Source organism: Sphaeramia orbicularis, chromosome 21 (assembly GCF_902148855.1).
Source record: "Sphaeramia orbicularis chromosome 21, fSphaOr1.1, whole genome shotgun sequence".
Classification (NCBI taxonomy): Eukaryota; Metazoa; Chordata; class Actinopteri; order Kurtiformes; family Apogonidae; genus Sphaeramia; species Sphaeramia orbicularis.
Window position 1 is genome coordinate 21,783,959 of NC_043977.1, and position 72,089 is coordinate 21,856,047.

The following is a 72,089-nucleotide window of genomic DNA, read 5'->3' on the forward strand; positions in this document are numbered from 1 at the left end:
GTATATATAAAACATTAGCCAACCAGCACTTATGCCACTTGTTTTCAAATTCACCATTTACCTGTGATAATGCTTTTTTTTTTTTTTTTTTTTTTTTTTTTTTTGAGCAATGTAACAGTACATACAAAGGAACAGAATTTCAGTGCATTCATTACACATTGCCTTTTGTATCATTTTCCTCCCATGCCCAAACCAACCCCAAGGCCCTCTGAGAAGGGGCAACAGCAGGAATAAGAACATTATAACATAGTCTCTGAGCAGTAGAAAATCAAATAAGTACAAGAAAACAAATCTGTGATATAGAAAAATATTAACTGGGCCAACGGAAATAGAAGAGAATGAAAAAAGAAAAAAGACATAGCATGTAGGTACATGTGCCTACTTTAACCCTTTCATGCATGAATTATGAGAACCTTAGTCAATATTTTTTTCTTGAGTGTTTTTATTCCTCTTTAGGCATGAAAAAAACAATGCAATTGAATTTTTTTTTTTCTGAACCTATTTTTCATGGAGTTACAAAAATGTCCACTCAACTGGACACCATGCATTTAATTTCTGAAGCAAAGAAACATGTATTTAAAACTCATCATCAGAAAGTGATATACTGTGTGAAAACTATGAAATAAAAACATTTTTAATGCCACTAATTGCTAAATTGCTAATGTTTTCTCACATTTTATCGTACTCTAATATTAGTTATTACTTATTTCATGGGGATAATATCCTCCTGAGACCCAGGAATTTGACAGTTTTAGCTGTTTTACATAAAAAAAAAATTGTCTTGATTGGAAACTGCATAATGCAACAATTTTTTCAGATACATTTTTACAATTACTTTATTTATTGACTGATTTTTTAATGGAATGTCCTTTGCAATGCATAGCATTTTTAAAGTAAAACTGTCAAACTTTTGTCCCCTACAGAGGACAAAATGCATTGCTGGATATCAGGTGGATATGCAAAAAAAAACAAAAAAACTTTTTGTTCCAGAAAACTGTTCATTACAGTCTAATAACAATTCGCAATTGATTTACCCTCAAACATGTTAGTGCAGATCAGGTTTATCAAGAGCAGCAAAGTTACAGTAATTGTATGAATTGCAGTGTTTGGGATGGTGCATAAGCTCCACTGTGTTTGCTGATCTGGAACTAAAACAACAAAACACATGAATAAACAATAGAACAGCTGTAGAATAGCTGTCCACTGGAGTGACCACCATGCATGAAAGGGTTAAAATATTAGGCATTACATAGATGTGTCAAACGTGACAATAATAGATAGACAGAATGAATTAAGACAAAAAACAACACCTAAATAATCACAAAATAGAGAATAGGGTGGAGGTGTGAGAGATCAATCTGAAGGCAGTGTTCATGAAAATCGAAAGTACTCTCAAAAAAGACTGCCATTTATTAAGATATTTGTGATAATGCTTTTTATACCTCCAGTTACATATACTTAAGTGTGCTGATACTTCTGTGAGCTCCACACTGATTCATCAGCTTGAGGTCTACCTAACTCCGAAGGCTTTTTTGATGTCTTATCAAAAGATTTGAAGACATATGAAGATCAGAGTGTGATGATGCTGCTTTAAACACAGAGTTCTGTTCAGATCAATCTGATGCTCACAGATCAACAAGCAGCTCTTGACTGATATAATGTATAATGTCAGTGTGAACAGCAGCTATTATTGTTCATTCTAGAATAAAAAGGCTGACTGGCCTGTTCATTCAGGCTTTTAGATAAGGTTAGATTTTATGACCTCTCTATGGTCTGCTCAGCCAATTTAAGAATAATAGAACTAGGTTTATAATGTTCAGCCTTCGTTCATTTATATTTGCAGTTTTGTTGCTGAAATTACTGTGTAGAAATTTGAGCAACTGTCTATTAGAACATATTTTCAACTAGAATTAAGCCCAAATCATAATTAAAGATAACCACCTGGAAGTAAAGAGGATATGTTAGTAATGACAAGGAGGCAGAATAGTGACCGTTAATGGAAGTTCTGAAAATGAAATTTGGCAATAAAAAAACAAAACCAAAAAGGAAAAACTGAAAAAGAAACTGGCATTAAAACACATTTATTGAAATATAAAACATATTGGCTCTGAAGGTAGCTTGGGAACCGGCTGAATCTGAAAGCTCATGTTTTATTTGCTCTGGCATATTAGAGTCATTTGAGAATTGGTCTCCAGATACTGAGGTAGAAGAAAACTACTAATACTGAAAAAAGCTGCACTGAAAAATAGACTTCAGATATTTCAGATATATCATGACTTTCAATAGAAATACAGGGAAATATTATACTTGCAGTGTTTTTCTATACTGTTGCAGCATATTTGCAACCTGTGCACATCTGATTTACTTTGTCTTTGTGACAGCCGGTGGAGCTGATTCGTTTTGCAGAAAAGTTTGTGGAGAGATTGTATTTTCATCCCATAGATTGCAGTGTATGGTGTTTTCCATTTGTCATATCAGGAAAAAGAAAGTTTTCACATAATGAATAATGTCAAACCAAAGTAATTTCTCCTGCAATAATTCAAGGTTTAGATAAATCTGACATTACATAAGTATTAGAAGAAGATCTGTACAGTGCAAAAATCCAAATCTTACCAAGTGTGTTTTTCTCATTTCTATTCAAAATATCTCATCACACTTAAAATAAGACATAATCACCTAAAGAGGAACTTTTCAGTGAGATATAAGAACTTATTTTTGGACAATAGGTCTTGAAAAGTTTATTTCAAGAAATCTTACTGAGTTAATTTTCACTTGTTCCGTTGGCAGATTTTTTTGCTTAATTGAAGATTTTTTATTTTTTTTTTGCTTAATTCAAGCAAAAAAGAAAAAAAAAATCTGCCAATGGAACAAGTGAAAATTAACTCAGTAAGATTTCTTGAAATGAGATTTTTAAGTTCACTGAAAAGTTACTCTTTTGGTGATTATGTCTTATTTTAAATGTGATGACTAGAAACGAGAAAAATACACCTGGTAAGATTTTGATGTTTGCAGTGTAATGCCAACCAGTGGATTTAGATTATATTAACTTTAAGTCATGAAATCAGACTTGTGTGAATTCAACAACACATATTTATTTATGTGCTGCAGCAGGGTGTAAGTATAGATGGACTCTAATATTTGATGATTAAAACTCAAATACATTGTCATCTTTCAATAAATGGATGTGAATGAACAGTTTTTCTTGAGTATTTCTGAAGGCATAACATTTCAAACATCACCTCCATGATGAAAAACATCAGATGTGCCATTCTCTGTTCAGTGCATATATTACTTTTCCTAATTTGTTATGCAGTATAGACTAGCATTGCTATTTTAGGTAACAGTAGTATATGCAGTCATCTCCATGCCCTACAGAAGAAAAGTAAAAACTGACTTTAGCCTGAGATTTCTGAGTGAAATCAATACTTCTTAGACTTGGGGGAGCTGACACTTGAATATTGAAGAAATGTAACAGTAAGAGAACAGACAGTGATCTCTTTCTTTAGTATCAGGCTGAATTTCTGAATTTACTGGATTGTTTATGGTGTAAAAAAACAGTATATATATATATTTTCTATTCCTATAACCATTTACGCACCCAATTTTTTTGGTCTGTTTTGTCTTTGTCATGATCAATATACGGTGTAAGTTTCAATGTTTATATTTCAATTCAGGCTCTGTTTTTCAGTGCTAATGTCACTATTGTGGCTCCACATACTGTACAAATATATTGTAACCTCCCTAAACAATAACATTTGTATTTATGGATTGAAGTACATCCAGTGGAAAAAAATAAAGAAATAAATACATGTGTTGTTAGTTACACTTTCTCTGATATGCATGCTGTATGTATTACTGTATTCATTGAAAAATCTGAATTTTAGAGGTGAAATTTGATAAATATATATCCATTTATCATCTTAATTTTTTTTAAAATATCAGATTTGTCGAATTTTGGATATAAATATTTTGTGACACCGAATAACAAAACAAAAAGTAGAAAAATACTACTTAAAAATGCAAATACAAATAGAAAATACATGTAAAACAGTGAAAAATACAGCTGCAGTTAACATGAAAAGCAGACCATACAGAGCAACAAAAATTAAAAAATATATGCATACTGTATTACTACACAACAAGAAAGAAATTGTAAATAATTCTAGAAATTTGATCCACCACTGATGTTTCCTCTGTGGAATTTCTGTTCCATGTTTTTGTTGTAATCGTCAGGTGTATGGACTCTGATACGTAGATATTCTTGAATCATATCAAACAGAAGAGGGCAGTATTGACCAAAATATAACAAATACTGAACCTGTCAGCTACAAGTTTTATTTTTTAAATTAAAATGCTGTTATGTTCTATTAAATCCTTATCTCTATAAATAACAAGTTCTTTTGTAAGAAAATAAGCCCAGTGTTTTTACATATGTGTCACTTAATGTATTTTCGTGAAACCCAGAAATGTCTTCATGAACGAAACTTTCATGACATTTGCACAAAGTTTCAACACTTAACAGAATTCAAGCTTAGGGTTATTGTGCTGGTTAGACTGAGCGCTCTCACAGTGACCTCATTGGAAGGACCAAACTGGTGGCACTGTGTGTGTTTGATTACCACACTGGGAATAAGCCTGTCCAGGCATGCCCGAGGCAGGGTGAGGACGATGGAACCAGCCACAGACAGACAGACAGACGGATAGACGGATAGACAGATAGACAGATAGATAGATAGATAGATAGATAGATAGATAGATAGATAGATAGTGCTAACTGTGTCAATAATTTAATGTAAATCCTTCTTAGTGGAGTTCATTCTTAGAGACAAATCTGCGCGTAAAAGAGCAGAATAAGGATACTTTGAAGTTGCCTCTCCAATGAAGAAAGGTGGACAGTGTTAAAAGTCATTCTTAAGTGTGGCACTGATGATAGAAAGTTGTTCTTGTGAGAGGGAAAACGGTGCCATACCTATGTAACATTCATATCATTTGAATTATGAATCAGAGTGAGGAGAAGTCTATGTTCTAAGCTGATGAATATTTAAAGAATTGAGTATACAGATCATCATATTGACAAAGGGAGAATACTAATGTCCTCTTCTCTGAGTCTGATTAGAGGTTAAGCAGAATGCAAACTGCATAATTTATTTCCATTCTTGCATTTTTGTACCTTTTGATTTGCTTGTTCTTATTAGGTTTTGCTTTTTTTATGCAGAAGTCAGTCCCTTTTCAAGTTGAAAATATGTTAAGATATACAAACAGTAGGTACTGCATGATAATGAGCAAAAATCGGTGTCATTTGTGTTCAAAAAAGTTTGTAGATGTATTTCAAGTTTTCTAAATTTTAGACGCAGGAGACCTACCCAGGAAAGATAAGTACAATTGAGTCTTTTATTTTCTAGGCTCAGGCACCAGCAATTGACATACACAAAGTGCCCACTGTCCCCACTGACACAGACATTGTCCACAGTCTATTAAATTGAATGTTGTATTTAACTGGTTTGGAACCAGGGCAAAGTTACATGGTTTTGTATCGTTCTAACTCTTCTCTCTGGTGGAATGAGCTTATTTCAGAGAGAAAGGCAGAGCGAGAAAGTGGGAGTGAGAGCCCATGCAGGTGAGACTGTCTAACAGTGAGGAAATCAATATGATGTAAATTATTAAGAGCTCAGGAATGCGTCTGACCCCTACTGTCTTGCAGCAGGCTGGGCTCTGAAGGCTGGCAGGTGGACGCGAGCTTGGACTCTCCCTCTAACACTCATTAGTGGCTGGGAGCCGGGGCTCCTTGTGAGTGGGAAGGCAGGGATCACAGCGGGGAAGTGATGGCCCAGGCCTCTCACATCCCGACTCAGCCTTCGCTCCGGCTCTGCCAGCCTCTCCCTGGAAGCTCATTAGTAAGTGCACTGATGCATAAGAGCTAGTCATTAGCTGGGCTTTTTTTCCGTCTTCATCTCTCTTTCCCCCGACACCATGTCTGATCCTGAAGACCGGTGGCAGTGCTGGTTTAAAAGACGAGAAAAGTCCACATTACCGCAGGTTCTCTAGACATATGGATATGAGACAGTGGTAGCCATCAGATTTTTTTTTTTTTTTTCTATTTTTTGTATTTGTTGGGGGGGGAGTGTTGGGGGTGTCAATTTGGAGTTCTTCAAATGGAGTCCATCCATAGCCCTTCAAACCAAAGAGTAAACATTAGCGCTTGACCAGGACTTTGGCTGAGTGCCCCTTTCTTCCTCCATGGTTAGTTTTGATCTGGGGTATTTGCTTTTGCTGCTGGCCAGATCCCCTCAGCACCTGATGGTTGCCCAGGCTCTGAGTAAATAAGATCTGGGGCCCAGGCCTCTTCAAGGCTGCTGGGTAAATAAGGTCTCTAGTGTGTGTAGCGTGCCTGGCAGCAGGGTGAGCATTGGTGTGGAGGCCTCCAGAGACACGCCACCCCCCTTTTCTATATCTAGCTGTTTAATTCTGTTATCCTCTCTCTCTTTAACTTACTCCATTCTCCCTCCTTTCCAACTAACACACACAAGCACACAAAGACCTCCCTCTCAGCAGGCGTACTGATTAATGTTAGCCACTTGTACTCATGAACATTTATGGCTTCTTAAGCTCCTAAAAAAGGATGCACATGCGCCCAAAATTATGGAATTATCTTGATCATTTGTTTAGGCGAATGGGTCAAATTAAAATGAATATAGCACATTCAATTTTTGTCTTTTGTACATGTTTTTTTTTTTTTTTTTCTTATGATCCAGTTACGCTTGAAGTTTGCAGATATAAATTAGCCACTATTAATATTTAAAGATCCTGTAATTAAAAATATTTGAACATCACATTGGATCAAGCTCCTGTCTCTGAGGAACCGTTTGGCATTTAGTAAGTTTTTAAATGTCAGAAAGATAAATGATGATGATGATGGAGCCTGTATTAATGTAATTACTTTCTCAATGGTAATCCTCCTAGCCTGCAAACAAATGGATTTCATATACTACTGAAAGATTAAACAATTTAACACCTGATGTCTCCATGACTTATTAAAACAAAAAGTGGCCAGTGGGGACTTGCAACATATTGTAGTCTTTATATTGCAGAACCGACATATTGTGTATTTTGTTGCTTTTAGCTGAAAGAACCCACCTCTATGTCTTGATTCACCCTGTGTATGTATAGACTTTTCCTCAGTTAGTCTTTTAATGTGGCTTCAGTGAGCAGGTTTACGTTATAGTGTCATTCAGTCACAGTAACGAGGGATTTGCCTTTGTGAAAGTTTACTGAGTCAAATCTCATCAGCTTAATGTGATCTGGCGCTTGCCATGCTGGATCCCCTTATGCCAATTAATCCAGGTTGTAACTCACAGACTCCTGCTGACCAATTCACATCCATTGTTGATAGTTTTTGGCTGCAGGAGCCTCAAACCTCCTTGTTAGAGCCAAAAACCACAAGAAACCCACCACCTCTTTCAGCCCCATCATATTGTCTGTTGATTGCCAGCAATTAGAAAAGCCAGGCAGGGCTGAGAAATGACAAGATGGGGCATGGCTATTGCAATGCATGGGCGGTGTTGGCTCACACGCCAGCTGAAAGACTCTACAATGTTTGTTAACCCTAGGGGTCACAACTGCTTCAATAGTGCAGACAGAAAACAAGATTTATGTAGCACAAATCAATACGCAGTCAGACTTTTACCATTGTGGAGCACCAATCCAGGCACTTCTCTCTATCAGTCCAACATGACACTAATGTGTTTTTATTCCTGTTTAACCCAGCCAGTGATGAATCTGTTGGCAGGCCAAAACTGAGACAGTGAGAAGCAAGTCCTTGATTAGTTAGGGAACACATGGCAACATGCAGAGGCTGATGCAGTGGCATGTCACGGAGGCAATGGCCAATCAGTCTTTGGGTTTCCTGCTGGGGCTTGTTTATCCACTGTTTATCCATTATGAGTGGAATCAGCAATTTACATCCCAGTGCCTGACGATGTATCAAATGGACTAATGGCAGTGTACTTGGGTGCTGATCCCACTCAGTGCTGTCTTAAGTAAATTAGAATGAATGCAGTTCCTCCACTTCTCACTGGGATTGTTCACTAACCAACGTAACTGTTCCTCTTTATTCTCCCTGCCATTAGCTCTGATTTCACTAAACACTGCTTGTCAACTGAACAAAAAAGGACTCACACCTGGCAGAACACACACTGCAACAACTCCAGAGTAGATTATTGTACAGTTGGAATCAACCTCGTACAGGTTGGCAGGCCAATAATGTAAAATTTGTTTAATGTTCTCCCCGTTTACCCTGTTAAAGAGGGAAATTGGAAAGTGACATGAGTGACGGGTGGTATTCTCTGAGCACTGACCAGCAGGCACAATAGAGGAGCTGAGCTTAGTGCCAAGTTCTATTTCAGGGGCTGCATTCCAATTGATTAGGAAGCTTGTGAAACAAACGCTGGTGACAGAAATGAGAGAATGGCCCTGGCAACTGTTGGGCACAGTGCCAGGTGTAGGCTTTTCTTACAGCATCTTTCTCCCACTGTCCCTCTCTCTTATTTTCTGTTTCACACACATTAAGGACACCCACAATGTGACCACTGGAATAAGTTAACAGCATCACCTTTGCATGTCATTATGTATTTAGCTGGAGCGCTGCTGATGGACATTATGATACCTGTTTGAAAGAATAAATTAGATATTAAAGCTGCTCAAATACAGAGATGATTCCAGAATTCCTTCAGTCAAGCATACTTTTGAAGTATTTTGAATATTTTCAGTCTGAACTTCAAACTCTGTGTGTGCAGCGTTGATATTATGTGTGTGTGTGTGTGTGTGTGTGTGTGTGTGTGTGTGTGTGTGTGCGTGTGTGTGCAGGGGCAAGTGGGTGCATGTGTCTGCATATGCCTGGTCTTAACAACAGAGCCCTGTAAACCCCAGCTTTTCTTTATAGTCAAGTTGATGATTGGATAAACAGTCTGAGTCTGGATTATTGTACTGGAAAATGAAAGCATATGCACAATTTGCATTTTAATGAGCAAGTGAGCATTATAAAACAAATTGTTCCGGCAACAGCGACTGACAATAAAGTGGAAGATTATTATAGTCATCAAATATTTTATTAACACGTGTTCAACTTTATTTTTAGATCAGTTATCATTGGAATTCCACTGTAAATATGGTGTATTCATTTAATCATTATTCAAATGGATTTGACGATCTGTAATGCTTTTGTTTAACTTTCAGTTTACTGTATACTTAGTGCTCTTGGAGTACATAATCTTTGTATATTCTGTGTCATGTGTTGCATCTTGTTCTCTGCAAATCTACTTTGATTGCGACACATATGTGGAAGCCATGCATAAAATTTATGCATGGCTGATGCAAAGTTCAGCAGGCCTGTGCCAAACAAAACGCTGTTCAATTAAAAGGGAAGTAATGGCATCCTATATAATAAAGGATATCTGTGCACATAAAGTGACAGAAAAGCATGATGGCTCATTCATGTCATGCTATGTAATTTAGTTAATGCATTTCCCCTTGCTCTTTAAAACACTTGCACATTCAAATTTGCCATCATAATCTCTATGACAGAGGACATTAATTATGTTCGTTGGCTGATCGCTGTTTCTTCACAACATCTCTGATTAAAATTTCACACATTGTAATGATGTGCTTCAGAGCTAGAAGCTGTGAAAATTTACTAAGCAGTCAGTGAGCTTGAATTCTTATTCTTGGGAGGTTTGTCCAGCACAAAAAAAAAACACATATAATCCCAATCAAAGCTGTTAAATGCTTGAGGAAAGCTTTATTTACATGCAAATGGCAATATATCTTAGCAACTTGTTCATTAAAATATTGTGCAAATGAGGGGACAACAAAGCAGTAACTTCTCTCCAGATATGTGGGTTCAAATTTCATATTTGGGAAGTTTAATTAAGCAATAGATTATATTTTGAAAGGAGTGTTCACTTTAATGAATCCCCAGAGACTGCAGATAAACACTGCAATGGTATCAAAGCATTCATCTCTTTAATGGATGTGAAAATTAGGGATGTAAATGGCTTTGAGCCTTTATTTTCATTGCTCGTGGGAATATTTACCGGATAAAGACGACACTTACGTAACCTACATTACATGTATACTTTCATATTTGGAAACCACATGAATAGTGGATGGCCATTTTCAAGGACAAATACCAAAACACTTATTTAAAGTACGTACCTGTCAAACATTGAAACAAGAACACTTTTCTGCTTTTTTTTTTTTTTTTAAGACTTCATTCTATGCAAATTTACATGTGCATCTCATTTTAGAGATCATTGTAGAACTCTATACATAGAGTGTCTTAGTCTCACTCCTGTGTTTTCGGTGAGTTTTCAGTTCTTCCATATCTTCAGAGATCCACTGGTCATTTGAGCTTTTTCAATAAGATGTTTGTCTGAGTGTGGCTCTATATTCTGCAATCCCGAAACAGTGCAGAGTCAGTGAACCCTGGTACATTGTGTGATAGAGGAGTGCTACGTGCCCAACATTCACCTCTGCTAGGCTGGCTGTTGTTTATCCCTGTAATGTCCATTTTATTGGGAATCTCAGCGAGCCTTCACACTACCTGCTGTGCTCAGCAGTGTGGAGAAGCCAGGGCCAGTGGAGTGGTGGTCAGTACCTGTCAATCACAATCTCAAGGATCAGTTAGCAGCCATCAGTCTGAGTAGCCATGTCCAGGTGTTGCCTCTCTTCCATCTCCTCATGTTTTACCTCCATAGGCTGTCCTTTTTCTATTACTTGTTGTTTTTGTTTTCTACCTTTACACACCATATACTAATGTTACAGCCTTTTCTGAATATTCGATTTAGTATGTGTTTATTAAAAATATGAATGGTTGTGCTTTAAACTTTAAATGATAAAGAAAACATCTTATTTCAAACCAAGGGAGGCTTTGTGTTTCTTTGTTTGTATAGGAGTCTACAAAAGGGCAGCTGATGTTGGGAAGGAGAAAGTCAGAGGTGATAAGAAGGGAACACCACAATATACTCTAGCTGCTGCAAAACAAACACAAAACATTGATTATATCATCTTTACAGACACCCAAAGCTCACTGTGGTTGATGTTTACCTGACACGGAGTAAACAGCACGTTGGACTGTAGACTTCTGCTCTGCATTTCATTTGCTGCTGTGCCCTGGTATATGTACGTCTATGACCTGTTCCCGCCCTTAATTTCCCCCATCACATTCAGAGCAGACCTGCCAACGGTCAGCTTCATTACAGCCAATATCTTAAATCACCCCTCATGTGTTTCCCACCAGTTTGGAGCTTGGTCTCCTCTGAATCGCAGTCATTTAAATGTTCCTGTGCTGATTGCGGGTGCAGGTGGTAATACATTAAGGGACTGAGACAGCCAGTGGCGCAGTGCTGAAAGACCTTTATCCATTTGCACTAAGTTTCCCCTTACATTCTGAGGCATGTCGTTCTAATTAGGCCAATGGTTTTGACTGTGGCCATATTCATATGGGACAGCTCACTTTAAGTTGTACAACAAGGTGATTCTACATCATATATACTTCACCGGGCCAATAGATTATGCCCTGGTCTAGGGAATTTAAAAAAGAAATTGTACTTTAATGAAAGCAGAGAATGGCTGTGGAGAAGAATTGCAACAGGGTTACTGCTCTTTTCCTTTCCATCTTTTAAGTAGAAGAGTCCTGGCTCTCATGAGAGATGAAGATGTCTGGGATATAAAACACTACCGATGACATATTTTTTTCTGCAGAAATCCAAATTAAAATGTGATTAGGACCTCTCATGCAGTATGTCTTATTTTATTGGAGTTTTCTATAGGACATGTCATGTAAGTACCTTGTAGGTGTTTTACATGTCAGATCAAAAGCATTGATTCAATAGTATTAAAACAACTTGTCTGTGTGTTTGAACCGTGGTAAGTTCCAAGTTCATCTCTGTCTCTCAATGATGAGTTCCTCTAGCAGGTAAAAGCTTCAGAAAGCCCTCGGTCCATTTCCATTCTAGCTTCCAGCGGTGTGAGTGGTGTGACAGCCTCTTGGGGCATGGGGATTATTGAGATCAGGCCTCCCCTAGCTCTATGCCTCTGGCCCAGCCAGCCAAGCCAGCCCAGTCAGTTCCTCAAGCCCCCCAGTGCCTTACAGAGCAGCCCACCAGGCGCACAGAGAGCAAAGAGGCACTAGGGACCCCTCTAATTGTCCATGCTTTGGGCGGCTCTCTGGCAAACCAGCATGAAGAAGGCTCCCAGTCCCAAGGCTGTCCCACTGCTCCCCACTCAGCCCTTTCTCAAAGATTCTGAGGACGATATATCTGCTTTGAGGCTTTACAATTCTGAAGCAATCCTGTAGCACAGATGGAAATTGTGAATTTTTCTGTGAGTCTGCTTTCAACATGACCAGTGCTTATGTTACAGCAGGGTCATATTCTAAATGTCTCAAATGAACCACATAATTCCTGGCTTGAAATATGATGTTAATTCCAGTCGCTGTTTTCTGTTCATTTTGTGAGTTTATGTCTTGAGAAAATTATTAAAAGCAATCCACTTATCCTTCTGATATATGAATGTTTATCTGTTATTGCTTAAAACCCTGATGTTTACATGTTTGTACACTGAGCATAGATGTACGATGCAATACAGGTTTGTTTGTGAGGTTTTCCTTCAGTGAATGAATCAGTAAATATCTGGTTTTTTGCACTGCTTTTATTCAACTGTAATAAGTGGAATTTTTTGATTAGGTTACATGAGGACCCAAAAAACATATTCTGTTAGTTCAATGCGTTTCTTTGAGCTGTGTCCTCGAGGTAAATAAGTGTTCAAGATCAGATCCTGACCTAATAGTGAGAGCTGGAGGAATTGGGAAGGCCATGGCTGCTTGTAACTGGATGGAGACTGACAAGGCCACCCATACAAAGGAAGGGGCAGCCTCTGGTCATACGTTGGGGGGAGGGGAGGAAAATGAACACGTAGAGCCATAAATACAAATACACAATTGTTTGAATACCTGCTGCTTGTTTGTTTTCTCTTTTTTTCTTTTATCTCACAGCATCCACACAATAGACCATTTTGTCAGTGTTAATATGAGGTGCACACAGCATTTGCTTTATGTGTTGGACTAATGAAGAGCTCTGACGGTGCACTAGTGAAAAGATGCTTAAATTACTTACAGCTAATGTGCTGCACGATCAACCAAATGGGACTAAAAGCAATTATGTCCAAGTGTAACATTTAGGTATGCCATTTTGAAGAGGGACACATCATGATAATTATTGTTTGTATTAGCAGCGGATTGACAACTTACATTTTGCATTATATTCTAAGTCATTTAGTGATTTCATCATTAGACCCCTTCTTAAATTCTAAACAGAAAAACACTAAATCAACATTATGTTTTTGAAGAATCTATAGAAAGCATGATTTTAAAGCATTATGTCTTTAATTTTTTACAATTAATAGCTTAAAGAAATACAACCTAATATAGCTCTGCTTTATTGTGTTGTGGTTGCTGTGGTTTTCCACTTCGTCTGACACAAAATAAGACCACCTAAATTCACTTGTGTAACTACAGGAAAAGTTATGAGCTCAGTAAATAGGTAGTTAGGCATGCTGGTCATGCCAGTAACAGCTATGCAAAGGATAGCTAGACAATAGCCCCTAACTGGACTGTGACAGGGTAATTATTGTGCGCACATAATAAAATTCCTTTTTACATAGGTCACTCAGAAAGTGTAATTAAAAAAGCGTTATAGATTATTTTTATTGAAGCAATTAAACCAAAAAGCAAAAAGTAATTAAGTGTTGAGGTAATAATAGCGTTGGTCAACAGCATTTGTTTTGAGAGCGGGATTTGTCAGCTTCACCTCTCTAATGCAGCACAGACATGGTTTAATTTACACTCAGTGATTTTATTATGTGAAACATTTTTTTTTTTTTTTTTACTGTGTAACAATTATGTTTATAATGCCAAAAACTGAGCAGGATTTAATGAAATCATTATCATGAGAGATAATTGTGAGTAAATGCTTGATTTGAATTATCATCTTCCTCTATGTACTGAATTAATGAATCGTTACTATTCATACTACTGGTTTATAATTATGTTAAATTGGCTGTCTTATCAGCAGTCAAAGACTTGGGATTATCAGCGTCTTGACTGTGTGGACTGTGCCAAATTCCTTGTGGATATACGCCTGTTCCCTGCACAAAGAAAAAAGGCGAGATAATATTGGGAGGTTAAACTCCACAATTTTCTCTTAAAAGATGTAAGGAGAGCTATTGCACAAATGCTCTCCTGCTTTATGAGGGAAATCAGACTGACGGGTCTGTGGGGCATTAACATCCACTTGACTTTGAGTGCAGCTGATTTTTACAAGGCAACACATAGACGTAGCTGACACATCAACTGTGTTGATCTTTGAAATTGTGTCAGGTAACTGAATAGAGATGATATGTTAATGTGAAGGGGAAATATGTTGCCCTAGTTAGCATATGGGCCACTTGCATTTCAGAACTTATTATCATGCAGCCTGCACATTTCTGAAAATCATGGTAATAATCTAATTGTCAGGATGGAGAAAAAAATGCATCATTTCATTCTGGAAGGTCAAAGGTAATATGATGAAAAAAGAGGAAATAAGACAGATTTCTCTGTGAATAAATGCGTACAAATTGAGTTGTTAAAGGATTTTTCTTTAGTGTGAATGGTCATAAATTATTAACAGTGAAAGGTGTAAAAAAAACAGCGGGTGAATAAGAAAGAAACAATTAACAAAAAAAAAGAAATAGAATGGCATATATGAGATATAGGACGAAGACTGAGATGTTCTGAATGAACCAGTCGGTCAATTGCATCTCAGTACAAGGCTCTAAATGTGTGCTGAATCAAAACTAAAGCTGAATTACATGCAATGAAAGCTCCTCCACATAATCAACTAGAGTACTAACGTCAAAGCCAATGTCAGTGTCAAGTCTGGTGTTACTTATGTGAAAGAAAACGCAGTGATAAAAGTCACATGTCCGTTAACTGCGCTTTAAAAACCCATGTGATCATGTTCATCATAAGTATGTGTTGTATAAAAAAGGAAAAGCCTCAAGAGACCAACAGTGTTTTCTTAACAAAGGAACATGAGTTATGATTATAGACAGTTGAAACACTATTGTGATCTGTAACTTTGTGTGTTCCTTTTGTTCTAGGTCTTGTTATTGGTAATGTGAACAGCAGAGGGCAGCTTGAATACATAAATATAAAATAGAAGGATGCATCTCTCAGTCATCAAAGGCATGCACTGGTTTACATCCCCGGTTTCCCAGCACTCCACTCGGCCGCCGTCTGACAGCCGACGGGACTGCAGAGAACGGGGATCTGTGATCAGCATCAACCCAATACTACACAGGGGACACAGTGGAGGAAGTGGGGAATAAAAGAATTGTGGAGTGACAGGTAATTGACCAACACCAGCCGAGTAGCAGGTAATGTTTTGAAAGCACTGTCTCAATTTGTAAGTCACATGAAATCTGGAGCTCTCTCTGTCTTTTTTTGTCTCTCCCTCTCTGCCTCAGTTTTTCCAGTAGGTTGTGTAGACAGTTATAGCAGCTTGCTGCTGAAGAACAAACCTCAAAGACAACACTCTGTGCTGTTTTTATTGTTAAACCTGTGTTCAGCCATTGTCTGCCCTCCCTTGTGAGCTCCATCTCTCTCTCTTTCTCTCTCTCTCTCTCTCTCTCTCTTGCCCTCTCTTTCTCTCTCGCACTGTGGCTCAAGATGAATCTGCCAGCATGTGCCCATGCTCTTCATCACTGTCAGGTGCCCCATGGTGGTCCTCCTTCTCTTTCTCAAACTGGGCACCAACCGCTGGCTGGAATTATTCCTCACCTCCAAAACTCTCCCCACTGTTTCTAAATAAATGTGGCTGTAGTAACTGAGGAGTGTTGCTCATCCATCTTTACCATGTGGTGTGTCGAGTGTGCAGTGTTTACTGAACTAGACAGAGAGCCTAATAAACCAGTCTGTGTGCAAATGCATAGTGTAGAATGTGACCATACGGTTTGGCCAGTTGTGCCGGTATTACATTACTGGCATTGGTGTGCCCAGAAATATCAAGTAAGGATGTTTGTCTGTCAGTATGAAGCCTAATTTGATGCATCACCACTGGTCCATATCCTTAAAAATCACATGGACTCATCTTTCTGTCTCTCATGTCCCTTTTGTACATTTTTGCACCTCATTAGCAGATCTTTGGTCAGATATATTAGTGTTGTTAAAAGGCCTGTTGATAAATGATAGACTGTTTCATTTGACATCAGTATAAATACTGATCTTAAGTAATTAACAAAGGGAAACTGTACCATCTGTTGACAAGATAGTACCTGTAATGTTGTAATGTCTGTGAGTATCAGAATGCATCTGCCAGGAGGGATGTTAGTTGTAAGAGTTTACAGTAAATGTGTGGTAAACATTCAACACTGTAATTTAAGTAGGAGGCATCTACACTGTCTGTATCCAGCTGCATGCTGCCACTGTTAAACAAGGTGTGCAGTGATTCCTTTTTTCTGTGCTGGTTATCAGGAGACAATTAAAGCCGATGCATTAACTTGTTTTTCTTTGAGGTAATTAAGCTCTTCCACATGAGTGATGTTGTCCTTATTGTCCCCTACTTCATGCAAATGTGATTTTCTTCTCTCCTTTGTTATGTTTACTAAAATTCTATAAGGAATGTAAAGTTTTTTGCTTTCCTGACAAAGAGTGTGGAGGTTTTTCTTTACTTAAGTGGGAAAAGTACCTGCAATACCACTTGATTAGCAATTAAATCAAATGACCTGAAATACTGGACCTTAGGTTGATCTCTTATGGAGCACATCAGCCAGAATTCTTTTCCTTTTCAGAATGAATCTCATTCCTCAACAAAAATATGCACTTATTAAGTTCCCTAAGTTCAATTTGAAATGGTTTTGTAATTAACAAGTAAGCCAAGCTTTAAAATGTCACATTTATTGTATTTTCATATCTCTGAAATTCAGTCCTGAAACAGAATGATGTGTGTTTTATAGCAGTTATGATAAGAGGCTTACACAGTCAAAATCTCAATATAGATCATTTGACAAACGTCTTTGGTGGCCACTCGTTAAATTGGTTTCACCCGCATATTTGGGCCTTATTTAAAAGATATCTTTGAATAATGGTAAGCAGTTTAGCTCCTCTGAAAAGAGGAGGGTGATGCAAATGAACTCCATTTCACTCTGTTTTGTTTAATCTATAACATTGTAGGTTTTCTGCAGTCTTTTCTCAGAGAGTTTATAGCTTCTATATTCTAGCATAGATTAATACAGCTTAGGCATACCTATCTGGTTTTTAAGTCAGTCTAATACCCCTCATTGCATATCAAGGACACAAGAACACATTATCTGATCATTCCTTGCATTCATTATATTAATGAATCAAATATGAATAAGTGTTCCTCTTAAAAAAAGTTCATTACCATATACATTAATATTAATGCCATTATGTGGCGATGCTGTGGTAAAATATCTAATGACACATGCCACTGTTTTCAAAAATAATAAGAGAGGACAAGAAACCCAAAATGGTCTTTGTAATTGTTGCTTTAATTATATAAATTTTCAAATAACCGTTGTAGAAAAAATAATAAATTTTTGCAAAAGCAAAATTTGTTTGACTAATCATAATTAAAATGCTTATAATTTGCAGCCTGTCACTCAGTTACAGGCATGTGAGATCTAAAAGGCATTGTCTGTGTTCTGTCTTTTAGCTTCCCTTGAACACATCTGTTTGGAATAACAATGTACATCTGCTGAAAGTGAGTGGATTTAAAGCAGCTGCTTATTCCTCTGTACATGGGAGCCTTCAGCAAACACATAATTATGATGGAAAAAATAAAATGTAGGAAAAAAAACTGTTTTAGGGGTACATTGCTATAATCACCAAATTCTATGTTGTTTATCTGTTCTATACAACAGAGCAAGAAAAAACAGACAAATAAGAGGAACAATAACACATCATGGCATACATCTCAACAGTGTACCCCAAATGTTTTGAAATGTTGTTCCATAGTCACTTTCTTGGTACCAAATGCATCAACAAGCTGGTTGTATTTTACCCCTACTGAAATGTTGGCTGTCAACCGAGTTCCCATCAAGTGCAGTGGTACCATCCAGTGCCTAGAGCGTCTGGCTCTGTCCTCTTTTTCAGCCAGACCAGTCTCTGGCAGCTGCACGCATGCACACTGGCCGAGGTCAAAGCTGTCACTTCAGAGGGCACTGTCAAATCTCAGCCAGCGCTGGATGATGTGGGAGTGCTCCCTACAATCACCCAGATGTTTCCAATCAGCTGGGCTTCTCCTATCCTCCTCACCCACTTCCAGCACAGTCTGAATTTGAAGTGCCAACATCACCCGCTGGAAATATTTTATGAAAATGAACAAGAAAATATGATTAATTGAAACATGAGCTGACATTTTTGTAATGTGCATTAACTTCACCAACTCATGTCTTCAGCTTTTGACCTATTTTCATTGATTTTCCAGAAAAAATTAATTTGACATAAATATAAACAATTTGTGTTGTGCACGATAGCTCTAAATTCATTTTTAATATTTGAATTCATTTTTTCTATTAAGTTTATCAGTTGTCATAAAAAGAGTCATAAAAATGTGCCTGCATTGCTGTTATTGTTGTTTTGCTTTGTTTTCTCTTTTTCAAATTGAACCCATAACAATTTTATATGCATATTAGTGCTAATCAGAGATACTAACTCTGTCTCTTTATTTCCCGTCAGCATGAGTTCTATAATGAACTAGATTTATCACATAAAAAAAATTGAGTGGTGCACAGTTTATAGGTATATGCTGAAAACTATACTTTTTGTTGTTTACAAATGTGTGAAACAGAAACAAAATGCGCAATGCACAATGCACTACTATAATGGTCTGATATCTTGACAAGAAACAGCAGCGCTTACCCTTACACATAGACAGGTAAGTTAAAATACTGTATAAGGAAATGATGATGCACATAGTATATGGTTTAAACAAAAAAAAAATGCTTCAGGTATTAATTAACATAGTAAAGCAAATAGAAGATACAACAATATTAACTTAGATAAAATTCATCTTGATTTTAGATTGAAGAAACAGTAAATAGTACCTTTATTTAACAGAATGTAGGTTGCATTATTCATAAACAAAAGCTGAGGGACTGTCTACAGATACACACATCTGTTACACTTATTAATAAATTGCATGTGATTTGGTGATTTAATTATTACAAAATTAAAATTAGCTACACAAAAATACAAAGGCACATCACATATACTATTAGTCAATTCTGTGACCAGAAGGGCCTGAGTCAGAGGAGTCACAGTCTGTCGAAGTCTGCCCTGGGGGCTGTAACAGGTGATTACACATATTCAGGTATATGAGCCTTGAATCAGCCATCATTGGCATGAAATCCACCCCAGAGTCTGTTCTGTTACATGTGACGGTCAGTGGCTTTGAAACGAAAATCTGACTGATGTCCAATTTTTACACAACTGTAGGAATTACTGCCTGCAGACATAAAATGCATTAAATGTGACGGATGGCATTGTTTAATTCTCAATACTTGCACCTCAAGGAGCAAAAATGAATCATCCTTGACTTCATAACAGCACAACAGTGAGACAAGGCGTGCCTTAACCATCTAATGCAAATTACCACAATTTAGAGTGTTATATTCAGCGGGAGACCATTACTAAATGGTCAGACAAGCTAGTTACAGATATTAAAATAAATTATGTCTAATTTGAATTTTAGTCACGCTACATTAACTAATAGAAAGTTATTAACATTTCAAAAGAAAGAAAAAAAGCTTTTGCCTGCAAAATTAACAGTGGCTGGGCTGACCTGTAAGCCATGCAGTCTGATCACTGTAATGACAGCGTAATGGCATATTTACATTAAAATCTGGGCAGCTAATATGGGATTCAGAATGGGAGGCTCAGTCAAGGATTATTTAGTCTGGCCTGCTGGCCTCTCGCTGAATGTTTCTTTCTTAACTTCAACACAAAGCAAAAAGTTCTCATTTCATGACTATTTATGTGGCTGGTCTCTGTGGCTTGCTTTCCCTCTCACTACCCTAATGTTCTCTTTAGTTCCAACCTTTTATCTTTCATCTCCTCTCTCTTCTCCCTCCTTGGTCTTTAAAGGCAATTATCATTTCACTTCAAAAATGTCAGAATCCTGCACTTCAGTTGTATCTTGAGGAGACTTGTTGGAATAAAATTCTCTGCTGACAAAGATGAGTAGTGCTCTCTCTCAACTCTCAACTCCAACCCTTCTGATAGTGCGGTCTTTGAAATAAGTGAAGAATTTCTTTGCATTTTAAATATTCCTAATTCGTTTTCCCCTACTTTGATATTCTCCAAGAAACTGCTGTGATTTTAAGATATTCCATGTGAGAAAAGTGATAAGATCACACTGGAGGAGAGGTTTAAGGTTTAACGTTTAATTGGTGTGATAGCAGCGATGTAAGAAAAGTTCCTGTAATGTAGAGGCACTGAATTAGCCCAGACGCATGAGACTATGTTAAAGGTTGAACGAGTTATACCGACTACAAGACAAATTTTGGATTGAAATGAATTTTTTTTTTTTTTTTTTATGATGAATGAGTAAAATAAACACCACCGTTATTTAACAAAGCAAATAATTAAGATCCCATTCAACTGGATAATGACTGCATAATTACTAATTTACATGTTTTGGCTGCAAGAAGTTCTTTAACCCTTTAACCGATGCAGAGTAGCATTCTCATTTCTTAAACAACCATCACTGTAGTAGAGAGCATAAAGACTGGACTGTGTTTCAATGGGAAAAGGTCATTTGGTCTGATGAGTCCAGACTGACCCTGTTCCAGAGTGGGAAGAGAGGCAGCTGAAGTTGTTACCCATCATGCCTAGTGCCTACAGTGTAACGCTCTGAGGTTGCTTCATTTGGTCAGGTCTAGGTTCAGCAATGTTATGTATACAAAAACTTATGAAAATTAAGGTTGTGACATTGCATAAATGTATCAAAATGATGCCAAAGCAGACAACAAAATATTACAATATGGAACTTTTTGTTTTTTTGCAAGGTCGTGAATTTTACTCAACAGATCACAACCATCAAATAAAGATAAGAAATAGCATTCTTATCAGTATTATTCACTTAATAATAATCAGTAGATGCTTTTTCAATGACCCTCAAATTGCACAAATATAACTTGAAAAAAAAAAATTGCCCAATGGAAAAAAATTTCGCCAAAACTCTAATTTTTCGGTTGAAAGTTTTTGCACTGGCAAAAAGTGGTTTTTTGGGCATTGCACAAATGGTATATCACACAACACTGCAATGGAAAGACCTTTTTCCGCAATTAGAGTCATGTGAACAAAAAAAAAGAAACGGATGTTGACGGATGTTACAGCAAGCAAAGAAGAAGAGTTTTAAAAGAAACAGGGAAACCAAATCATTTTTAAATTTAGTATGGGATAGAGGAATAATATATAATTATAATGAATATATCTGTCAATCAACATGATATTTACATTTGTCACCATTTTTATGGCATGACTTCTCATGTCAACTTGGGATAATAAATAAACAAATCATCGCATTTGTGATTTAATGGAAAAACTGACATTCCGCACGTCTGTTTTTTCAACATTTGGTAGATGTCTGTAAAGTTTTGTACATATGTCCAATGGAAAAGCGACTAGTGCTGCTGACCATTTCCTGTCTATCAGATTAATTAAAGCCCTAAGACCAACATTTAGTTTTTCATGATGTCAAATTAATTGCCAAACAGTATACATCAACACTTCAGCTGTGCCTGACATCTGACTGTAAAGACTGGACTCCTGTAGGTTGAAGAGGTGATATGTATTTAAAAATGCAAAATGACATCTTATGTTTAGCGTTACTGCTTGTTTCCCAGACCCGAGGTAGACCTGACCATCTGCTCCCCTGGTCAGATGGAGCCATGCTTTTGGCAGCGCTGAGAGCTGTTCCATTGGCCTCCATCTCAAAGGAGACCGAGTATTATCAGATTTCTCCTCCCTAGAAAAACTGAAACAGTGGCATTATAAGAATAACAATATGCTTTGAAAAGGAGGGGGGCTGAGTGGGGAGTGGGGGAGGGATAAAATGGTTAAAAAGCAGGGAGTGGGACAACAATAACAACAAGTTGTCTTGCTAGCCGCCAGATACTGTCACATTACAGATGGAATCACTTCAGAAACATGGTGAATTAATATCCTAATGAAGCTTCGAGTGGCCATTAGGTGTGTGTAATGTGGCTCCAGGGGGCTGGGATAGATGTCCAGCAGCTTTAGGCCCTTATTTGCGCACAGTCACCTCAGCGGTGGCTTTTATTAGGGTAACATTAGAGGAAGAGGGAGGATGCCACAGAAAGATAGCATTTTATTACCCCAGTTCCCAGGGAGCCATACTCTACCTGTCACTGGCACACAAAGCATGCTGCTTTAGTCCATTTTACAGCTAAATATCTCTGTTACAAATGTCTGTGTCTATGAAACAACATTTGGGCAATTATCACCAAAGTGTTCCAACACTGTCTGGAGATGAGTTATTTGGTGTAATGTTTTAAACTGTATGAAAGGATTTCTGTAGACACAGCCTTGAATATAAATTTCATTCACATTTTTCATACACATTAATACACTCCATTTTTCTATTTTCCCTCCCTTCTTTCTCTTTCTTCCTTTATTCTCTCCCTTTTGACAGGACTATTGCATGCCTCCTCTTTTTTATCTCTGTACATTTTCGTGAAATGAATTGCTCTACACTGTCACTGGGCTCCGGCCAGGAATTCATTTTTTGTGGGTCAAATGTTTCAGAATGTCATCTTTGACAGGAACCAACCAGCGCGATGAATACAAGGAAAGACATGGCCTGCTGAATTTTTTTTTTGTTCCATCACTGCATACACTTATGTATGGTAACAATGCTGCACTGAAAGCACAAGCACAGAGTGTCTATATAGAAATCAATATTGAATTAAAACACTCCCCACTCATGAATAAAAACAAAAAATAAAAAAATGGAGAGAGAGCTATTGGAGCTGCAGGAGTCTACAGTCAGCTAATGAAGGTTATGTTGCATGGCAGAATTCAGTAATTGCAACGCACAAGTGAGGTATTAGACAGGATGTAGCTAATGGAAAACAATCACATTTAACATGGCTCCTTGGTTCTAGCTGTTCAATAAGTGAGCAGCAGGCTGGCTCACAGCAAACAGGAGGCAGAGGGGGTTCGCGCTGCACGGGGTTTTAATGTGATCGGACTATAACAGACAATCTATTTACAGTGTGCTCTGGGGAGCTAATAAACAAATGTTGAGTAATTTCAGCCAGCAGTAATTACCCTTGCAGCTGACAAGGAGAGTGTGATACTCTCTCCTTCACCTCCAGCTCAGTCCAGGAGGTGTGGGCTCTTCAGAGTGGTCCTCCTCTGCTCATATAGATGTGGCTGCTGGCCAACAGTCAAACGCACAGGATCATTTACAGTACACTGCTTCTCTCCGTGCACCACAGTGTCAAATTCTGCACGCCATTGTTATGTCTTGCTTTGGCAAAATAGGCAGACATAAATGAATACGATAAAACTGGAAAATGCAGAGATTTACCGGTTGGAAAAATTCCACATTGCATATGGAAATAGGTTGTATGTACTTGTGTGTGGGAGCTCGGTAATTAACATTTGCACACAAATTCAGTGAAACGCCTAACTGTCTTTAGCCACATGCTGGTGCACTCTAACCCCATTTATAAATGGCCAGAAGAAGAGAACAAATATTAAGTTTAGGAAGCAAACAAATTACTTTGCAGGTTAGACAGGCGATAAGGCCAAATGCATCTTTACCCAAGGAGCTCAGTCTTGATCCTTCACTTACGGTGAAATAGATTTTTATGCAAATATTTCTCTATTGATTTCTTTCTGAGATGGAGAAGGCTGGAGAAAACCACATGTAATTAGATAGAGATAATCATTAATTGTAACCATAATAATACATGTTTACGCACTAGCATGGATCTGGTGTGTACAATACTTAGTCCTCCCTAATACTCATGAGTGGAATTTTACTTAAGCAAGTGATTTTTTTTTTTCTTTTTGCATAATCATATTGATTAGATTTATGATAATTTTTTCTTTATTAAAATGTCCTCACAGAGATATAATTTACACCAAAAGGCAACATTTTCTGTTTCAGTTGATGCCTACAGTGCTCAGTCCTCTCTCTCTTGCTGACCAGTATGGCACAAACAATGCCACATATCAGATCCCTGTGTTCTCCCTAGAATAACAAGGAGGGAGAGGAGCGGTGACGTGAGGGGTCCAGTCTGAGGGGCTGACAGACGGATAGTGAGCCAGCCTGTCCCTTATCCTCAGACAGGCAGATGTCCCCTCTCCCTGCGTGGCCGGCTGCTGACCAGGGGAGAGCCAGGCGGCTGCTGAAATGAAGAAACTTGAGAGCTCCTCAGGGGGTGAGCTGGTCATTTGATGTCCAGCACAAGGGCAGGGTGTGATGCTGAATGAGCTGAGGGAGAGAGGCAGCCTCTGCAGTCTGTTACAAAAGCCTGGGCTGACGGGCGGGGAAAGAGGGAAAAATACAGAGCACAGACAGACCATTACTATATCTCATCTGTTTTGTCAAAGAGAAAATGGTCATGAGGAGAGTGTAGGAATTTTCTGTGGAGCAAACAAAAAATAGTTTAAACATCATCACTTGTTATAATCTCATTTACATACCTTTAGCTATTATCAGCTTTTTTGTATAAACTGTCCCCTCTATCACACTGGACAATGGAGTAGTGATACTCACACAGCTACAATTGAAGTCCCATTGAAATTTGTGAAGTACGGTCACAATGGAGCCATGGCATCTTTCTTACCTGGCCTAGGTTCAGTCTTGCAGGCAGTGGAGAGCCCTTTGAAGGCTACAGAGAGGCTGAGATGAGAGGAAGCCCTGCCTGCAGAGGGATCAACCACGCCGAAGTGCCAGCGCCACAGTGCTGTAATTAATCGCCAGCAATGGCAGCCTTAGTCGTCCGGCCCTGTTCAACTTTTCCCTCATGACAAAACCTGCGGTCAGGAGACGTTAGGCAACATTAACTGCCGGTACCATTTCCATTTTCTGAAGGGGGGGTGGTGGAGTGTAAGGGGGTGGAAGTGTCCCGGGGTAGGTCTGTAGATATAGGACTACTGCGGGGGCTCAGACGAGGAGAGCGACGGTGCATAAGCCATGGCTATGTACCTTTCATCTTGGAGGAGATTTGGAGAGGTTTCAGACCACAGAGACTTCTTAATTCTCACTAATTCATTTGCGTTCCAGATTCACTGGGCCAGGGATAACCTGAGAATGATAATGAACTCGCAAGGGGAGTGCATGGTCCCCTGCCTTTGAATGTGCTCAGAATAGATTCAGATAATCTTTCCTTGTGAATCTTTCTGGAGGAGAAGTATCCTATTAAGAGTGATTGCTTGTCATGAGATGTCTCCAAGTTAGGGAGGTTTAACTTACACACATGCACTGCAGTTCGAGAACAAAACCCTAGATCTTTAAAAACACAAAAACACAATATTGATGTAACAAGAAAATAGATTTGTGCAAGTTTCGATTTAAAAATCATACTTTATAATGAATATTTATTAAACTGCATGAATCCTCAATCAATAAATTCTACCCACCAGCTTATATAAATGTGGGGTTTTTTTTCTACTTGAAAATCAAGCTTCATCCAAACAATATATTATCATTACAAATGAGGGAGCAGGATATTTACATTTATGGATTGAAATGCCACATTTCCAATACCATCACAAGCAAATAGGCCTACAGATTTACTGTACATCATGAAGGGAAAAGAGATGCTCTCCAAAAACTGTTGTTTCTTTACTTTTTGTCAGTATACTATTACGATTCAGTATGTTAACAGTAATCAGAGTGATGGTTAATGTATAAGCATAAAGACATTTTACATTATGATTGCAACTAGCAGATACACTCTTGACATCCACAGGAACACTGTGTTTGTCCTTGCTGTTATATTATCACTGAAATTTGGTCCAAAATAGTTTTCCTTACACTCCTTTAAAGCAGGCTGACAATGAATAGAGAGATTTTCTAGAGATTTATAGGTCTGCAGAGTTCTAAGGGATAGATTGCAAACTCTTGTGAAAAAAGGGAGGGAAAGCTGCCTTACTTCAGGGATGGTTTCGTCTTTGGTCAAACAGAAGTGAGCTTAATTTGTGGGTCTGCCTGGGGAATTTCAAAGGAAAAAAGCTTTGAGTGACGCCAAGCTTGAGCTCCCTGATGTTAGTGAGATGAATGAAAGCAGGGTCTATAGGCTACAGGCCTTCTCACACTCCCACATTAACAGAACACTTTCAAGTTCTCATCAGGATAATTGTATAGGATGCTGCTAAATGCAAGACAGTGTTGTAAGAGGTAGCCCTGCATTAGTCTGATTAAACGCAAATTTAGCTGAGTAATAATAAAATCTGCTGAAATGTTTATAGGTTTAACATAATAGGTGTAAAATAACTAATACTAGGCTAAAGAGCACATGGAAACCATAAAAAATGTATTATCTAATGTAAAATAACTCGTGTTTTCACATAATTTAAATGCGAAAACAATCTTTTTTTCGTTTAGACATGTTGAAAAAGAAATATAAAAAATGTGGTATTTGCTCATAACACCAAGCGATGCCAATATACTGCACAAAACAGAGGACACTCCTTTTCTAGCAGGTTCCTATTGCAGAAAATACAAGAATTCATTCTTTGCCTCTTGGTGTTTTTCAACAGAAGACTTACTGTGCTATTGTATGGAACTGGCTGGCCTTGATAGAATGACCTAACATTTTGACAGGACAAAATATAAAGCCGCTCTTTATTCTGCGGACAATTCACCAGATGCAGGCATGGGAATGGCTTTAATCAATAGAAATGTGGGTGTAGGCCTACTGTATGATTTATTCTGGGCTTTGCTTTATGTACAAAGAAATCTCAAACATTGCTTAGAGTACAAGCAGTAATGGGACCCACTCAATTTTCCCTGAAAGCGTGTGTTGTGGTGGTTGTTGCAGGGAGTATTTACAAGTGCTATCTGATCAGCTTCAGAGGTTTCCCAATGAGACAGATGATTAGGTACGGCAAACGAGCTTCATCACCAGTTAAAATTGATGACTCAATGTTGGATGACAGACAACTCTATTAGTATCAAGATAAGGCGCTGACAGGTTCGTATCAATCAAAATTGAGTTATTATTGAGCATCGAGAAAGGCATTTGTAATATCATTAAATCCAGATATGCCTTTCTTCACATCTGGCAGGCAGCCATGCGTGTAAAGGGGGGAGGGGGGGGTTAAGGGACAAAAACAGAGAGGCAAAGCTAGAAAAAAACAACACTTGAGGCAATCATTCCTGGCAGTGCGCTGGCAGCTTCAGTGTTTTTTGTAATTTCAATATGTTTCTCTACACCTCAAGCTTGGGTGCAATAACAGCTTACAGATTGCTTATGTCATCAAATTTTGACAAACTTCTCAATTGGTTTTGACCTTCATCTTTAGCCATCTGCTTTCTACTCTTGCCTTTCTTTATCCTCCCTCCAGTCTATATATTTTCGCCTGACAGTAATTGTGTACTCTGAATAGGTTATGCTGGAAAGCTAGTAAATTATATTAGACACCAGCAATTGAAAGTTAAGCTCACTTTTTATTATTTATCCTAATAACATGCTTGTGAAATGCTTATTATTCACGTCGATCAAACTCTCTACATTAATCAGCAGCTATTTTATGTTAATCATATGCATTCATGTAGATACTTGTGTTATTCATAGGTGAGAAAACTATCCACAGCACACTCGAGCAGATCAAAAGCATAATAGAGACCTCTTAAATCGTCAGCTGACAACGTGGCATTAAGGAGTATCTTGTTCTATGAGCTGCTGATCAGAGTAAACAGCACACAGCGTATAATATAGTCCCTTCACAGTTTGACATTTCTCTCTGATTTTCATATCTCAGCCTGAAATGACAGTCTATGTAACATGTGGAGGCTTTAAAAATGCCATGGCTGATATGAAATCAATTTGCATTTCCCCTGTGCCTGGATAACATGGCCCTGTCAGAGGCCCCGGCAGATCTGGTGGAGATAATGACGTTATAGAGGGCGGCTTGCGCAGTGGAAAGGATGAAATTGAAAGAGTGACGTTCTATGTTTCCCATGATTGCCTTGACTGGAAGATGTGTGGCTATCGGACGTGTACTCCTCTGTCATTGCTCCCCATTAGCTCCTCTTGTTCCCAGCCAGGGGTTAAGACAGACTAAAGGGATCCACCAACCTGACCAGTTAAAGCTCCCATGTGTCAGTGATGGTATTTCAACTTTTTAGTCAAGTAATGCCGGAACTGTATTAAAAGTCATTAATTTCACCCTTTTTTTTTTCTTTTTGAATTGGCTAAATTTGGGGTGACATTCAGTGCATAACAGCTCTAAATATAACAATTAATTAGGAATTTATAATTAAAAATAGTAATTAGAATTTTAATGAAACATCTAGTGCCAGACTCTTAGGCCACTTTTGATGTTATGTCTTAATTTATAGCTATTAATTAGCACATCAATTGAATATTCACACCTAAAAAGACACCAATTTAAGTGTGATATAATTACTAAAATGAATAAAGACCAAGGGAGAAAAAGAAAATAAAAATTCCTCGTGTTATCCCTTTGGCTTTAAATTGCAGCACTGGCCCAGTGTTAGAGGAATGGTCTGTGATCCCATCATTATATTTCTCCGAGGAACACCACACAGTAATGGGTAACTACATGGCACTTTGGCCACTTTGTGAAAATGTGGAAAGGAATTATGTGAATCATGGAGATCACACGCAAGTCTGCTGCAATTGTAAAGCCATATTATAGTACACAACCCAGAATTTGTTATAAACATAGGAAGTGGCTAGTTGACGGCACCGACCTAAGGACATTAGACGTGATCACACTGGTGCAGCTTGTTATTGAGCTCAGTGCATGCTGAAAGAGAAGGACAGTTCTGCTACAGACTGCTGTAAACTACAGGTGATTCCAGCAGATTTTCCCTTACTTTGCCTGTTTCAGGCTGGTGAATCTGAAAATTTTGACCTTTACACCCCCAAGTCAGGCAGCCTCAGCCTCAGGCACCACAGCTTCTCTGTAACAGCTGAGCAGGAAAAAGTTGTGAATGTTTCTTTCTGCTTTCTATTAATGAGCTGCAGTTCTGTATCAAGAAAAAGGATATGCTGTAAATCTGTTTTCGGCTGTAATATTTGATCGGGTAATAATGTAACAGGGACGAGGTTGCAATGTGTAGGCTGTGATTTTTTATCAAATAATCAGCTCACATTTTTTGAATGACAGCAAACAGTTGAACCCTTTTTTTTTTTTTTTTTACATATATTTATTTCTGTGAATATCGCTCCATTTGATGGAAGGATTATTTCCTGGGCAATTGCACTTGAAAATCAATTCTAAAAAAGATTAGTTTATAATTATTTATCTATTATAATTTTTTTAGTGAATTATACGCAAAAGCTTGTGTTCTAAACATCCACACACTAATTATATTCATGGGTCAGAGACTGAATTCAGAGTATTTTTTTTCTTTGTTTCCATACATCTCATTATTTTTTCAAATCAAGATGAAAATTGCTTTGAATGCCTAGGGATTAACAGGGTCACATCCTAAGTATATGTAGTATGCGTTGGGTATTATGGGAATAGTAAAGTACAAAATGTGCTGTTTTCCAAGTTATTACAATAAATAAACACAGTCCTTTCTGTTTACACAAGTGGCCCATTGGGTCTAATGTCCACCTGTTGCAAGCTGTCATACAATTTTGAAATGCGCCACAGTACACCAGGATGCCCCATGTATAATAAGTAATGCATTATAATATATAGAGGAGATTGGTTGATAATGAGACATTCTGGCTCCAATCAACCTTATAAATGTCTGAGGAGGGGCTAGGAATACATCTGTGGCACCAATAATAATTTTCAATTAATAAAAACATAATTTTTCCAGTACCTTAGGATCAGGATTAGGTGTAACTTGAGGGCCTATATCGCATATGAGGAAACCTTTATGCTCTCGAGCTGTGAGGGGCTTGCGAGAAACAGTCTTTCTAAATAGTACTCGCAGACGTACACACACATACTCATGGCGAGGAATTATACATGTCTGTATGGTTTGTTAGCACTCAAGAGATAAAACTTTACATGTTGCTCCCAATTAGCACAGCAGTGACCGTGCACTGTCTCCTGTGCTCAGCTTTCCTTCTGAAGAGGGGCTATTTATGTGAAGACTCATGAGAATGTGAGAATTGAGGCGAGAGAGAGGAGATATGGACTGTGAGAGATAGAGACAGTGTGTGTGTGTGGAAAGAGGGTGAGAGAGGGAGTGAAAGAAAGAGATAGAGAGAAAGGGAGAATTGAAATGGCTTAAGCATCCATTTTGAGGAGAGAGACAGGTCCTATTAACATTTAACAGCATTTGTGCAACTTGGTGCCGAGGTTATGATGCAAATGAGGAGGAATTAAAACTGGCCAGAGGTTTGTCATTGATGGATTGCAGTCTGGCAGTGCTCACACTTCCTAGTGTCCATCAGAAGCGATTACTGTGTAATTAAACCTTATTTCTGGACTCTCTAGTGCATAATTACTTTGTGAATGTAACCATCATCTAAAAGCTACAAAAATGCTTTACCATTTAGTCTAGCAGTCAGTTCCATGGGCTTGTGTCAGATATAGCCATCAGACAGAGCAAAAGAACTGTCACTTTTAATAAGAGGCAAAAAATTAAATGAAACAGTATGCTTATTACTGAAAAATTAGGCTTTCAAGAGTCCTTTCTGTTATTTGCATAATTTATCCCCCACCCCTCCTCCACACATACACACACTGCAAGCTTTAGGCAATTTCGCTCACATTTAAATAGATTGCACATTTAAGGCTACTTAAGGAAAATTATCACTTTGCATATTTTAATTGTTATGAAGGAAGTGATTTGAGAGAGGTCTGTGGCTCATCCTCTTGAGCCATGTGGTTGCGAAGCTGTCTGATTCGGCTGCTTAGCGCTGCAGCTCCACAGATAACCCCCGAGTTCACACACATCCACTCCAGTTTCATCAGAATGCAAATGAAGCACAGAACACTGGGACAAGTGGATCTTTGATATTTACAAAATAGCCACTAATAACTTGAGTGTAATTTGTTTGACTCAACTTTTTTTTCCTCTTATCGCACTTTTTTTCCCCTCCTGTCAAATGGCTGTTGTCTAAAAATTTGGTGAAAGACGCAAAATATATTTTCCTTCTAGAATTTCAGAGAAAAAAACGGTATGGTATAATACATGTGCATACTATACATCCACCCCCGTTGCTTTTTCTAAGACACTGACATGATGCTGTAGCACAAGAAATAGAGGTGTTAAATGTAAAACAAAGTCTATCTCCTTTTCAGTTTGTTTCGTCTATATAAACACTGGTCATGTACACAGTGGGAGGGAAACCATTCTATATTATCACAGACATACCTTACTGAGCACGTGCAGCAAACAGGGTTACTGCTGATATAGTGCTTGTAATATTATATATATTTATATATAATATCGGATATATTTAGATTTGTCTAGATACTTACCACAGTGTGAAGTGTGAATTAAACTATTAATATTAAATCATGAGGACGTTAACATTAGATTAAAACGTTAAGTATATTCACAAATAATTAAAAAAAAAAAATCTGCATGAAGTTAACTTTTTTTTTTTTTTTTGTCAAATAGAGATAATTTATCAGTTTTGTACTTTAGATTTTACCTCAGGCTGAATAATGCTTTTTCTGCTGCGACTGTGAATACACTTTGAGACATTTCTATTTCTCATGACTGAGAGTGTTTGGACAATGATGAGCACTGACAACATAAAATTATTACTTCCTTTTGCAGCCTTGATTCATTTAATTTTAACATCACGTTCACCTAAAGGTTCAGGGACAGAAACCAAAGCCCATAATGATTAAGACTTTTCTAACTATTGAATGTATTTGATCATGTTTCTCTGAAATCATGAAGGAGTTTAATTTAATGTTATAACGCTGTTGATAAAATATAAAGTACAACCACTACAGCAAATTTAGCCAAACCCTGTATAAATAAAAACATTTGTCTTTATATTCATCTTGCAGAAACCCCTTCTATTACCTAAAAATACAATGAAAATCATTTTAATCATAGCTAATATAAACGACTGATATGCCTGTGTAAGTGTCAGTGTATGTAATCTGCACACAGGTTTTCTTTAGCTTGTTTCTGAAGTCGTCACACAAAAAGAAAAAAAAAAAAGAAAAATCATGGGTCGACTCGAGTTGTAACTGACTGAATTCTGTCTTTCAGAAGAAATTGCTGGGAACTGAAATAGCACAAGCTTTATTCAATGACACCATTGCAAATTTAATCAAGTAAAGGTACAAAATGCATCCAGGAAAAAAGAAAACATCTTTATTCAGTATTTCAATAACTTTTTTTTTTCTTTTTTTTAAAGGTACCTTGAAATTAAAATACATTTAAATTGACTGTACTGGTAAGTATGGCAATACATACACACATATAAACATGTATGTGGTGCATTTTGTATGTATGCTGTATATCATTAGCAAATGTACAATACATACAGCTATGTGCAAGTTTATTTTCTGTACATGTATATGAAAAGTAAAAATTCAAAATTTTCAGTCCTTAACATTATCCCCTCATACTTGCATGTAGAATTGCAAGTGCACATACTTACACATCAACATGCGCACTACAACAATTCACAAAAGATTAAAGCAATTTGTTACTTTTTAGGAAATTAATTTGCATTGGAGACCTTGTAGAAGACAGTCTGCAACAATTCAATGGAAATGTAAGATTGTAAATGTGAGAAAGTCAGTGTGCAGGTTAACTTCATCTCTGCCCTCAAGGTGCCTTAATTTTTCTGCGACTTGAACTTGACAGTGTAAAGACAGTCTTTCTGAGGTAGACTGCTCAGATTTCAGGGCAAACCTTTTTTTTTTCCTTTTTCTTTTTTTTTTTTTTTTTTTGTTCATTTTTTTGTTGTTGTCATTTTAACTTTTTATCCACAAATGCAAGACATTCAAAATGACAGGACATAAGTACTACATGTACAATCAATGAGGTAGAAATGGTTATAAAGAATGCCAGACTATAAAACTACATAAGGATGGAATCAAAAATCTCAAACAGTTCCAAACAAAATGCAACACAGAAATACTGACATGTTCTGAAAAAAAGCAATTCAAGTGACTGAGTTGGCATCACTGTGATACTTGATGTGCTTTTCAGAGGATTTGGTAAGGTGTTATTTGGGACTGTAGGCCTTTTCATCACACCATCCTTAATAATGAGCGACTGATTTTAATGAAAACATCAACAGCTTGTTAAATTTACACTTTCTGGAATAAATTTGACCCCTGTTGCAATTGTCTTCATATCATGATTAATATAAGATCTCCATTTTTCTTCATTAATTGTGAATTAAAACCACATAAATGTAACTTTTTAACAATGTGACTTGTGTTACACTTTGCTCTATTGCACCGTTAGGGACACAAATGTAAAATGTAAAACAAAAAAAAAAACAAAATAGCAAATATGAAACTGGATCTGTTGTTGTCCGAGTAATTACAAGTTCAACTTTGAGGGGAATATTTCTCCTTTTTACATCTCTCCATAAATCTGTGAACATTGACCTCCAAAACAGATGAAATTTGTGCTTGTTAATGCTAAACAAGGTTTCTTTTTTGCCTGACAGATATCTTTTATATGAAAATTAGACACAGTAAAACAGAATACAACAATATGCTGCATGTTCTGTGACATTTTTTGGCATTTTCAAACATTTACAAATCAGTCACATTCCAGAAGAAAGGGTCGATGTCCGTTAACTCACAAAATGCAAAAGTGAAAAATTACAAACGGTTTGCAAACTCACAAATATGCTAAAAATATAACATGATGCAATACAATCACTTGACAATGCCCAATGAGAGTGCTATAAATTCGCCAATATTAAATATCAACAGCTTTCATTGTAGCTTTAAGGACACTGAAATTCACAACCCCTTCCAAAAACAATTTCTTCATAATTAAAAGCTGTTTTACTTTGGCTTTGGATTTCAATCATCAAACACCTCGAAGTGCAATAATAGCTGACATAATAGTGAAGGGGCAATCTTGGTTTCTTTTGGGGAATTTGTTAAATTTTGAGGTGTCCAAACTTCTCTATATAGAAAATTTGGTGAAAGCAAAAGTAAGTGTTGGTGTTAAAAAAAAAAAGAAAAAAAAAAAGAAAAAGCTTTTTGCCAAATTTCATCAAACCAATCCCAGTGAGTCAGTCTAAGGTGAAAAAACTTAATGTGAAAATCGCTCTCAAGTGAAACAAGATTGATCTGAAAAGGAAAACATTGGTGCAAACTGGAATTCATGTTGTACATAGTTGTCTGTTAGGTTACATGAAAGTCAACATAACCTTGATTTATAGTGCATGATTTCAACTGAATGTTTTGATAACAACTGATGAACTGGTGAATAACACACTGTAACCTGCAAATGAAAAAAAAAAAAAAAATCTTCCAGTCATCTTGTGAGCGGAACACACATCTTTCAAAACAGAGAAAATGTGAAACTACAGCAAGATATTATTCTTGGCAAGTTTGCTGGCTTTTTTTTTTTTAATTTTTTTTTTTTGCTGCTACGTAGTTTCTCTGTTATTGTTTGAGTTTTGATGAAGGTGTGGGAAGGTTATGATGACAAACCAAGTGGCAGTGATCAGATCTGCTCCATTAAGCATATAAACATGTAAAAATGTGCAATAGGCGACAAACACAAAAGGAACTATTCACCTACTCCGACAGTGCTATCTACTTCAGTGCCATTTTCAATGTGCGAGTTCTTTGCTTTCCTTACTGCTCAGAGGACATAATACATTCAGTAACATTTTTTGCTTGCCAATTCAGCCGTCAGACCTGCTCTTTCTCTGCCTCAGATGTTGTGGAATTTGTACTGATCAATGGCGACAAGTAGTGATTAAGAACAATTGTAGCAATGACGACAAGCACCGTCATGTGCACAGATTCTAAGAGACTAGGCTTTGAAAAGAGAGCTACTCAGATCACAAATGTTACAGTCAAGGCCTAAGACAGTTTTTGGCAAACTTTGTGTTATAAATTTACACATAGTTTCATGCTAGAAAATGTGCACATAACGTCTGGATTCACAGATGTCATTCAATTGCCTTTTCAACCATGTAGCTGCAAAAAGATCTGATCCACATTGAAACAAACAATAGCGACAGGAATCACTAAATCTAAGCAAACACATCCCAGACCTGTTAAGTGGTATGCCCCTTTAAGTGCATCATGTGGCGAGAGACAGGGTTTCAGAAACGCACAGAGATTTTGCACATAACCACAATGTTTGGCGTTGTCTCAAAAGGTGTCCTCATCAAACAAATACAATAGGTGCTGACATTTTGCTGTCTTCATGAATTTGCCTTTCAGAGATAACTAACAAACTGAGGTAGAAAGGAACTTAGGTTATACATAATCCTTAGGTTTCATTAATGATAAAACAGCAGCAGAATGGAATGACATAGCTTGCAGCGTTTGTCTTCTCCAACCCCAAGATGTTAGTCTGAACCTTTCAAATTTCTCTCTGCTCTACATAGCCACAAGCTGAACAGTTCTGCAGTAAACTAAAGGAACGGGATCATTGTGCTTGATGGAAATGAAGGTTTCCTAGTGATAGCCAACAGCAAATCAACTGTGTTACAAAGACAAACAGCCTCAAGGCTACAATTCAAGATATATAATGCGTCCATTCTTTTCAAAGGCAAATCTCCAATCATAATTTCAAACAAATCCAAATGTAAGGAACAGAATACTCTCATACATTCACTGTTAACTTTATCATTTCATTTCACTTTGATCATTTTGAGGTATTATAGCCTTCCATGGTGTGATTATGCAGTTTCAAATGCAAGCCAAATGCGCTTGTAATGTGTAGTGCTTTGACACAAGATGATGAGGTACTATACATATCACCACTTTCCTGAGTTTTCAATAGAGAACATCAAAAGAAATAATGGCACGTTATATTTATGGTTAACACTGAATTACTATAGTGTCAATGTTTAAAAGTAAATACACAGCAATTTATGGATGCTGAACTTAAATTGTAAAATAATATCATTGTATGAATTTAATCCATAATAGAGTCTACTACAGCAACCAAATTAGAGTTTGCTAGAAAAATATTTTTTTTAAATAGTTTCTTCTAGCAAAGAAAGTGACTGTCATTGTTATCTTGTTATTGTAACTGAATGATTTGACATGCACAGAAACTTGTGTAGGAATATGGAGTCCAAATTAAATTATGCCAATAATTTTAATTTAGCTGAAAATAACCACAACTGTTCACAAAGAGCACTAAACAGACACAGTTGTAGAATACTGTTCCAATGGAGAGAGAAAGCAAGTTTTTGTCTCATTTTAAAGCTTTTTATATTATAAAACGTCACCAATGAAGATTGTGAGGCAAAACAAAAAAGAAAAGAAAATAACAGCACCACCTCAGGCACTTGATAGCCACTAAATCTCAAGATCAGCAGAATTATATATATATATATATTTATATATTTATATTTATATATGTATATACAAAACAGGGAGAAGGGCATCATCTACAAGTCATTTCAGTTTTATGGCTTCAGCCATATAAAGCATTTATTTATGTGTTTATATTTTCACCAATGCAGGGTTTCCATAAGGGCATCTTTTGACTAAAGCCATCAAGGACAATCTCTTTGCTGTATATGTTCATGTCACCAGTGTTTTTTCTAGCTCAGTATGTTTACTGAAGGTCAAACATTATTTGTGTTCAGTAACTGGGTTTACATGATTGGTGATGTTTCTCATTGACTACAACCAAACATTTTGTTCCATTCAGTATACATGTCAAGTTCTTTTTGTGATATGTTGGGCTGGAATTTGCAAAACACATTTTCAAAGTCTTGGTAGGAAACAGGTCTCATCTGACTAGGGTGAATGGTTGATAAGTCAGTACCAGGCAAGCCATGGAGAGGACCTACCACAGCCTCTTGACACAGCTGGGCTAGGTCCAGTCCCGAAAAGCCCTCTGTCCTCTGAACTAAAAGTGACATCTCTTTGTCACTAAGACAGTAGTTGTGCTGTGAGAGCAGTTGGCTGATTATCTGGTGTCGTGCTGTCCCATCAGGCAACGGGATGAGCAGTCGCTTGGTAAAGTACCTCCGTAGGGACTCTGGGATCTCTTCAGGCTTATTGGTAGAGCAGACCACGAGGACATGGTCCTCAGCAGAGGTCAGAATACTGTCAAGCTGCATGAGGAGTTCAGCCTTAAGGCGGTTCACTGGGCTCTCCTCACTGAGCTGGGCTGACAACAGCAGGTCTATCTCACTGATAAAAACCACTGCTGGTTGGCGACACCGGGCCACCAAGAAAGATGCCTGGATAATTTTGTCTCCTTCCCCCAGCCATTTAGTCACCAGCGCTGAACTGCTCAGTCGCAAGAAAGCAGCGCCCAGTTGGCTAGCCATGCAGCGGGCCAGCAGTGTTCTACCAGTTCCCTGAGGTCCAAATAAAAGGAGGCTTCGAGGTAATGTGGCAAGTCCACTAAACATATCTGGCCTTAAAATGGGCCATAGTATCTCCTCTTTGATGGCTGCTTTGACCATATCCATACCTGCTATATCACTCCAGTCCACTGGAGGGCCTTGCTGAAGGATTTCCGTAGACACCATCTCCACCAGGTTGGAATCACTGTTCTTCAGTTGTTCCTCTGCAGCATGGATTGCCGAGGTAGCCGTACCAATGTCAGTCCCTGTTATGGAGTGAGAGAGATGTTGCCTGTGCTCTTCAGTTTGTTCATTCATGATGGGGGATCCAAACTTGCTGTAGGGCTCACCAGTTCTCAGATCACCCACAGAGCTTTTGGTTGATACATAGGATGGAGGAGTTAGTGCTCTGCCCGAGGAGATATTAAATTTTCGTTGAGGATCAGAAGACATTGGCTGTTTGGTCGTCTTAAAAGCTAAAGATGATGCCTCAGCATTTCTGTCAAAGCCATTGCCCCTGTTTGAGTCTGACACACTGCTGTCTGTTACCCTATACATGGGGCTCTGTGAAGAGCGCTGTTGGTTGTAGTTGAAATTACCATAGTTTGAGTCCATATCTCCATGTCCACTCATGTAGAAAGCTTTTCGTTTTAATGAGTTAGATGTGCTGCCGTTCAAAGGTGTTGGTGCAATTGGTGTATGACTGTGGGACTGGTAAGTGTAGCCAGGCAGTGAGGAAGGAGGGATTGGTGTAGGAGCTGCAATACCGGACGGCAGATAAGCAGAAGGAGGGGGTGCCCCCCCAGGGCTATAACCAGGGCCAACAGCAGTCTGAGAAGGGTAGCCTGTTGGAGGATAATTGTAGTTGGGAAGGTTGGGAGACCCAGCATTGTAGCTAGGCACTAAGGTAGGGGGAGGTGGTGGGGGTGGTGGCTGTAAGAGCCCGGCGCTGTGCAAAGGAGAGGGGTGTGGGGAGGGGAGGGCTGGGGTACTCTGGCCACTGAAGCTCGAATGCAGGTAGGAGCCGTTGTAGCTGGCGGTATATTCCTGAGAGGAGAGGCCCGAGTGGAGAGTTGTGGCTGTGTGGCTCCCACAGTTACTACTGGAATAGCTGGGCTCAGACAAGCTGCTGGCCACCCCCGGGGAGCTGCCTATGCTAGCCGACACATCTGTAGGGGGTAGGGCAGCTGTCATTCCAGCTTTGCTCACAGATATAACATCTGGAGCACAGTTCATTGGGTAAATCCCCTCCTGCCAGGACTCATTCTCTGACTTTCGTCCATTCATGAGTCCAGTGGTGCTATCAGAGTAGGAACACAGCAGGGCTCTTTCATTTGGAACCTCTAGGATCCCAGAGTACTTCTCTGCATATTTCTTAAGCAGGTTGGAGGCAGTCAGCGCAGAGATGTCATCATTTGCCCACGCATACTGGTATGTTCGCTGTAAGTGACCCCGGTAGGCCTCTACTTTGTGTGCTGGTGAGCGGGTAGTGGAAGAGATGTCAAAGTGTTGTTCTGCCCATTGTGTGTGCTCTGGGGTCCACTGCATCTTTAGACCTAGATGTCCGCATAAGGGAGAAACAAGTCAAAGTAAGCATTAAATCATGGTTTATAATCATTCATCAGTAAATACATATATATATTACTTAATTATGAAATAACATTTAAATAAACAAAAAGTGAATGCTTTAAAATTTAAGAACAAGGTGGGTAGTATTACAAGGCCTGATGACTATTTTTAAATAATTATGAGGGAAATGATGTGGATCTAAAATATTATGTTATCTTTCAAATGATTCTTTTAATACAGCTCGTCTAGGACTGAATAGTGAATATGTCCCCCATGAGAGCCCCAACTTAACACACATAATAGTCAGTATGAAGATGTGAGACCCAACACCTGGTTAGTGTGCTATAATTCACCCAACACAGAGCAGAATGACACAGACATTGCAGGTCAGTCTATAATCCAGCTCTCATCTGAGGCATTCTGAGACAGTTTCAAATCTACTTGGAGGAGAGCAGCAAAGCAATCTTCCTTGGCAGCGCTCTGTTGCTTTCATCACACAAACCCCTCAGCCCAGCATGAATTACATCCACATCGAGTCTGCCTACTGCCTCCTAGTCCACAGAGTGAGGGAGGGAAAAAAATGCTTCACTTGTCTTTTTACAGCAGCTCCCTCAGCCTCTCAATATAGCCTTAAGAGTTTGAATGACATAAATAATCAAGTTAAATCCTAAAGTCAATCTGCAAATAAAGGTTTTTTTTTCACATACTGTCATCTTTACTCTGCTTGGGATTATCAGAGGATGTAGTATACCCCCAAAGAATGTAGACTATTAGAAAGATTATAGCTCAAAACAATCTGAGACAGTATGCAGAGTCTTGCACATCTTAAATCAACACTAATCTGGCCAAAAGCTACAAGATGATATACGAGTAGATGCATATTGTTTAACAAAACTTTCCCTGCTTGTTATAATAGCCCTCGCCTTTGCTGAGCAGGCACTGCATCACCACAGTTTGTACTTCAGTAGGTTAAGTCCCAGTGACAGGATTTAAGCAACAAACAGCCATTGTACAGAGGCAGATTACAAACACAGTGTTTGCCTGAAAAGAGTACATTCCCTTCTGACTCCCTCCCAGTTATTTGCCCACCCGCCACACTAGACACCGGGAGCTAATTAGCAGGATGATGCTGCACTAATTGTGTTAATTTACAAGGTTTTAGTCAAAGAGATCCATGCTATGGCTCACATGGTTGTCAAGCATCCAAGCTACTGAAAAAAAAACAAAAAAAAAAAAAACGAGGCAAAAAGCCCAGGCAGACTAATACGGTAGCTATACTGCACTGGAACAGAAAGGCTAGTCAACCTATAGAAAATATATCCTATATCCTATAAATCTAAATTGTATGGAGTTGATATACACTACAAAGAAAAAGTTAAGCATATTCTTAATTTCTGGGCTATTTTGTTCAGTTGGGATTCTTGCACAGTGCTTTTTGCTTTTTTGTGTGTGAATTGAATTGAAACACATTTTTTAATGACCAGGCAGTTTTATTTACAAATGGCAAAAATGACCAAAAATAAATAAATTAAAAAAAAAAAAAGAAAAAGAAATATCCTTAACTTTTTATTTGTAGTGTATGTATGAAGTAAAGAAATCATAAATTGCTCCATACATGTCAAATATGTGTATCTGATGTACATTCGCTGCATTTGCTACCAACTACCATATGCTTTAGCTGAGCTGCTGGTGAATCACAGGAAAAAAAATAAAGAAAAGAAATATTCTTCCTGTACAACACAGACTATGTCCTTTCATCTCTTTTTACAACTACATTAACATAACTTTCAATAAGATGTCAAACAATTTGGCTGTGCAAACGGTGACCTCTTTTTTTTTTTCTGCTGTGCTACAACAGTATCAGGATAATGGCTTTTGTAAAATCATTCAGTAGAGTTCTTTAACACTCAAGGCACATTTTGTCAATAACAAAATTGCACACATGCTTATTGAGTGAGATTTTTCTATTACTGTTAACCCTATCTGATCAATGTGCCACTTTTGGACAAAGTACTACTTGAGTGTGCTTGAGATCTCTCGGCATCAGTTAGTGTAGAAAATGGAAACCATCCAAGATGATTATATGAAGACTGTACACTGCCGGAGAGAGGCTGTCATTTTCTGTATGGACATTAAGTAAAGCACCTGAGGTCTATTTGTGGTATGATATTTTCTCTTTTACAGGAAAAAATAATTTAAGAGAAATCTACACAGAGAAATACAGAGTAACTGTCAAATCCTCTTTGGGACAGAATCATTTAAGATTAACTAAACGAGAACTAGTTCTGCAGTATTAAAATATGCATTAAATGTCATTACTGTGTTTATATAAGTGCAAACAGATGCTGTATCGCTTCATTTAGACAAAGATTAATGGAGTGGAGCCTTAAAAAATGGATATATGCTCTCAAAAATAGCATATACAGATATAAGTGCACAAATAGAATCATACATACACTTAAACACAAATAGTCATAAATACACTCATATGCATGGGCACATGGGCGCACACACACATACATATCCGTGTATTATTCATTAACATAATAATTTTGTACTTAAATTCTTCAGTGAAATATCCCTTATTCCATCTGCATGGAAATTCACATGTAACATCCAGGGGTTCCTTTGTCTTTCTCTTAAATGGTGTAATTATAGAGCGCTCTATTAGTGGAATGTTTTTAGTTGGCCCCAGGGCTGAAGCTTGAATTCCACTGATCACCAACCAACAAATAAGGTCTTTGTTACACTGTGTTTGTCTACTAATTGATCTTAACAATTCTTTATCCTGCATTTAAGGTGATGGCAATGTAAGAAAAAAAAAAAAAAAAAGCATCACGAATCTGTGTCTGATCTGATATAACACTGCAAAAATGTAAGATTAATGTAAGAAAATAAATATTTGGCTTATCTGTTTGGAGATCTGTAGTTATCACCCTGAAGATGTATCTAATAGATGAATATTTCTATTTAAATAATCTTAGGATCACTGAGGGAAAAAACAGTAAGTGAAGTTGAAATGCATTTGACATGTGATGCCATGGTGTTCTGCTGTGCGATGGTGTTTAATTTCTGGTTCAGTGATCTTCATCGATGAAACAGAGATGCTGACCTTTTTGGGAACTATTAATCTGGTAGCCTAGGCCGTTTTTAAGCAAACAAGACTGGGCCTCCACTCTGTCCATCCAATTTCCCAGTGCGTAAATTGGACCGCCGCTTGCACAATTCTCTATTCATTACTGTGCTGCTGAAAGGAAGCACAGAGGTGGCAGAGCGGTTTTCTTTTCCTTTTTCTGTGTGTGTGTGTGTGTGTATGTGTGTGTGTGTGTATGAGTGAGAGAGAGAGAGAGAGAGAGCAAAATGCCTTCCAGGAGGATTCCCAAGCATAAAGAGCTGGACTTTCCTTCCTCTTTTTAGTTTGGGGGGGACTGGAAGGTGGGAGGGCTGCAAGAGAGGGGGGAGGGAAGAGAAAGCTGTCGTAATTGAAACGTGGCCTAATCAGACTCATTACCATTTTTACCAATTTGCACCACCAAAGATGCTTATTAGGTAACTGTGTTTAATAAGCTGCTCTTTAGAAAACTAACTGTAATGAGCTCTTTAAAGTCAGACTTGAGCGTGATTATGCTCTGGAAGTGTTTAGCAGGATCCAAGCAGACTGGTACATTTAGCCATGCACAATGTCATAATTAAGCTGCACAAAACTCTGCACTTCACACCACACAATAGCCCCAGCTGAGGCAGTAGACATGCTGAAAAGTATTTATAATTACTGATCATTACAACCCTGGGATTTTCATCGCTGGACGTAAACATAATTATGGGAGCTTTTGGTTTTATTCTGCACACACAGACCACTCTACTTGACAAGCGTGCAAATATTGCAGACAGACAGTAATTACGTTTATAAATAAAAACAAGCTCATATTCATATTTAAATTCAGTGGTGATATTCTAAGTAGGGGTGGAGCAAAACATTCTAATAAAAGTAAAATGGTAATCGGGACGGCTTCTGAATCCCATTCATCTGACATATCAAGTTAAGACTGTTTAAACTCAATTTAGAGCTCCATGTGGCAGTAATTTCAATCCTCAGACGGCGGGGTGCCATTTAACCCCTCATTTAGAAAAGATATGCCTTCCTCAGTCACTGTCTTTACTGGGGTTTCTGCCCATACATTTCACAGTCTGACCACCCATGGAAACAAATTACTACATGTTTCAACACAATCCCAGTGGACTCCATAGTACACTATAGAGGCTCCACAGCACTTTAAAGCAGAAAATAAGTATACAGGCATGTACTTATTTGTCGTTCACCTGTTAAGAGGGAAAAAAAAACCCAGTGACAAGGTCTGTCTTTGTAATGAAAATATCTTCCTTATTCCATCCTTATCATCAAGTCCACTGTGAAAGAGCTGTTACTACATTGATTTGTCCCACTCAGATTAGTAAATTAAAACATCTCACTGTCTATCTACAGAAACCTACAAAAACACACAAAAGAGTGAGGCTCCTACTCCATGCTACATTTAACTAAATTAAAAAAGCAAAATTAATTTAACTGCAAGAAATGAGCTTGACATTTTTTTTAATCTTTTTTTTTTTTTTACAGTTTCATCCTGTTCATGAGCATTTATAATGACTGCCTGCTTAGTATCCGTTTGTACCGACATTCAACAAAAGAATAACAGCATACTGAATAACATGCCAACTTATTCTGTGCCTTTTGTCCTGGTACATTTGTCCATTTACTGCGGTACTATCTTGTGGTACTCAAGGTCTACTTACTATTACTGTAACCACTATAAGCATCACCTTTGGATACAACCTTGAATTCTTTCCCTCATCACAGTTATTTTATGTATTTACCTGCAGCTTGTACATACAGTCTTGCAGCTTGATTTGTACAAGATTTTTTTTTTTTTTTAATTTGAGATGCAGAGAAGGAAAGAAGGAAGAGAAAGAAAGCCTGGTCTACTCACAGTCTAAATATTTCTCCACTAATGTTAATCTACTGAAGGGCACGGCGTTCTAGCAGAACTTCTGACGGAATAATGTTTTCTCGTAGAGAGCTACTGCTGATTTGAATAATTCCTCTGATATGTAATGAGAAGATGTAAATGTTCCCACTCAGAAGTCATTTCATTATTTAACTGTACAAATGGCCACTATTGATTCTAATTGGCTGTAATAAACTGTCTTTGAAAGAGATGGTGTGAACAGTTTTTTAAACATATTATTTTACTGCCACTTTAAAAATGACTGTAGCAAGAATACCAACATTTAGGAAATACTAGTCCAAAAAACACCAAAATGATGAAAATTACTATTTGCATCATATATTTTCATTTACAAATGGATTATTTATTGTATTTTTTTGTTAACTATAATTCTAAAACTCTGCTACATAGTTTTTTTTTAAAATTTATTACATCTGTCAAGGAGGCTATATTTTCATACATGTTGCACAAACTATTGCACAGCTTTTCATGAGACTGTGGAAAAATAGGGCAAGGGCCAGAGAGGAAACCATGAAATTGTGGCGCAGATCCAGACAAAGAAAGAAATGGATCCAGGAAATGTAGGATTGTGGGACCATGGCTGAGGTGAATGCTCTAACAATTAATTAAATATTTACATAACAACATAACTTAAGACACTGCATTTATTGTTTTCAGAAAAGCTTTGTCTATTTGTCTAGTTCTAGTTCTGCTTTCTTATATATAACATAACACATCATCTTTTCTACTCTGAATTCTACAGCATTTCCTACAGCCTGCACTCATAGATTTTAACATCTCAGGACCACATTTCATTATTTTATGTTGAGGAAACTTATGTATTAACAGCACAAAATAATTTATTTCTCATAAAATTCACAGAGATCTTATTTGTTGTTACTTATTGTATATTAATCTGTGTATACTGCATGTGACATACAGCAGATTCACACCATATATGGCAAACTTTGCAGTGATACTTTGCACTGATACTAAGTAAAATGTACATAGATGTACAAAACCTCTGTGATTTTATATATATATATATATATATATATATATATATATATATATATATGCTTTAATCACCTCTGTGATTTTATATATATATATATATGCTTTAATCACAGAGGTTTTGTGGTTGCGATAACGACAAACCATATTTCTCATTTTTCCTACAATACAATAAATCTTGAGGATGAGAAATTCTCTGAGCTGTCATTTCTGTGTCTCAGTGATGCTCATTAAACCATGACTCCTCAGGCCAAGAAGCCCCCGAGGCTACATCTTCCATTACTACCCTAAGTATAGCTAAATCCACACACATGCTAAACTAACAGCCCTCCACACACAAGTAGAACTTGTACACTGAATTAAAGTAAGACAATTATACGAGACAGGCTTCATAGTGCTCTGTAGTGCATAATACTGATGAATACTCAAATGGCTTGTTAGTTAAAAGAACACAGTCATTGAACTTGAGCACTTGGTAAAACTTGTTTAACCATGGAGCACATGTACAGTAGAGGCAGTGGTTTCGCAAGACTCTATGAACTTGGCTACTCTGCCTCTCGAGGGATCACTTACACACTTCAAAAGAGAAGAGAGGCAGATTGTGACCTTGCTACATGAAGGCTCATTGACCAAAAGCTACTTGCTAACATCTTCATCCCCTAAAGTCCTGCAACCCCAGGGAAGACCCAATCAAAGAGGCACATGCCACTGGGAAAATGCAAACAGAAAAGAGAATGTTTTTTGAGGTTTTCTCAGGTTTTTTTTTTTTTTTTTTTACCACATTTAGCACGTCGCAAATTTTATTGTGAAGCAGCAATTTTAATGGTGCTGAGAGTCAGTCATCTGGTTTACAAACCAACAGGCCAATCCCCATTAGAAATTAAAACATTATCTTGTTCATTGGTCCGAATCACAACTGTGATTACTTCACACTTTTAACCATTAGAGTTTACAGCCATGTTAACCTGGACAGAGAGAAAATGAAATGAAAGTACTTTAATCTGCATCCAACAAAGTATATACGATTTAATAAAACATATATTCCATCTACAAATATCTTATTGTAAATAACATTTTTATTCACTTATGTTAAATGATAAAAACACATATTGTGGAGCACATTAGATAATCCTGTATTCAAGGTAGAATTCTGGCTGGATTTTTTTTTTTTTTTTTTTTAACTCATCATCCTCTTTTCTGTCTGCATCTCCTCTCCTGCAAAACTAAAAAAACACTACATCTTCTGTTTAAATAAACATGTATCCCTCATTTTCAATGTGTAGGGTAATAATATATTTACAATACCCACAGACATGTAAATGTTGTCACTGAACATTTTTTTGTTATTGACATTTGACGAAATGGCAAACGGTGTGAATTGACTGTTCATTGTTACTTGGACATTTCATTATTATTGTAATGAATTTTTTCACATATGTTTTCTATATAAACATAATTTGTACAAAAGATGGTGGCTATTGAAGACATTGTCATTGCTTAAACATTGCAGTAATAACACTGCTAACTCATGTTTCTTGCGTCGGTGAAAAGACATTTATTTGAAATATCTAAAAATTATTTCATATTGTTTCACAGAAACTGATGAAGATGCACTCATGGAGTTCAAAAGTGAAATTTGTTTTGCTTACACAATGAAATCAGGGCTATCTGTTGTTCCATTTATTGTTTCCTAACCATTAAAGTGATTCAAAGTTTTAAACTGAACTCTAATTGAAACTACCCGAGTGAGCAGAAAAAGGATGTTTGCCTGTAACTACAGCCAGCTTTTCACTGAAGCATTCTGAAGCTTTCTGTGGTATCGACTGCCAGTTCCAGAGAAGGTCACTTCTCCAACACAGGCCAGACAAAAGGTGAAATGAGACAACTGAAGCAATCTTAGGTCAATATGAAATAGAAATCTCTCAGCTGTACTGTAATAAAGTTACTGAAGTGAAGTAGTGTGAAGCCATAAAGGGGAACTTTTACAAGGAAAGAGCTGTCGAGGAGATTGGTTCGCCCACTGGCAAACAATGGCTTCTAAGAGCTAAGGTGGCATGATCAGTACAGTCGCATGGGTCTGAATTACAGCTTTCACTTTGAAAAGCAAGTTTGGTTTCACAAGGACCATAATATTACTTATTTTTAACTGTGTGACAAAAGTGTTGCAGCCAAAAAGTCTTCCACTTAAATTATTCAGGAAGACATTTTTTAAGTGTAAAGTTAGGAAATGTCACATTCCAAAACTTATCACTTTAGCACATTATGTTATTTATGAGAACATGTAATGCAAACATTAATATCTTTACAATTCTGCTTGATATATCGGCTTCTTTTAGCTTTTGATTCAAACATTTGTTCATACATGCACACCTTCAATATGAACTGAACAGAATAAAAAATAGGGGTGTAACGGGACTTAAAAATTTTGGTTCGGTACGTTTTTGGTATGGGGTCTTTGGTTTGATGCATTTTCGACACGTTGTTGGCACAGTGAAGGAGACCTGTGTGTGTGTGTGTGTGTGTGTGTGTGTGTGTGTGTGTGTGTGTGTGTGGGGGGGGGGGGGGGGGGGGGGTTAGGGAGTGTGTGCGCCATAACTACCAAAAACCAAAAGTGAAACTTAACAGACTTTGAACGTCTGACCCAGCTTCTGTGCCTCTGTTATACTCTCTGTTGTCATGTTTACCCCCCCCGCCCCCCCCTTATCGGTGCCCCAGCCTCAGAGTAAAGGGGATTTTTTTTGTGGGTTTTTTGGAGCGGCACTGAGAATTCAGCAGTGGCGCAGCTGCCGAATGTATATAGGAGAAACCCTGCACATGGGTTCTGCTTACGTCCACCCTGATTCCTGAGTGTTTGTGCTCTTCACATAGGCTACATGTATTTGTTCTGTACACCTCCATATTGTATCGAAGGCCCTGAACTGTAACGGTTCGGTACAAACGAGTGCACCGTTACACCCCTAATAAAAAAAAAACACTGTTCACACTATTATCATGATTGCTATTTGAGTTTGCTGTCTTATTTTAAGCAATTTAACAAAGCATTTAACATTTCACAAATGTAAACTAAAGTTAAAAAAAAATCCCAACTGAAACATAAATTAAATGAGACTACAATCACTACCATAACTTCATAGCTCTATCATTGTTTTTAATGATAATCTTGTTTCAGATACTTTTAGTTCCTATAATATTTAACACTAGAAACACAGACCTTGCTACAAAAGGCTAATAAAATCCCTCACAATATCAATTTAATGAATATTCCTGAAAAGTTATACAAAGTGTGGACATGCATGCTTTAACAAGGCAACACTGAAATTGTTTTCATATTTTTTCAAGTGGTGTAAATGTTATTACAGACAGAAAATCTAACCGCTGTGACTTGAATGACAGAACAGAGTTTTGTCCTCTGATAGAAATTCAGCAAGGCAGGTGAATATTTTGAAATTCTCTCACGACACCTTTCTAGTGTCCTAAATCCATGGTGGTTTAGAAAAACAGAATGGTGCAAAAATGATCACTTGAAGAATAGTAGACATTTTTCACATTTCATTAAGTCAATGTTGACATGCAGTTTCTTATGCAGTTTAAAGTAATGATTGTTCTACATTGTGCTGCATTTGCATGTTCAGAGTTCAACCAATTAAAAGCTAATTAATTAGACACAATTCTATTAAGAAACAAATCCCATTCATCAATATACACAACCTAAGGTCAGCCATTGCTCAAATGTGAATTGGCTCTTTGCGGCATGTGGACCCGAGAATAGCACAATAGCAGCATTTGCACTCACAATAAACAGTTTGGAATGAATAAATTCAATGGATCATGAACTCATCAGTGCTCATAGATTTTATTTCCCCTGACAGAAAGCAGGAGGCATCACTTACATAGAGTGCAGCTTTTTCTCTAATGGTCACAAAGAGGAAAGGGACGTCTGTCTGACATCACAACTGACAAGCGAATATATGTCTACAGAAATACAGAATTCCAACCCTAATTGTCAAATGTTTAATGCAAGTAAAAACACTGTCACCGCACCATTTATGTCAGTTTCTTCTCTCTGTTATGGTAAACACATTGAAATCAACATCTATTTTTTAATCTATGATGTGATGCCAGTATCGGAAAGTTATTTACGTACTGACATTATTTAAAAAAACATGAACAAAAAAAGTTTACTGGAAGAACAGAAAAAGTGAAAAAGTGAAACAATACATATCCGTACTGTATTTAAAGTGAGTATCCTCTGTGTAATTTCTTCTGTTCTGCTGTCTTTCAATTAAAGTTTGCATTTAGCGGTGGCTGGTGTGACCTTTTGTAGCACTTAACTGAGCTGACTCTTCTGTCTTCTAGGATAAAATTAGAGTATACTTATAGGAAATTATTATTCATTTTAGTGAGAGTTTATGTTGTGTGTGTTTTTTTATGACCATTTTTTGCTGGTTATTCTTTAAATGAATCTGATTCAGATGCAGTTTGGATTTTAAACACTTAAAATAATAAGTACAAGGACAAAAAAATACCCCACAGTCTATAATAACAAAACATATTCAGCCTCTTCAGTTAAATAAATATCACTCTAGCTGTCCTGACAATATTAACAGAGCTGTGGAGCCGTACTAGATTTACAATAACTTCTTTGTTAATATACAAATAAGTTCAGCAGTTATAGTTTACAATAGTTGCAAGTTTTAGATCCATTACAAAGACAACTGGCTTGATCTTTAACTGAGAACTGGTTGAATATCTATCTTTAACGTGCTGGCTTTGTAGTTTAATACATATAATGCGTAAAAAAAAAAAAAGGAGAGTAGGCAAACAACCTGATAGCTGAAACGTGTAATGCAAAACAACTATTCCACAGTTCATTTGTTATGTTTTGCCTCTCTTACAGGTTATGTGCATACTGTTAAATAAATCTGCCTCTGGCTAGTGCATTTCCCTTGATGAATTGTGAACAGCCAAGAGTGAAGAGTCTATGTAAACTGGCCCACTTTGTACAAGGCAATTCGTAAAGCCTTGCTCATTTGGGTATGCATGAAATAACAATATCCTACTGGGAGCATTCTTAGTTTCAAACACTTGGGGTCAACTACACAGGCAGATTCCACATGTGCAGCCCGTGGCCACTGAGGTCTGGAATCTACCTCCCTCCTGGCTGGGTGACGTTGCATGTTCTATTTCCAGACGGAGGGTTGAATTGAGGCTGCAGGGAGTGTAACACTGACCCATATGACCTGTGGCCTAGAAAAGCTGCCTGAAGCTCAGAACACTAAAAACTCCTCACTCCTTTGCTACAGCCTTTCAAAGACAAACAAAACCTTTGCGCATAGCATGTGTCTTTTCATGCCAAATCATTTGCATCCTTTTTTATTCATATCTTTGACTTGTTGTCAATGTATTCTGTGCTGTTGTGGAGCCTCATGCTCACTCTCTGAAGTCTCAAGTGGGAAGAAAGAAAGGAAGTTGAAGAGGCAAAACTGCTTTTCTTTCAGGCCCAGTGTCTACAGGCCACATGTCTCCAGTCATCTGTCACTAGTTTACATACATACTATGACACTTCCTCTCTCTTTGGGAACCCGTTGTCACCACTTGGCCGCCAGCAGAGGCTGACTGGGTGCTAGATGGGTCTCCCCCAGGTACCTCTAGGGAGCCACATTAGACCTAACTGACAGACTGACAGGAACACACAGACACACATATGCATGCAAGCACACATGCAACACACACTCATACACTTCATCCCTTATCCAAACACTCACTCCTCATACACCATACGCCAGCTCACATGCTCCCAAGGCATGGCACACTTTGCATAAAGCAGTGACTTTGCTCTACATCAATTTTTTTAGACACAAAATTATTTTTTCACCCCTCTAGCCTCTCCATGCTACATGCAAGTTTGGAAATGAATAATGGAAACAACAGAGCTGAAGACTCATGGGATCCATTTAAAGATGTGGGAGAGGCGAAGCAGTCAGGGTTTGGACTGCAGAAACATCATGCTCCAAGTAAATTAACCTACTATTGTTGTATATTGTGTAGAAGTAGTGCTATAAAAGCATTTGCAGGGTTATTAAATTACACTAAAAATTACAGCGTTTTAATATATTTTCCTTTAAAATTAGGGCTGCAGTGCAGTAAAAATATAATAAAATAGTGAACTGAAAAACCACCAGCAGAAGGCTTGACATTGTTGTGTACGCTGCCTATTTCTGCCGATGTAATATTAGACGTAGATTGTGCTTTAAAAAAAGAATGTGAACCTTTGTCTGGTGTGAAGACATCCTAGAGAGCCAAACAGTAGCCTACGAATGACTTGGTTCCAAATTGTAAAGTAGGAGTTCAAACTATGTTTAGCTCTTCTCAGCAAAACACTGGTTTGGTATTTCCACTTTGCCTCCCCAGATACTTAAGAGTGGAAGTGAGTTCGCAAGGATAGGGCAGTCCACTGTAACAGCTATTTTTGACCATGCAAAGTCAACATGACTCCCTGAGGTGATTTTCTGATAATGAACACAAAAGAAGTGTCAGCCCTCATAAAGCTTTTAGATGATGCTGAACTCTCGAGTGCTCGGTTTTTACACTCTTATTTTTTATGATTTAAATTAATCGAATTCCATGAGGACTTTCGAAGAATGACTGTCAAATAGGCCACAAAGTCAACAAGACTTTCCATTTACAAAATACAAGTAAGACTCAGGTTATGATGAGGAAAAAAAAATTGATTTCTGTCGGCAAAGTCTTAGTCTACCAGTCTTATTATTATTTTAATGGTTTTTTTAATCGTCTTTACATGCAACAGCTTTTACGGTATCAGTCACAAGCTCACTACCATTTCATATACACAGATATACCTTTAAAACAACAATATACATTTAGGGCAGGGGTGTCAAACATATGTCCCGCAGCCCAAAATTGGTCCTCCAAAGGGGATGAATTTGCAAAGTAGCAAAATTTCACTAGAGAAATTAAATATGTCAAATAAAATTTAGTTCAGGGGCCACACACAGAGCAATGTGATCTTAAGTGTAATAAAAACATAAGACAACTCCAAATTTTCTTCTCGGTTTAATGTGAAAAAAGTAAAATTACATTATGAAAATATTTACAACCTATACTTTCAAAATAAAATAAAATGTGAATAACCTGAACAAATATGATCTACCTAAAATGTCTTAGGAAAAAAAAGTGCAATTTCAACAATAAAATGCCTGTTGGTAAATGTTTTGTGTGTTCATAGATCTAATGTGATCTGTAATAATAAGCTGAGACGTAATATTATTGAAATTGCTGTTGTTTTTCTTAAGACATTTCAAATGGTTGTTCAGGTTATTCATAATGTAATTTTACTTTTTTCACACTAAAATTAACTAAAGACTAAAAATGTGTAAAATTCATAGGTTATTATGTATATAATATTACTGGTCTGGCCCACTTGAGATCACATTGGGCTGTATGTGGCTCCTGAACTAAAATGAGTCTGACACCCCTGATTTAAGGTTTATGCAGTTAACTATGTCATCGCGATAGGCTGTCCACTAGCAGTAGTACATACATTAGTGGCTTGACCAACGCGTCCACTCCTTTGCAGACTGCTGTGGTCTCGTCACAGTGTCACTGCAGACACCAGCTGCCTTGCCGCAGCCTGACACCTTAAGCCTCCATGGCACCGTATGCTCACCCCTCCATCGCCTTCCCTTTCCCTCCACTCATTGTCATCTCCTTCCTCTCCTCCTCTCCTCTCACTACCATCAGGCAGACCTCAACCCATCCTCGGCCGTCCCTGGCACTCTAGGCTCCCTCTGCCAGCACCTGGCGCAAAGCCAACCTGTCAGCCACCCGACTCGGCGGAGGATGAATAAATCACTGGAAACTTCGCTGAAACCACTGATAACTCGCATCTCGCCTGATCATCGTTTAGCTTCTTGTGTCAAAAATCAATTTAAAATGATTAACACGGGATAGAATAAAAGGAACAATGGGACTAAAATTGTAAAAGGAACAAGCTTTTACATAAAAATTTAACTCAATCCTGGCATGTGTTTGAATATATTCATTCTAACATTACTGTGCTATTCATGCCAAATGTCAAGTAAAACCTACACTTACAACGTTATTATGCGAAAATAATTTAATCTGCCTTCATTCTTACACTTTATTCTTCATTTTAGTTTCTCTTTCACAAAATTTTCACACTCTTGATGTTTAGATAAAACACAACTCATCAGGAATAAGATAAGGGAAGCTTCAAGACAAAGTTCAAGGTCTGAATTTTTCTGAAGTATATTTTAACACTTAAAACACTTATCTATAATTAGGCTAAAAAATGTGACATTGTTAAAAAAAAAAAAAAAAAAAAAAGTTTTAAGATTTTTTTAGTTGCATAGGTTTTCAGTCTAGGTAGAAAGGCTGCCTCGATTGCAAGATTAGTCAGACAGTATTTTGTGAGAACACAAGAGGAATTTCAATACAGCAAAATATTGAGTTTTCTCTTATCCTCTTGTGAAAGGCTTGCTGCTCTCTCACAATACAAAACTCCCCAACAGCATGCAATAAAAACACCTTGGAAGAAGGACAGGAAAAAACACCTCTTTTCACCAAGGTTATTCAATGATAAGCAACAGTACTCAGGCACACAATGACGGCTCAAAGTGCCAGCTATTTTCAAAAGTCATGGAATTGTAGATTTCGTTAATCACAGTCCTTGGGTTGAACATCCGCTCTTTGAGTATTGCATTAAATAAACTGACCAGAGGTACAATTAAAGAAGAGGATTCAGACATAAGGATGCAACACAGTATGATATCTCCCAGATGAATAACATAAATATCGCGTTTATTGTCCTACAGCTGCTACACAATTCAGACCTTGTTCAGTGAGCAACCTATGAGTTACACTGACAGTCACAAAATACAACATTATAAATCACTCCAGAAGGGTGCAAAGAAAGGCTGCATTAACAAGATGAGGACTGTGGAAGATGATAAAATATTTTCAGAGATTCAGACACTACATTGCATCTCCACCATAAAACTGCGGATTTCAGCAGGCGGCCAGGCATGATCTACCTTTGCTGAACTAAAGATATTGGACAATGTACGATCTTTTTAGTCAATAAAAAAAAAAAAATCAAGAATTTAGCATGTCTAATTAAAATGTAAACAGTGTAATGAGGACATCAGTGATTTAGGCAAACGTCTCTCTGGCTGCCACTGGGGGTATGATAATTACAGAGGCAAATCTATGAATGCACATGAATCTCCTACAAGTCCAGATTAAAAGCCTTAGTGCTAAACCTAGTTTAGTACACCTGGGGATTGTCTATTCTAGCCAATCCCCAACAGGCTCGGAGCAGCTTCGTCTCCTTATGAGTGCAGACCTCATGTGAAGGAGATGAAACAAAGCCTCTGCTTCGATGTGTAGGAAATGAGCAGAACAAGGAGTTTATGGCGACAAATGCTATAGCCAATGTAAATAATATCCATGACATATATGGCCTGAATAAACCAGCTCTACACCATGAGTTATGGAAGTGTTTTGTTACAATCCGTCATTTAGTGGACCCTAAGTGTGTAAGCCCATTATGCATTATAGTAAGGGTCATAATAGCATGGTAGGATGTATGTGTGACAAATGGGTTTATTTTCAAAAAACAGAGAAAGAGCTAGGCAATTGTCACCTCCTTAAAATGAAACAGACAGGCAGCTTGCAAAACTGTCATGCACACAAAAGCAGGCAGCATGTACACACAAAAACATACAGAAACAAACATGCACACAATCGTCTGAAAAATAAAAGATGGAATATTTATACCATAACAGCAGAAATAAAATCAATAGTGCAATTTAATCACATGTTCTAACTACTGCCTATATGCAACTTGTGTTAGTTACAACACCAGAATCTGGTCAAAAATGTTAAATTATCCAGAATATGCTGTTTGAATCAGAGGAAAAAATAACATAACAGGCCAGTAACTAGGAGACATATGAAGGGTAAGTACGAGCAGCCAATGGAAGGCACATGCATTTTAGAAAATGTCTATGCCATATGCTGTCACTCAGAGGAAAAAAAAAAACAAGTCTGAGCAGACAGTCGCTGTGTCTAAATGAGATGGTAGGAGGAGGAGGGGAGAGAAAGGGAGGATGTCAAGGATTCATGGTCCTTCATCTTTGCAGTAGAGCAAACACGTCCCTCAGTATAGCAACAGACAGCTTCCTCCACTTTCTAATGCAGTCCAACTTAGATCACTGCAAGAATTGTCAGTGTAGAAAGAAACACACAAAGATAACATAGCAAGCTGCCATGAGGGAAACGGCAGAGATGTGGATACAAGAAAAGGAGACAAGAAGACATAGAGAGAAAGAAAGGGAGGGGGGACGAGCACAAAGAACACTTAAAAGAAAAATTTGTGCTTTTTTGTCCCTTTTCTTTCAACATACCCCAGTGGGGACTAACTTGCTTTTTATATGAAAAACACGGAAGACACCACTTAACATATTTGCTAGAAGATGACAATCCTGCACTGATCTCATAAATATAGTCAAGGGGCAAAATGGGATTTCTTGTAGGTACTGACAAATAGATCCATCTGTAAAGATGAGCATTTCATCAATTTACAAAAGCCCTGCAGACATCCCTGGGGGTGTTTACACAGAGTCAGCTAAAGATAGTCAGGAACTAGCTTTAATTGTCATCATTAAAGTGTCAGTCTTGTCGAATTCTACTTCCCAGTAGCACAGCTTTGAGTTGTGCTGTCAATTTTAGTGATTACTAATAGTCTTATATACTTCAAATTATGGACAAAACAGACATTTATAGCAGGTACGTTGTTTCACAGGAACTCATGACACTATTAAATCAAATATTTTTTATATATTTCTAACCCAGATTATTTTGCTTTGAGTTCCTGTGAGTGTTTTTCTGGATAATGAGCTAAGATTGTCTGTTTTAATAGTCATTACATTGAATACAAAAGCAATGAGTTCATGGAATATATTTCTAAGAATATACAAGAATAAAAAATAGCTATTTTTACCACATAAAAAAGCACAATTGTCATTTCTTAAATACGGCAATTTAAAAATATATATGAAACCTGTCTCACTGTATTTAACAAACAAGGAGATTGCACTACGCTGCAATAGAAAACCTTTGCTCTATCTCTAGGTGTAAGCAATGCCTTTCACAGCTAACTGCAATAAGTGTTTTTCTATATCTGTAGTCAAAATAGAATAGAATGATGGATTTTTTTGTTTTTGTTTTTGTTTACTTTACACGCCTTCTTGTTGCTATTTTACTTCACTTACTGTGTAATGTGTGAACATGTGCGACATTCAGTAAAGAGGGGGATGAAAACAGAGATTCATGTCAAGCAACAGCTTAGATTGCTATCATAAGTGCGATACTATCAGAATTAATCAGAGCTGCTTCCTTCTATGCACGCCGGAGCTGTCTGAGGTTAAATAAGGACCTGTAAGAATCACCTAACACACTGCAGGGGCTCAGCCATGGAGTCCCTCCAGGGTTTAAAACTGATAAATAACCTCAAGTACTTCTCCATAATTAGGATGTGCAAGATAAAAGATCTCAGAGAATAGTCTGATAAATGTGAGAATATTACTTTTTCCCAAGTAGATGTACAATTATATGTCAAGATAAACTAATGCTTACAATGTATTTCACTTTTATTAAATATATGCGAGGGTGAAAATGCATTCACTGCTGTGAATCCACAGTCTCAGCAGAATTATTCAAATATAAAAAAGGCAAAATGTAAGATTGGACAGAGTTTTCCATCTGGAGCGTTTCTGTAAGTGGTTGTTAAAGATTCAAACAGAGTTCACTGTCCTAAATATTTTTGCCATCCTGTTCAGTATCTATATCTGTGCAGCTCCAATTAAAGTCCTCTTATAATAAAAAGTAACCCACTACACATGCATCAGAGAGGGCTAAATATGAAACACATAAAAATCTCACCAACAAATTTAATACCCACTTTACAAAAACACATCACAACCAAACACTCTAACATAATGAACGTGGTAGTAATGTACATTTTTTCCCCACTGGGTGACGGATGCAGCAATGCTGTTATTTTTGAAGAGGAATGAAAACATACTTCAGCTCACTGCTGATGATGTTAATTTCCTCTCAAAGCAAAACATGCAAATGAAATGTGTGAACACAATTAAGTAAATTGTTCTATGGAGGTGGAAAAGGTTCACTTAGGACAAAGTGTTTACAGAAGAGAGACAGCACACAACTTTACTTTTCATGACTTTGTGTCCATGCTCAGATACATTTATACCAAACTATTTCCAGTAGAACAGGAATTAACAGGTGTTTGTGACATGACCTGTTTTAACTTATTTGCAAGAAAAAATAATATAGGTTCAAATGTGAATTACAGCTAAAGAAAGTGATGATTATATTTAAAAAGCACATGGCAACATAAATAAATACGTAAATAAATCTATACTCTTGAAAATTATCCATAACACTGTCACTGTTTGATAAATGAAATAAATTATTAAGATTCCAATATGTATGTTACATAATAATACTAATATTGTTAGTATATTTCAGCATTGTTGCACTATTTCTGACAAAGTATTCACTTCTCAATTACTATTTATTTACTATTTACACTCAGTAAATGTAGCATAGCATATTTATACTAAAGCCAGTGAAAGATAATTAAGGAAGTGTGGTAAATAATATATTTGATATAATTTTCATGCAAACCTCTGTAAGTGAGGCAAGTGTTTCAAGAACATTTCTAAGAGATAAGGAGACTCATTTTACAAATTTTACAATCATGCCATCTTTTACAGATGCCACGAGGATATCAGTTTTAAATTATATCTAGGACAAATATTTAATCTATGTTGAAATTATAATATAAATCAGAAATGACCCCTCCTTGAATACAGTGGCTGGGTTTGAAATATGTGTCCATGGATAAATTCACATCTATTGTGCAGTAGGAAAATCATTTTCTGTTTCAGTTCTACATGCACAAGTATGACATAGTGCAATGGGGAAAAGATAAAACTGCACAGAATCAAAACAATACTTATACTTTAAACATTAATGATAATATCACTTCCATGTAATTGTATACTTTTTGGACTGTAGTTATTCAATTATCAACGTAAAATCAAGAAAACTTTTCAAGCTGCATGCACAAAGAAAAAACAGAATTGCATTAACTGTCTCGTTCCAAATGTCACATATATTAAATCATAAATATTAGTGATAATTCCAAAATGAACATACCATAAATACTGGTGCTAGTGATCATGTCTTCAAGCCTAAAAACAAGAGAAGGAAAACAGCACAATCGGAATTTTCACGAGGAGGAATTCCAAAGGTTGCTTCTCATTACAGCCACTTTTTTTTTTTTTTCCTCAGCTATCGGATTTCACAACTTTTACAAAACGCACGGTCCCTTGTTCTTTCCTGGGGTGTACATTTGGGCCGTGTGTGGGTGCAATTTAGAGCGACGCAAACCAAAATAAAAGCGGGCGTAAAATGGGAAAAAAAAAAAAAAACCTAGTCGGAGACGCGAGAGCCACGCAGGGACGGCTGGAGCCTGTCACTTCTTGCGCGAGTTGAAACAAGAGAATAGGAAGCATGTGAGAGACTGTAGATGACATAAAACACACATTCTTCATGCCGCCCATTAGAGGAAGAGGCTAAACCAGCGTGATCCCCCCCCCTCCTCCCCTTTACTTTTAAAATAGATTACTTGCCAGCAGTTGTCCCACTAAGAGCGCAATGACAACCCATCTATTAACCTCCCGCCTGCGGTTATCGCGGCAAGTTTTATTCAGGCTGACATCCAAAAACTTCTCGTTTGTAGGAAAGTTATTTAAGAATCATCACCGTTCTTACATTCTCGTCAAATCTAAAATTGCAAAGTCCTTCTCAGGCTCCGTTGCGTCTTGTTCCAAAGCGGTGACACTTGGTTATAGTTTTGGGAAAATACGCGCAATGACCGGAGCCAGACTGCGCTGCAGTTCTGTGATGCGCGACACAGTCTCATACGAGCGTTTTTGCGCGTCCGCAGCTGCTTCGTTTCTATCTTTTAATTGTTAACATCAGTGATAGACAAGACGGGGCTTACCTGTGAAGGTGACAGGGCAGATTCAGGGTTTATAGTACCATCGATCCGGTGAGTGCGCAGATGAATGGCTCTGGGATTAAGCGCGGCTGCTCGCGATTTGAAACCATTCCAAGTTAGTGAGGGGAAGACTGACCACAGCCTCTGCCATGTTGGAATTCCAAACCCTGGACAGCTGCTCCACTGACTGAAGGCAGCACGCGGCTCACTGCGCATGTCCTGTGCGGCTGGAGCCAAATTCAAAGAGAATCAACCCTAATGGGCAGCAGTTTAGAAGGAGCCTATCATGACAACATTTGACACGCAAACCCCCCCAGACCCTCCACCTTTTGTTGTTTATCTCAGTCCTCACCACAGTCAGAAGCACCTCCACTCCATATTTATCCTTCAGCATAGAATAGAATAGAATAGACATTTTACTGTCATCTTCATCCACTCTATATATACTCATCAACCTAGAATAGAATAGAATAGAACAGAACAGAATAGATTTTTTACTGTCCTCTTCCTCCACTCCATACATATTTTCAACCTAGAATAGAATAGAATAGAATAGACATTTTACTGTCATCTTCCTCCGCTCCATATGTATTTATCAACCTAGAATAGAATAGAATAGAATAGAATAGACATTTTACTGTCATCTTCGTCCACTTCATATGTATTTATCAACCCAGAATAGAATAGAATAGAATAGAATAGCATAGAATAGACATTTTACTGTCATCTTCGTCCACTCTATATATATATATTCATCAACCTAGAATAGAATAGAACAGAACAGAATAGACATTTTACTGTCCTCTTCCTCCACTCCATATGTATTTGTCAACCTAGAATAGAATAGAATAGAATAGAATAGAATAGAATAGAATAGAATAGAATAGACATTTTACTGTCATCTTTGTCCACTCTATATATATTCATCAACCTAGAATAGAATAGAATAGACATTTTACTGTCATGTTCCTCCACTCCATATGTATTTATCAACCTAGAGTAGAATAGAATAGAATAGAATAGACATTTTACTGTCATCTTCGTCCACTCTATATTCATCAACCTAGAATAGAATAGAACAGAACAGAATACTTTTCTGTCCTCTTCCTCCACTCCATACATATTTTTCAACCTAGAACAGAATAGAATAGAATAGAATAGAATAGAATAGAATAGAATAGAATAGAATAGAATAGACATTTTACTGTCATCTTCCTCCACTCCATATGTGTGTCTCAACCTAGAATAGAATAGAATAGAATAGAAAAGACATTTTACTGTCATCTTCCTCCAATCCATATGTATTTATCAACCTAGAATAGAATGGAATAGAATAGAATAGAATAGAATAGAATAGAATAGAATAGAATAGAATAGAATAGAATAGAAAAGACATTTTACTGTCATCTTCCTCCAATCCATATGTATTTATCAACCTAGAATAGAATAGAATAGAATAGAATAGAATAGAAATTTTACTGTCATCTTCCTGCGCTCCATATGTATTTATCAACCTAGAGTAGAATAGAATAGAATAGAATAGAATAGACATTTTACTGTCATCTTCGTCCACTCTATATATATTCATCAACCTAGAATAGAATAGAACAGAACAGAACAGATATTTTACTGTCCTCTTCCTCCACTCCATATGTATTTTTCAACCTACAATAGAATAGAATAGAATAGAATAGAATAGAATAGCATAGAAGTTTTGCTGTCATTGTCTCATAAAAACAATGAGATGGGTTTCTCTGCAGCAATAAAAGGGCAGCACACACTCTACTTCTGTATTTACAATAAATATAATAATCTATAGAGAAATTAAGAACCCATAAAAGAGCACACATAGCATACAAAATAAAGTGTCAATGACATGCATTATATAACAGAAGTGCAATAAACCTGCAATGATGTGAATGGTAGTAACAGTGAATGACATTGCAGTATTGAGATGAAATGACCATACTATGAATATAAAATTACATATATGTACATATACTCTATTTCTATAAAAATATAAAAGAGCTATAGAGAAAAAACTGATGCTTGACCTGAACTGTCCATACTATGAATATAAAGTTTGAATATTAAATAGCGGCCATGAGGTGACAGCAGTGCAGTGACAGCATATAGCTTCCACCAAATGTGAGACATTCACTCTGTCTGTTTGTGTTCATGTGTAACATGAGGTGGTATTTCAGAGATGACAACAGCCCACATATTTATAAAAGCTTTTCTGATTTGATGCTGAGTTAAAACAAATAATAATAGTAATAAAATAAAATCCAAATATAAATATCTGGAAGTCTCTCTCCACTTGAAAACATGGTTGTTCCTTCTTTCTATGTTCACTGTGCATAATGATGCATGTTTTTACCTTCATCATCTCTGAACTCACCTAAAATCTCCATTTAACCCTCATACAATGTCGCCCATAAAGTTGGAATCATTTGTTTTTTCTCCTCCTTTTATTCCTCTTTATACACATCAGTAATCACTTTTGACCTGGTGCAATGAGTCCCACACTGAAAAGCTAAGATTCTTTGAGTTTACTTGATATTATTGTGGACATCGGTCCCACACGATCAGAATGAGGAGATCTGACATGCTTTTTCACTTTGTTTCTATGAACTAGTGCATGTAAAGTCAATGCATTAAATTCAAATCAGAATGCTTGAAAGAATCATGTTAATGCAACACATAATTTCCCAGTTACCCTCATATAAATTTATTGCATAGTGTGATAATATTTAAATCATGTCTAAGGTATACAGTTACACTGTATTTATCCAAAATAAATCACCTTGTCACATTCATGTCATGAGAAGAGGAAAAAATATTTTATTCCAACTTCATAAGCAACAGTGTATGTAAGAACTACAGCCATCATTGTTGCAACGTTTTGCACTTTCCAGTGAAAAGCAGGTTTTTCCTATGTTTAAGTCACTGATCATGTAGATGTTCATCATAGCTCAGAGTAAATTCATATATTCAATATTACATAAAAAATAGTGACTTTCAGCTAAATATTTCATTAACTGAACATAAAAACAAGTGTCTTCAACCGCGATCATTTGTTAAACTGATAAATTAAAGTTTTAAAAGATGACAGTGTGTCCATGTTCACCAGGATGCCACTGAACATCCATCTACGTTCAGACTGCAGGCAAATGTGGCTTAAATCCAATTTTTTTGCCCCTATGTGACATGTATCCGGTCTGTTAAAGACAGTTTGAATGGCACAAATCCGATTTTTAAAAAAATCCAACCCAGGCCCCTGTCACATGTGGTCCTAAATCCGATACGCATCCAATATTTTACAATACGACTTCATTCTGAATTGCCAAGTCACATTTATCCGACCTTTCCTTTTACTCCTGTGATTGATACAGCAAACATAGAGACCCGGAGGTACGTTAGTTTGAGTTTCCAACTAGTTTAATGCATTTACAATTCCCATACACACGTACACATTGCACTATCCACTTACCTTTACCAGCACCAGTGTTTTCAGTCATTCAGACTGGTAGATCTGCAAACCTTGAACCCAGCCACAGCAGAACTGTTCATAGTAGTCAGGGGACTTGAGGCTTTTGAATTCTTGCTCTGTGTAGTAATTTAAACCAAAAACAAGATAGTTAACTAATAGTTAACTGCATGTAGGTACAGGGTGGCAGGGACCAGCCAGACGCTGGTGAACACCGGTAGCTCCTATGGATCTATATCAGGGGTGGGCAATCCTAGTCCTCGAGGGCCGGTATCCGGCATGTTTTAGATGTTTCCCTCGTCCAACACACCTGGTTCACATGATAAGCCTATCATCAAGCTCTGCAGAAGGCTGATAATGACCTTCAGGTGTGCTGCAAGAGGGAAACATCTAAAACATGCAGGATACCGGCCCTCAAGGACCAGAATTGCCCACCCCTGGTCTATATTCTTTATATCTCTGATCTTCTCCAAATACCTTTCCTTAGCAGTCGCGGTGAGCTTCTCCCCCTTGCTTTTGCCACCGCCTTATCTATTTTTTTTATCTTAACTCTTGATTTAAACATCTCTTTCCTGCACATCTGTGCTATGCTGTTACCTATAAGTGATAGCTTGTAAGTTCAAAAGGGCGCAGCCTCCCAGATATGTCACGTGATATGACGTATTTCCTCATTCCTAATTCAGATTGAGGAGATGACGTAACGACCATGGTCCCCGCCCCATTTTGCCATTTTAAACTTACAGGCGGCAACAGTGTAGTAGCAGTGTGTTCATTGTTTTTGTAAATTGTCTGTAAAATCTGTCCAATGGAAGATGCCTGGGAGACACTGCTGCATTAAAAACTGTTCCAGTTACTCCCATGATCGACACAGCAAACTTAGAGACCCGGAGGTACATTATTTTGTTAGTTTGGCTAGTTTAATGCATTTACAACTCCCACACACTAACCAGGCCATCACTAAACTAGAACTGAACCTCAGTCACTTCACAGATACATGGAACTAGAATGTATGGAGGAAACTAAAACATAAACAATGCTGTATATTGACTATGAAACAATGTTGATAGCATTTCACCATTACTACCCCCTTGATTATAGCATGTACACATTGCACTATCCACTTATCTTTACCAGCACCACCATGTTTTCAGTCATCGGGCTTGTAGATCTCCAAACCTTGAACCCAGCCACAGCAGAACTGTTCATAGCTGTCAGGGGACTTGAGGCTTTTGAATTCTTGCACTGTGTAGTAACTTATACCAAAAACGAGATAGTTAACTGCACGTCTGTACTATGCTGTTGCCCATAGCAACCGACAGTTTGTAAGTTCAAAATGACACAGCCTCCCAGATATGTCACGTGATATGACGTATTTCCTCATTCCTAATTATGTCCGAGCCTCTTTTGCGCATGCGGGTCACTTTAGGGTCACATTCAGTTCATACAAGACTGATAGAAGTTGCATTTAATGTGTAACATGAGCGAGCACACCAAAAATCAGATTTCACCAAAAAGTCCAAATTGTGTATTAAGACCTGCTGTCTGAGCGTAGCCTACATATCTGATGCTGTTGAAAAGCTGAGAAACTGCATTTTGCTTGAAATTATTTACATGTATTGATAGGATGTGGTTCAGATGTTATTAAACATTTTATATCAGAAGATGCTTCTGGTGACTATTTAGGTCTTTGAGAGTTACGGGGGAAACATTCATTTACTTATTTATTTATTTTTATTTTATTCAACCGTTATTTAACCAGGGAAGACTTACTGAGATCAAAACAAGTCTAGCTCAAGATAAGCAGCAGCACATTTAACAGATCCTTCAGTTTTCAGTCATTCTGTAACATATTACACACTGTATTTTTTAAGTCCTTTTTCCCAGATCAACTCGGACCTTTAGAAAAGACAGACGGAATAAATCCTAAAACCAAACACTGTTACCACCTGTTCTTTTTTTGATATAGTTTTGAAGATATGCAGCACGCAGACCTATCATAAAAAAATCCACAAATATTACATGCATAATCCTGAACGTATCAATGACACACTGAAGACTAACTTTTATTTATACATAGAGAAATTTGGAGTTGGAGGATCACATTTTATACTTAAACAATTATTAGTCAGATCTTTCTTGTTGAACTATATTGACCACAATCAATTATTACATAGTACGTCTTTTTATGTTGCTATCATCCTTACAATTATATGCTGTCTGACACATTTTTATCTCTTTGTTTCTCATCCTTCCTGGCACATACAGTGAATTTTCAGGCTTTTCGTCTAGCACCTCTCTATTATCTGCACACGGCCTTGAAAGACAGAGGTGATCTCCTGTGGGCATTTTTGCAGGACAATCCTGTTTAGACACACGATATGAGGATTTGCACCCAAAGTCCCATTATGTCCTCTCATATCCATACCCAAGGCTTTTGGAGTGATGCATTGATTCAGCCTTCAGTACTCCCTTGACTGCACCATGCTAATTCCAACAGCATGAGCTCTTTGGAGAAATCCTACCCATAAGGCAGGACATTGAGTCCAGTGAGCCGCCCTGGACAATAACAGTTTACGATCATACATATTGTCATTTACTGCTACTCGGTGTTTCTAATATTTTTAACTCTTTTATTGTTGTGCATTGTCAGTTTGAGAGAGAAGCTGTGATTTAATTCTTCAGCGGCTGATTATTGGAGGATTTCAGTGATCACCTGTGAAACATTAGAACCACAGTGAAATAATGGCATGTTAATACTCAGCTGACTCAACCAGAAGTGAATGTCCACGCTTGTAGGAACAGCCTGTGAAAATCTCTGTGCTCTGGAGGTCATGGTGAAAACAACAGCGGTGCATTTCCAGGTAGCCACGTCCATTGTCTCCTTCCTCATATGGGCATGTTCAGTCTGTGCCTTTGTCCTTGTGTCAGCAGGCAGGACATTCTAAATTATTTTGCTCAGCTGCCTCCCTGAACTCTTGCTACAGCACGTCAATACACACATCATGCAGACACCCGCACATACAGCTACAGGGATCACAGTTCATGTCCATCACACACTTGAATCCTCCTTGACTCAGATCAAACCTTAAGAAAAACTTATCTTGTTGCTGAGATTTAGTGCAAGGCATTCTCAGACCAAAATTTCAGTGTACGGATTTTGTTAGTCTTTTACAAGATATAGCTAGTTGTTGTTACTTGCTAACTCTCTGAGGGAATAAATAATGAATGTCAGGTCCTATTTGTAAGATTATTTTACATATAATAAATTATTTTTGAGAGAATGAGAATTGAGTGAAAATACAACAAGTGCAGATATGTGGTCTTACACAGCACACACATTCACACAGTGAAACTGTTCATTTCCCCAGGAATGAGGTTAGGGGTTTAGATGGCACGTGACTGGCTGTTTTTGAACCTTCTGCCTACAGACTCTTATGTCATGAGTGATCACTTCAGGAAAGTTGCTGAGCGTTTATTATTTCTGCCATGAAACACACACATTGGAGAAACCAGCTGCACAGCGCCTATTCTTACAGGATTATACATCTTGACATAACAAATGAAAGCAAGAGATTATTTCTCTATTTGATGTGTAGAATTGTTAACTATTTTTTTATTTAACATTATTTTTCAAGGACAGTTTGTAACATCAACCTTTAAATAAAATAATGAAGCATATTTTGACTTGTGTCGATGTTTATTATTATATAACGCCACCAGATTTAGAGCTTTTCATGGTATAAACAATATAATTTGCCAGATCCTCTACTCTGTCTCTAGGCTATCAACATCCAGCAATCCTCATCAGCAACAGAGATCTGTGACTAGAAATAATACACACACTGAGGCTTAACACACTGTAGCCTCTTCCAAGCAATGAAGCATTTTTACTGCAAAAGAGCATCGGCTATTATAGAAAGAAAGATGTACAAAAGTGAAAAATTATAGGCTTGATTTATTTCAAGATGTGTATCCAAGTCCCTGTATAGACTAGGACTAAAATCCTAATAGGGACAAGCTTGAAGTGAATAGTGCCCACAGAGGATAAGCTACTAAATCTTGCAATAAAAGCAATGTGATTTACAGTAAATTCCACAAGGCTGACAGTGCCACAGCTGAGGGCATAAACACTCCTTTCAGTGCTGTGCCTCAGTTCTGTCTGCTGTGAACTACAATCACGCAGGCATGCTGCTCAGCAGCAGTGACTTTGATAAATCACCAGGAAGTCCCACTGTTGGCTTAAAACTAGAACTTGTTCAGTTGCAATTCTGCATTTGTCCCTCTTTAATGTGTATGGAAGTGGCTTTAGCAGTAATCTGTCAGTGATTGATTAGGTGTGGCCAAATCCCCTCTCCGTTCTCCTCTACTGGCTCACTGTTCAGCCACAGCTGTGTATTTACAGAAAGATGGCTGTATTAGGGAAGAGGCTGCCTTATTTACCTGCAACATAAACATAGTTACTTCCACTTGGGTGACCATACACTCAGGATGAACACCAGTAAAACAAGAAACAAGAAGTGACATGTACTTGTTGGTACTGAATTCATGCACGGATGGGTAAACAAACAGGCTTTTAGACCTATGACTGCTTTGTCTTGTAAAGAACTACATCTTAAGTCATCCTCTGTGTGCAATAGTCAACATCCACAACCAGGCAGCTGACAGCATCAAAGGTTTTTATTTATTTATTAATGTCTTAATACAAAACAAACACTTTGTTGTAAGAGGATGTGTATACAGAAATGCATGTAACCATTAAAACATATTTATTTTGTATGTGACACAAGAGGTTGAAAAAGCAATTTAGACAGGGTGCTGGATATTGATTACACTTACCAGCAGATCTATTTTAATTAAATATTAAGAGAGTGTGCTGCATTGATAGCAAAAGAGCAGCAACTGTTTCTTGCTTTTCTTCTGCCATCATTTAAAGAAAACTGTAAACTAAAAAAAAAAGAAAAGAAAAAAGGACATGTTATAATACCAGTTAGGTGTAATTAGACTTGAAGTATTAAAGTGAGGTTGTTTTATATCCAACACACTTTCTATTCAAAGAATATTTTAGTTATTTTTAAAAGACGGTCTGACTATGAACATCCGTGCATGAATTTTAATGGAGATACTTAAATGGTAATTATTCCACTCAGGCTCAAACGTAGGTAACAAATGGAATTCAATCAGTGTCCATGCATAATGATGGTCATTAGGAGAAAGAAAATAATAATGACATCCTATCTGCATTAAACCTGCAGACACTTTACACAATGATCCTGCAGCCATTATTGATCTCCATGGAGATAAGCAATTGTCACATTTTCAGCATTGTCCATGAATGTTAAATACACCTCATTTTGTTTTTCTGCAAACTATTTCAGCCAACACTAAATTTTCATTTAATTTACTTCACTACTTGAAATCATTGGTCTCATTCCACATGATTGTAATTTTTGTTCATTGTCATGGCTGCCTCTCCGGTTCCCACTGTTTTTATCAGCAATTCAAAGATTTTTTAAAGCTCATGTGAAATGAAAATCATGCCTGGATGTGGCTTCAGTGTAACTTTATAGGCTTGCTTTGCCTGTTATATGTTATGAGGATCTGTGTTATTGTTTGTGACAGTTTGTTGACTGCGTGAATTAAGTAATTTTGATTTGATTTGGTATTTTATTTGTGTCAAGTCACACTTAACAAGGACTGCAATGTCTTCTGCTGTTCATGCTACAGTATGTTTTATTAAAAAAACGGCAGAACTGAAGGCAAAATGCCATTCAGTGCGCCTTCTTTTTGACATTTCACAAAAAGTCCAGACTCTTTCAACAACACAAAGTCTCAGATTTATTTTTTGTATAGCTCATTAATTGAATATTGTAACAGTTGCTTACACATATTGTACAGTAGGCAGCATGTATTGAGCTTTCTCCAAGACAGCCACTTGGTTGAATAATTAAATAAGATCCCCAATCAAATGATCCATGATTTGCATGCCTTCTGTTGCCAACTAGCTCCATCTGTTTGGTTTTGAGAGCTGTGACACAGTGGCTCTTGTGAGTGAAACAGCAATAATGTAATTGTGGATGTGACAGATACACCAGATGATGCAGAGCCTGTTCAAAAGTCTGGTCCAAGCCATACTGTACAGCACGGTGTCATATGGTCTGCAAGAAAGCATTACAAAAACAGTTTTATAAAAGCCTTTCTAGCCTCCCGTCGCCGTTAGTTTTTAAAGACCCTCTGCAGTTTACACGCTCATTCATTTACATGCAAGCTACTAATTCTAGACCTGCGTTTAAAGCAACTCTTGAAGCGTGTGCCACAAAGTTACTGTATCTTAATTGAATAGCAGGCTTCAGAGCTTGGAGGGTGAAGGACAATAGTAGCGGGGTAAGTTTGGCCGGGTGCCAGTGGACAATGCAGAGCAGGCCTCAGCTCTCAGCGGCAGCCAGAGCCCACGCCTGAGTCCACATCAGGAGAGACAGCCTCTGCTGCTTTGATGGATCTGTCATAGCAGCCAGTGTCTGCCCTCAGCTGGGGTTCAGGTATTCACCACCAATAACATGTAACTATCGCAGGTTAGGTTTGTAGTCTATTTTATCTTGTTTGTCTCCCTTTCCTGGTGCGTTTGAAGGACAGTACAGTTCATATCAGTTTATATTTGGGGATGAGTGATGGTACTGTATGCAGTTACAATTATCAGATCTATCTATTTAAAGCCAGTTTTACAGGGTGCCGGTGTCTTTCTTACAATAACCTAATTTTCCCGTATAAAGCCCTAACATCTCTACAGATTTACAGATTATATAGACTAACAATAAAAACTATGTCATGGTCAAAGATCCAGATTTCCTGGTTGCCTTTTAGCTTAAAAGCAATGATGCCAAGGTCATTTAATTAATGTTGCTTCTTTTTATCAGCTTCAGTGGCTGCACACTGACTAAGTGCCACTTTAACCATCACACTCAAGTGCTTTTGTGCCTAAGATTGAAGATTGGCTTTTTCTTTTTTTCAGTGAAATAATGAAAATATTTATGACATTTTTCTTCATTGCACTGTGCTTCATTTCAGTAGGTAGAATATAGGCTTGGTTAATACTAGTTTTGCTGATTTAATATGCTAGGTTAATTGTAAACATATGAGTTATTGTTCATATGTAACAACTGTATATCAGGAAAAACAGAGATGACTGCAAAGTGGGAAAATGCACTGCTGATTCAGTCCTTGTTCATATGTGAGTCACACTTTAAGTGACAAACACTTCAGGTGGCCTGATGTCTTATTTTTATCATAACTTAGCAACTGAATTCTCACCTAAAGCCCGTAAAAAAAACAAAAAAAAAACAGTTCATCTATTATTATTGTATTTGTTTTGTTAAAAGATGAAAAAAAAAATCTAATGTTAATAGTACATAATAATGAATGGGAAACATTGATAAAGCTGCTCTTTATACATACCAGCACTGTTTAGCTAAGGTTTGTGAAACACAGTGCTCGGAGCTGGATTCATTTTGCAAGCATTGCTTTTTCAAACAGCTCCAAGACTTCCTGATCGGCTGTAATCCCCAGCTTTCACACATAAGTCATTGAGAGCGATGGAGTCCTCTCTGTTTACTCACTCCAAACCAAATGATCTTTCACAAGTAGACCACTTCAGATGTGAAATGGAATTTGCCAGGGTGTTCTATCCCAAGTCTATTTCTCTGTACGCTTTACCAATTCCCAAATAGGGTTCAGTCGCTCACAGATAATGTCTGAGGATTGAGCCAGGCTCCTCTGCTGTTTTAATGGCCCACGGGAAAGGATATTTGACAGAAATAAAGAAGTACTCTTAAGCTCATACAGAGCACACATTTCATTTTGTTTTAGTTCTTGTAATGTGTATCTTTTCATTGAGCAGTATTTGGTATTTTTCTGAAATTATAAATATTATTAAGTTGTATACTTGCATACGGCTCGTGTTCTGTTAATTGTGAATGCATGCAATCTCAATATTTGTGAGATTAGTCATTCATTCATAAATATCAACAATTCTTATAACCAGACTGCAACATTTTTTTCTTTGCAGCTGTTAGACTGAATGGTGGATACACAAAATGCTGAGACTGAATTTCACATCCTGTAGGTTTTATTTTAAACACTGGTCAGGGTTAGGGAAGAAAAATGTGGTTTAGTATTTAAATAACATCTTCATGAACTTTTCTAAGCCAAAAGATGTAAATACTAAACCATAAAACCTCCCCATAAAAATCGCAAAATACATCTAACTTGTAATGTGAATGTTCAAACCTGTGCCTTCACGTATAAATATGTTAATTTATCTCATGACCTTCCAGAACTTTTTAAAGCTTTATTCATACATTCACAATTATTCCACAAGACATTCTAAGGACTTTCATCTCCCATAATGCTGGACTAGTTTTAATCAGTATTCACTGAAATATCAAGGACCATCTCTTTGGAACAATCTACGCCCCCTACTTCACTCAACATCTACATTATCCTGATTTGAAAAACATCTGAAAAGAGCTTGAAAATGTATAGAATCTCACATATTTTCCTTCTACAGTTTTTCACCTGCCCTGAGCTGAACTGGTCACATGTCCAGGGTGTACCCCACCTGGGAATGGATCCAGCATCCCTATGACCCTCCCCATGGTTAGATGAAAAATGAATGAATGAATGAATCTCAACTTTTAAATGTAAGATCCTATGTGTAAGTCAAATTCTCTTTGTTTCTTTCTAATGCTTTAGACTAGTCCCTGGATTTTTTTATATGATTGTTCAGTGTCTTTTTTAAGGGGAAGTATTTACAAAAGCCATTTTTGGCTTCTAACCTCTCCTGCAAAATGTAATAACTTTTCTTTTTTTAATCATCCTATTGCATGTAATATGCAAATAAACGAAACTAAAAAAGGAGAAAAAAAAAATCTAACTAAGAGACACTTTTGAAAAGTGCTAAGAATATGAAGTCTATTTTGGACTACTGTTAAAACATGGCAGTACAGCACTGAATCTAAACCACTACTTCTGTAGATATAAAAGGCTCATTCTTACAGGTAATAATAAGAATGGCAACTTTGTATGTTCTGTTTGTTGTAATACATCCCCTAAATCTTACACTTTGTACTTTAAAGCA

The 72,089-nt window shown here is 37.5% G+C and overlaps 1 protein-coding gene across 3 annotated transcripts; it reads right to left on the reverse strand.

Moving 5' to 3' along the window:
* Positions 1-32,624: 32,624 nt before the first annotated feature.
* Positions 32,625-59,634, reverse strand: fign (fidgetin). Of its 3 annotated transcripts, XM_030125498.1 has the most exons (3): positions 59,473-59,634; positions 58,623-58,657; positions 32,625-39,305 (listed from the first exon to the last, which is right to left on the reverse strand). In XM_030125498.1, exons 2-3 carry the CDS (start codon positions 58,645-58,647, stop codon positions 37,069-37,071), a joined length of 2,262 nt encoding a protein of 753 aa, XP_029981358.1. In that variant the 5' UTR covers positions 58,648-58,657; positions 59,473-59,634; the 3' UTR covers positions 32,625-37,068. The 3 variants fall into 3 exon arrangements, with proteins under 3 accessions (XP_029981358.1, XP_029981360.1, XP_029981359.1); XM_030125500.1 differs by lacking the exon at positions 58,623-58,657; XM_030125499.1 differs by lacking the exon at positions 59,473-59,634 and having other exon boundaries at positions 58,623-58,937.
* Between the last annotated feature and the right edge of the window lie 12,455 nt (positions 59,635-72,089).

Coding starts and splice junctions, on each gene's coding strand:
- fign (XM_030125498.1), bottom strand. CDS start 58,647: ATGATCACTAGCACCAGTATTTATG. Junction 39,306..58,622: donor CACTAGCACCAGTATTTATG/GTATGTTCATTT, acceptor GCGGACATCTAG/GTCTAAAGATGCAGTGGACC.